Source organism: Serinus canaria, chromosome 3 (genome assembly GCF_022539315.1).
Source record: "Serinus canaria isolate serCan28SL12 chromosome 3, serCan2020, whole genome shotgun sequence".
Lineage (NCBI taxonomy): Eukaryota > Metazoa > Chordata > Aves > Passeriformes > Fringillidae > Serinus > Serinus canaria.
Window position 1 is genome coordinate 55,103,700 of NC_066316.1, and position 71,337 is coordinate 55,175,036.

The 71,337-nt window shown below is 39.1% G+C and overlaps 3 protein-coding genes across 7 annotated transcripts; all 3 read left to right on the top strand.

Moving 5' to 3' along the window:
- The first annotated feature begins 4,791 nt into the window (after positions 1 to 4,791).
- On the top strand, positions 4,792 to 31,410 carry RGS17 (regulator of G protein signaling 17). Of its 2 annotated transcripts, none has more exons than XM_018919948.3 (4): positions 4,792 to 4,925; positions 25,984 to 26,073; positions 27,918 to 28,152; positions 31,222 to 31,410. In XM_018919948.3, the coding sequence occupies exons 1-4, from the start codon at positions 4,807 to 4,809 to the stop codon at positions 31,408 to 31,410; spliced, it is 633 nt and encodes a 210-aa protein (XP_018775493.1). In that variant the 5' UTR covers positions 4,792 to 4,806. The 2 variants fall into 2 exon arrangements, with proteins under 2 accessions (XP_018775493.1, XP_018775494.1); XM_018919949.3 differs by having other exon boundaries at positions 4,807 to 4,925; positions 25,996 to 26,073.
- A 6,391-nt stretch (positions 31,411 to 37,801) lies between these two features.
- On the top strand, positions 37,802 to 49,363 carry MTRF1L (mitochondrial translation release factor 1 like). Of its 3 annotated transcripts, none has more exons than XM_009095328.4 (7): positions 37,802 to 38,231; positions 39,592 to 39,671; positions 40,848 to 41,031; positions 44,510 to 44,673; positions 45,608 to 45,725; positions 47,518 to 47,654; positions 48,251 to 49,363. In XM_009095328.4, exons 1-7 carry the CDS (start codon positions 37,949 to 37,951, stop codon positions 48,464 to 48,466), a joined length of 1,182 nt encoding a protein of 393 aa, XP_009093576.2. In that variant the 5' UTR covers positions 37,802 to 37,948; the 3' UTR covers positions 48,467 to 49,363. The 3 variants fall into 3 exon arrangements, with proteins under 3 accessions (XP_009093576.2, XP_018775491.1, XP_050828514.1); XM_018919946.3 differs by lacking the exon at positions 37,802 to 38,231 and adding an exon at positions 38,476 to 38,557; XM_050972557.1 differs by lacking the exon at positions 37,802 to 38,231 and having other exon boundaries at positions 39,622 to 39,671; positions 40,873 to 41,031.
- A 1,456-nt stretch (positions 49,364 to 50,819) lies between these two features.
- On the top strand, positions 50,820 to 57,014 carry FBXO5 (F-box protein 5). Of its 2 annotated transcripts, none has more exons than XM_030235447.2 (5): positions 50,820 to 50,893; positions 52,783 to 53,513; positions 53,817 to 53,907; positions 55,035 to 55,196; positions 56,260 to 57,014. In XM_030235447.2, exons 2-5 carry the CDS (start codon positions 52,798 to 52,800, stop codon positions 56,509 to 56,511), a joined length of 1,221 nt encoding a protein of 406 aa, XP_030091307.1. In that variant the 5' UTR covers positions 50,820 to 50,893; positions 52,783 to 52,797; the 3' UTR covers positions 56,512 to 57,014. The 2 variants fall into 2 exon arrangements, with proteins under 2 accessions (XP_030091307.1, XP_030091308.1); XM_030235448.2 differs by lacking the exon at positions 50,820 to 50,893 and adding an exon at positions 50,912 to 50,995.
- The last annotated feature ends 14,323 nt before the right edge of the window (positions 57,015 to 71,337 follow it).

The window sequence follows — 71,337 nt, forward strand, 5'->3', positions numbered from 1 at the left end:
TACTCCTGGGAACCCAGTGGAATAAGTGCTAATTACACTATCTAAACACAGAAATAGATCCTTGTGCCATTGGTTCCAGAACTAATAGGAAACCTTACTCCAAATTTCTAAGGGTTTTTCAATATTCATAATCTTCCAGCACTGCAAGATTGAAGGGTTCCACAGACTTCCTTACTCTGCAGCTTATAATAGCAGCTACCTGTCTCATAACTGGTATAATAAACAGTTGTTGTACCCTTGGGCTCCTTTCCTCAGCTACAGAGTAGGGCAAAATGTTATGCAGATGTTATGCAAAATGAAGTCCTCCATGATCATGGGATTGCTCAAAGGGCCATAATACCAACCCACCCCCAAGAGAATGAGTCAGTCCAGCCAGCTCAAATACGATTCCAATTTCCTATCCATACAAACAGATATCATAACACAGTTAGTAAACCATGCTACCAAATGGAGTGGTGGCCACCAGATGCAAAACCAGCAGAAGAAGTTGATAGCTGTGATAGTCTGAGAGATCATATGTAGTGTACCAAGCTTTTGCCAAGCTAGAGGGTATGAGGAAGAGGGTATGAGGGTATGAGGAAAATGGTGAAAAACTAAAAGGCAAACTGAGATCTTGGAGACAGTGTGTATTATTTGCACTATTATTCTAGAAGGTCTATTTAGAATCAGTTCACAACATTCTAGTCTTTCATAATTATGTACTAACTTTCACACTTCAGAAAAATTGTTCATTTCATCAGAGTGACTTGCTGAATCAAATTCTAAATTTTTTTTATGCCTTGGACCAAGGCATCAAAAATAAACACTCTGTCTGCTCAGTCTCTAAATATAGCAAAGAATTAAGATATTCCTGCTTCTGCATCCTAAATAATCTAATGGAATCAATTACTGTTTTGCGTAGATGACATCTGGTATTTGCAAATAAAACATGAAACATGAAATCCAACCAAAATAAGCATGAAACTAAATTTTCCAGCCCATCCAGCTACATCCTCAGTAAATGTAATAGTTTTGCTTCACAGGCTGGGTTTTTCATATTATAAATTTCAGCTTAAAGCTCTCTGAGAGTAAGCAACACAAACAGTAGAACAGGGCTGAAGGCTTTGACTTCAGCCACTGGTTGAGCCATTGAACACTTCAAGTATTCACTGAGAACACTGTCCCATTGCTTAGAGTTTCAGCCTCATGCTTTTATTGAGCAGAACACCAGTCATGCCAAGCAAAATCACTTTCTTTGTGCCATGAGACACAGCAAGGTTCAGAGTGAACACCAATGTCATCTGTGGAAAGGAGAGAGTCTGAAATGGATTAAATACAACTTTTCCCTGCTGTGGCAGTAAGATCTTTCCCCATTATATTTGGCAGCTAAGGATAGTCCCACTATATAATACCCATGTTTACAGCCCATTTCAAAATGTATCCCATGTAGCACTTCACTGGCATTGCAATTAATGCTTTGTTCTGCTAGAGCCAGAATCTCCTTGGATGTACATACAGGATTTGGGAGGTGTTGCTCACTTTTTCTTCCTTTCTTCCTTCCTTAGGAAAAGAATTCTTTACAATGAGAGCAGTGAGGCACTGGAAAAGGTTGCCAAGAGAAGTTGTGGGTGCCCCATCCACCCCTGGCTGTGTTCAAGGCCATGTTGGAGTAGGCATTGAGCAATCTGGCCTAGTGGAAGGTGTCCCTGCCCATGGCAGGGAGATTGGAACCAGATGATCTTTCAAGTCCCTTCCAAACCATTCTATGATTCTGACTCTAGGATTCTTTTCTTTCTTTCTTTTTTCTGTTTCTTTTTATTTTTCAAATACAGCTAGATAGGTAAATATAACTTTACCTGCAGCCAAGGACTGTCCTCTTCCTTCACCAAATAATGCATGGCCAGAAAGGGGATGGGTTATGTGCCTCCCCATACTCCAGAGCTGTTAGAACATAGCAAAGCAAGCAGTTCTGCTCTAAAGACTGGCTAGACTGGCTCTGAGCAACCTTGGAGGAAGTAATTTCTCCTGAAATGCTCTGTAATGGAGAGCCATATTTCCTCACAATTCTGTGTCCTACCAAACTTGCAAACCTCTGAAACAGTTGGCCATGGTAGTTCATACCAAAAGATGAATGCTGGAGACTTTTCAGTGGTTGAGGTTGCTGTCAGGATCAAAGGTGTGAACCATTCCTGTGAAACCCCACTTCTGACTGTCCCTCTCTGCCATATTCTGTGTGTTGGGAGCTGCAGTTGCAGGATTAACCTTTCTGCAGCTGCATAATTCCCACCCATTTCACCATCACTTGCTGACAGTGTGAGCAGGAATGGAAGAAAGTAGTCCCCACATTCTTTTTGCCTGCCTGACGTTCAGTTTTCTCCCCTGCTCTGTCCAAGTGCTCACATGTTCCTGAGGTCAATGAGAAAGTCACTTGAAGCAAGTTAAACCTATTTTTTTCTTTTCCCTCTAGATTAAATTTCAATCATGACTACTCTTTTATCAAATTCACCAGGTCCCTGTACAAATGCTGCTTCCAACACAGAGAAGGGGAGCAGCTCAGGTGAGGGAAGGAGTGACTGAGCTGTGCAGGAGAAAAGGGAGAGGGATATTTATTTTAGTGGCAGCAGCATCTTGTGGTGTGGCAAAGTTTTTGTGAAACTGCAGCAAAGTCACCAATGGTCATCATCATGTCTGAATGGATGACCTTCATCCTGTCCCCTTTATTTATAGTGCCACACATTCCAGCCATAGTACATTATATATATATAGCTAAAATGGTGAAAAAAATGCTTGACTTCAGGTACACAGGTGGAATGAATGGGATTACAGCCCAACAAATCCATAAATATGGGTAACTTACTGGTTTCTGAAACTAATAATTTTTTTGTTTGTTTGTTTCTTTGCTGTACAAATATTTCTAGAATCACTATCTTAGTTAAAAGTAACAAACATTCAATTTGAAAATATCTGTCTTTAATTCCTTTAATCACAGAAATTGCACTTGCTGAAAAAAATACCAATTCACAGCATGACACAGCTATCGATGAAATAATTTAAATGCATCATGCACAGTCAGCAGAAGTTCTGCATTGTAATTTGGAGAAAAATACTTCATACTGTCACTTACTCTCTGAGCTACATATTATGCTTCAACAATTTCCCTTCCTTCCCATCTATTGAAACAGTATGGGCAGTTATCCAGTTACACCAAAGCATCCCTTTCTAACCTCAGAGGTTTGCATTTGCCTTGAAAAAAAAAAAAAAGGTGTGTGTTTTGCATGTCATTTTAATTTTCAAAAGCAGCTATAAACCATAAGTCATATCAATGGCATAAGCAGGTGCAATTACCAGTGATAGTTAAATAGTTCTTCGTTGTTTGATTTGACCAAACACTACAGAAATTACTTGATTCTACTCAGTGACAGTAAACATGGAAAAGGTAGCTATGCAGGAAGCCAAAATAACCACCAGCCTTGAGTTTCTTGAGTTTTAGAACATGGGTTTGAGTTCTGAAGCTTAGTATCCTTGCTGTGTGTGGTTGTGTGTAAGCTGTCTAGAAGGACACTATTGCAGAATAAAAGCCTCGGGAGTTTTGGCCACCATGTAAATGATAACTCTCACAGCTGCTGTTTGAGTGCATGTGGAAGAAGTGGCATGTCTCTTATCTGTCTGTGCATGGTGTACCCAGGTGGCAAATCAATCAGATTTTGCCTTTCCCCAGCACTCCTGGTTGTAGCAGGATGCCCTGGGAGTGTGGAGCACAGTGCATGCGGCTCACACCAGGCCATCTCTACCCGTTTCTGTTTTAAACCAAGCTCCTCCCCACAGTAATCTGTTAGCACTTTTGCAAAGGCAAAAGTACCAAATTTACTCTAATTTATATGTTTGTACTAGCCATTACTCTGGGAAACTTAAAGTTGTTGTAGAAAGATGTGAGCCATTAGAAGGATCCTGACATCTAAACCTTCCTAGATAATGTCAGTAAATGTTTAACTTCTTTTGAAGACCAAATAACACATTGTATACTACTTCCTGCTGCATGTTTCAAGTCACTAGAAGTACAAAAATCTTGGCCTAATAAAATCTAGGAAAAACTAGAAATGAGCAAAAAAGATCTGTGACTTTGAGAAAAGATCTTTTGAGAAAAGACGATCTTTGAGAAAATAGTCTCAAAGGTGGAAAAGTATTTTATAAATACATATTTATTATTCATTTTATTTACCAATAATAACTCTTAAGTAGCAAGCCTCTCAGTTATGACATATAAAAATCTTGGCCCTTACCAGACAGCTGCCCTTGATATAATATCACTTTCATCAATTTCATTGGTCCAGCGTAGACCAAAGAACTGAAAAAGTAAAAAAAAAAAAATCAGTTTCCAACTGATGTTGAAGGTGAATAACCATCCTGCTGTATTTTTAGCTGTATATTCAGCACAATGGAAACAGCTGTGATAGTCCTATGGTAAGGAGCAAGGCAGTCTCTCCCAGTTGCTACAAAAGCTGTATGGCTTGCTGTTAAAAACACTGCTAATAAACAGCTCTTTGAGTCCAGCCAGTCCAGTCCAGTAAGGACAGGAGTGATTCAGCAGCCCAGGAACATAAGAGTGTCACTGTGATGTTTTCTTCTGGAAACTGCTTTCAACACAGTGGAGCTATTCCTTGGCTGGCTCAGGTGATGGTCCCATACTTTTGTTGCCATGTGCTGTGAGAAGCAGTTTCATCAGGCATTGCTGTAGAAATGTGAATGCGATTTATGACGGTCTGTAGTAATTCTGTACATCTCTTATGTCTGTGTTCTTATAGCCACTTGGGCACTGAAGTAGCTGAAATGAGAAAGAGGCAGCAGTCACAAAATGAAGGAACATCAGCTGTGTCTCAAGCACCTGGAAACCAAAGGCCCAACAACACATGTTGCTTTTGTTGGTGCTGTTGCTGCAGCTGTTCATGGTATGTCCTGTAGTATATTTGCTTCCATATCCACCACAGGTAAACAATGAGAATGGAAAACACTGGGAACATGTTAACTTCTGGGAGAGGAGACACAATTTAACTTTTCACTTAAAAATTGATTTAAATATGCCCTGATTTGGTTGGACATCTTGTGATGGGGAAGAGGAAAGAATAGTAAATTCAAGCTATATTTATCCTACTTAAGCCATAACTAAATGAGAAAATGCAGTTGTAAAATATGTATTTGTGAGTGAGAGACTCGATAATGAATATTTTATAGCTTGCATTCAAAATTTTTGTTTTCTGCTTGTACTTCTGATAGTGCAGTTCTCTGCATTCAGGAGAATAAAAGGGTCATAAATGTGAATATGTGGAGCCCTGTTATATTACTAATATAACAGGTAATATAAATAACAGTACAAATTCTGTAAATCTGAAAACATGAGCCATAAATTCCACTTTTGAATGGAGTGGCATAATTTGAGTGGCTGCTTGTCCCTTCCTCAACAAAGTGTTCACTTGTAAAGTCAAAGATTTAAAGTCAGTTCCAAAAATAGCTTTAAATTCTCAGCGTCTTGAGATGCATCAGATCTTTATTTCTTATTTTTATGAACACAGTATTGAAATATAAGGTAAATGACATGCAGTACTGTTCAGAGCCTGTGCATCATATTAACCAGACAGTGCAGTTTTTTTGGAGTCACCATTCCTCTGTGTATCTGTGTTATTTTCACTTCAATCACCCATCTGGCCCCAGTCTAAAACCTGAGGCTGTTTGCTTCAGTATATTTAAAAATACCAGTATATATGCACTAGGGATAGGTTTTTTTCCAAGATACTGCCATATCCTGGAGGCAGTGGCAGGGTGGACCTGCTTTTGCTGCTATTTCCAGTTACACCTGAAGGCACAGTGTGTTTGGAGCAAGGATGAGCCAGAGCTCATGTTTTACCAAGTAACTTTGCAATATGTTCAATCCATATTGAGAAATAGGTAGAAGTGTATTAAACAGGAAGAGAGGGTGTGTTGTCACTTTTCTTTCTGCTCTGGGACAAGGGCACAATATCAGCTATGCTGTTACAGTCCAGAGATTCATTTACTTCAGTATCCTGTTTCAGGAAGTGACCTTTATCAGATACCACAAGATAAGGATAAAACAAGCAGATATGCACCTCCTCAAATTACCCAAAGTAAAAGTACCTCACAACTACTTTCAATCTGCCATCTAGGGATTTCCTGGCCCGGAGTTCCTTTTTGTGTTGTTTATAGACCTTGGTTGAATTTTCTTTCCTTGATTTGGCAAGCCATTTTCTGAAGCGACTTCCTAGACTCATCTAAAATTTTGGCACCCAGGGTTTCCTCTAGCAATAAATTCTACAATGTGGCAGTGTACTCCCTTTTATTTGTGTTAACCTACTAGAAATTAATTTCATTTGATGGTTCCTTGTTCTTACATGAAGAACAGACTAATCATTCCCGGGATGGTCAAGATTTTGCAGAGCTCTCTCATATCTTCCTTCACCTGTTCTGTCTTCCACAGTGTTCTCTATTTTAATCTCTGTGACACAGAAACTGACCCAGACCATGATTTATCCTTATCTGTCCTATTTACACACCTACCTTGTGTCTCTCTATGGACCTTTCTTATTCTACTTTTTCCTGTCTGACATGTGTGACTAGATCTGTGTTGTTGAGACATGGGTGCACCATGTTTTGTGTTTCCTCTTGAGGTTTGTTACTAATTCCTAGCACTCTGCTTATTTTTTAACTGCCCCAGAGATAATGTTTTCATGGAATTATCCACCCTGAATACAACATCTTTTTTCTGAATGAAAATAAAGCCCATCATTGTGCATGTACAGCTAGGGTTGGCTTTTACCTTGCATGCTAGAATATCAATATATAATATCAATAGTATTCATATACAATCAATAGTATTCAATACAATATCCATCAAATTTCTAAAACTTAATGACAACTGATTTCACTTTTTAAGCAAGCTGCAACACAAGAAATCTTAAATTTGACAATGATACTCTAGTTTGAAGCTCTTGTGACCCTTGGAGTGCCTCCAGTCCTTAGAAGGCAATACCATTATATCTGTAAACAGCTTATGCACATTAAACTTAAATTAGAGTAATTATTGATTTAAAACATAGGATGTACCTTCAGCTGCTCTCTTAATTTTTTTACTGTCTTTCAGGGTTTTTCAGGGCTTGAGGTTGGGATTTTTCTTTGCAAAGTAGATTAGACAAAGCATGGAGAAATCCTGTTAGCTAGTTTTCAAGATTAAGTCAAATAAATCATCAAAGGAATAGTTACATCGCTCATGTTTGCTAAAATCAAAAAGACAGAAAAGGTGATGTAATAAGTATTTTCCAGCTTTAACTTCTAAGATTCTGTAGTAGAAATTCCATTAGAGGAAAGATGGGACAAAACTTTGAAAAATGCAGTATGAAATGTTTCAGAATCTCAGTTAAAATTAAGTAACTGATTGTGATGCCAAATTTAATAACTACTCTTAAAAAGTAACTAACTTTATTATTCTCTCATATATAGGGGATTCTAGCTAATTAATTCTCTAGGGTAGTTCTCTGTAATAGAAAAGCCTAATCAACAATTGTAACAGGTTCTCCGGACCTAATGTAATTACGTGCTTTCCCTAGTTCCACAGGTCTTTGTATTTGAGTTACATTAATTTCTCAAGAGATACCTGTCTGGAAATGTTTCTGGATTCATTAATGGGAAAGGCAGTGTTCTATCAAGATAAGAATTTTCTTTAGCTTTTTCCACCAGTGTGTGACTGATGATCGCTCTTACATTACTAACCACTTATTAACTCAACTTCTTCACCATTCACAGAAATGGGATGTGCAGATTTTATTAAAAAACATTCCCTTTTTACTATTCAAATAGTTGGTTTAGTAGCTACTCTATCCAAATAGATAATTAGAATTCTGAAAATATCTTTTGTGAATCATGTGGGGCTTGTTTTCTTCTGTTCTACCCCATGTTAAAATCAGAATAGGCATTAAGTCTTCTGTTTGCACAAAACATAGGCAAATATTCACACCTTTGTTTTGGGAAAAAGTATCTTGCCTAATAGACACTTGTCAAGAGCAAAAAATTAGAGAAATTATTTGGTACATCTTATTAAAACCCTTTAAAAAATTATTTTTATCTAATATTTCTTTCTTAAAGATAACAACTATTTGAAGGACTTCTTAATGCTATGGGATAATCCTTGTAGGTAGCTCAGCCCCAGGCAGATGCTTACTCACTCAGAAGCAGGATGGAGAAGAGAATCAGAAAAGTGAAAGTGACAAAACTCTTCCATTGAGATAAAGAGTTTAATTGTTAAAGCAAAGCTGTGTGCACAAGTAAAGCAAAACAAAAAATTCATTCACAGCTTCCCATCAGTTCAGCCATGCCCTGGAAAGCCATGGTTCATCACATCTTACGGTGACTTGAGGAAACAGATGTTACAAACTCAACCTCCTTCCTTCCTTTTTCTTCCACAGCTTTTATTGTTGATCCCAGTGTCATATGGTAGGGAATATCCCTTTGGTCAGTTGTGGTCAGCTGTCCCAGAAAACAGAGAAATCCTTGATGTTGTCCAGTGACTGCTCAGCAGCAGCAGCTATAACATTAATGTGTTATCAACATTGTTTTAGTCAAAAATCCAAAGCATAGCACCACAAGGATCCCTATGAAGAAAATTAACTCCATCCAGGCAGACTCAGTACATCTATTGGCACTGATAATCATCAGGACAGTAAATTGCTCAGTTTACAGGTGCAAAGCAAGACTTATCACCAAGGTTTGCTCAGATTGAAAAAGAGTGCAAATTAACAGGACTATTAAGATGGCTATTATATGTTAATAGGTATGCTCAAGATGTTGCCCAACTGGTTTAAGCTCTGACCTTGTTTCTGAGTGCAAGTAGTGAAGGGAACACTTGTCCTCCTCAGTGGAAAAAAATAAAGCACTTCTGAAGCTCTCAACAGGAAATGCTTGTCCCCTTACAGCAGAAGCATGAGATACATCCTTGTGAAGACCTTCCTCTCTTCACTGACCAGACTTAGATCTTAGGCACTCATTTCAGGAAGACTGCCTAATTAAAATAGCTATCAGACAATTACCAGTCATGTACCTATGGTCCTGGACTGAATCTCCCCATGTCTTAAGCTTCTGCAAAGCTCCATTTCAGTGGAGGACAGAAGAATGTGGTTCTTTATGAGGCATCATTTCAATGACTTGGGCAGCCTGAGACTTGAAAAATTTGCAGTAAGTCTTCTGACATGACATTCCATAATTTCCTCAATTATGCTTTCTCCAGAGAGCTGCCCATTTAGTACTTAGAGCTGTGACTTTATAATTTTGAGCTCAGTTTGACAAGGTTAGAGGAGTAAGCCTGCTATTTCACCTCCCCAACCTTATTTAGAAATCCATTACTCCAGCTTCCTGAGCAGACATGAAACTAGTTGTTTTCACACAAACACTTGTAAATTACATTCTTCAAAAAAGCTCTTCAGTCACTAGCCCAGGGAGGTTGGCTTTTCTGTCAGTTTTAGTTTGCTTTCTCCTTTGTCTCCCACCCAGAGCAGGAGTCATATCTTTTTATTCCCCCAAGGTGCTCACTGAATTCAAAAACTGTGGGACACTGATGCCCAATAATCTGTCTCCTTTTACTGTACACAGAAGTCTCAGAAGGGGTCTGACATCTGCCCTGCAAGAGACCTTAGCAGTATGGCAGTCTGGGGGACATGGAAAGGCTTCCAGGGTATAAGTGAAGATGATCACTTGGCTTCACCTGCAGCTCAGTTGAAGTGAATGAGCTGAAGGGCCTTTACCCAAAAATGTATCCATTAAAACTGCTGAAGACTTGTGGAAGAGATTTTTCCCACACACAAGAGATCCCAGGGAAGATAAGGTATTTGCCATCTTGGCAGTAAACAAGAGTTGGTCTTGGCAAGAAGCCTCTCTCCTCAGTTCTTATAACTTGTCTATGACTGCTTTGAGTTACTCTGAAATTTCTTCCTGATGATGTTGCTACACAAATATTTTTCTTTATTAAAGGGAACGTTTTCCTTGCAAGAGTTTCACAGTTTACTTGAGCCTACAGAAAATATTTCTGTCACTTGTGCAATGAATATGAAATGGGTATTAATGGGTATTTCTAAGAACAATTTTAAATTGCATTAATACCCATTCTCTATGGGGTTCAGTGTTATCCTCTTCATAAACAGTGTGCTCCAAATGCAATAAAAAAAACCTACTTTTTTTTTCTTCCTTTTTTATTTTTGCATTTCCCACCTCTCTAGTACTTTGAGAAGAATAACATTTTCCTGGCATATTTAATCTTAGTTTGCCATCAAAAAAATTGTGTCAAGGCTTTGCATGAGTCTATACAAGATTATTTCTGGGGGCTACAGTCATGGCCGCTTTATTTCATTTAACTGTGGTAGAAATTTTGAAGGACAGAGAAGAAAAGAAAGGATGGAAACAAAAAAAATATTAATGCAATACATTATAGCCACATGTTCATAAGTATGTGGAAAACAAAACCCATATCCTTTTTCCCAAGCCTCTCTCCAGCAGAACCTTTAGACTAGGAGCAGACAAGAGGTGGACTGGTACAAAAAAGTCACCCAGGCTCCAGGATTTTGTTAAAGCTTCTGGCAAGAAAAGAAAATCTGTACCTTTGAAACAAAAGCACTGATTTTGAAAAATGTATTTTGGCTTTTAATTTTGTTTTTAATTCTTTTTTTCCTCCCTGAACACATAGGACAACACATCTGAAACTCAGTTCTCTGTGTTTTACATTTTCAAAACATCACATCTGTAAAAAAGCAAATATGGAAAAGTGCATTTTTACTGTAGTGCAAGTTACTGTACTCTATTTTACTGAAATAGAAGGTGATATTTTTAAAAATATTTAATGGGAAAAGATGTTCCAATCTGAGCCTTTTTGTACTTTAAAATATCACAGAACACTGTTACATTTTTACCACTTGCTATTGCAGAGGTCAAAGATGAAAACATTCTATCTCTTTCCTGGAGAATAATTTATTCTGAGGGAGAGAAGGCTTAGGAACTTGTGCTTTGTGCAACTATGGGACAGTATCATCTGATTATCAGAGTGCAATGGGCATTACTGGTGCTTTCTTAGGAAAGTAGCACCAATTCTTTGATGGGTAGTATTTAAAGCTGAATAAAATCCATTATCTGTCTTGTCACAGAAGCTACTGAACATGATATTTATGAAAATCAGTCTTAAATCACCTTGTCTTTAAATCCACATATCCTCAGTGCCGAACCCATGAGAGAAAGCTGGCAGACTTTCCTGTTGTTGATGGAAGGCACCATGGGGTGAGTGTGGACTGAGGATTTAAATACCTAGTCCTCAGAAATAGGCCTCTCAAAGTTCCCTGAGGTACTTAAAATAAAAGAATTAAATTCTCAGCATTTGTAAAAATAATCAGAATACACACTGAAAATAAATAACTTGTCAAGCTGTTTTTTTTCATATTTCTGTAAATTAACAGTGCTTATTAAACACTGCCCAAGAAAAGCATTTCTTTTCCCTTTAAAGCAAAAGAAAAGGATGATCTCTAAACTGGAAAAAAAAAAATCAGAGCAGGGAAGCATGTCTTCCTAATAAGTATGAAATTTAATTAGCTTTTTTTCCTTTACAATTGAGACAGGGGAAGTGATTTTGCTGGAAATTTATGGAAGTTTAGGTCCTCAGGGCAGCCTGGAGACAGGTCGCTGTGTGCTTGCTTGCTCTCCTAGGGTAGCACAGCCTGGCTGGCCAACCTCTGGGCTTGCCCCCTTCTGTGACACTGGTCCAGATTGTCAGTGTTAGCCTAATAATTCCTGGAAGCCTGCTCTCTCCTTGAGCCAGACCACAAATTTACCTCGTATGGGATTCAATACACAGCTTATCTCAAAGCTCCAGAGCTGGCAGGTAAAGGCAAGTTTGACGACTTCTTGCACCTCCCTGTGAAGAAGATGTGAAATGCTGCCTTTTCTTTGCCACAGGGTGTAAAGATAGGTAGGATCACAGATATGCTAACTGCTCCTAACTAGTAGTCTATCATTTTTTCCTGCATCTGCTTCTAGAGAGTAAGATGTAAATACAGGAAAACGAGATGTTACTGACAAACCAAAAAGATTTTAGAAATAAGATTTACAGAAAACAAAAATTTAATGTAAAAACAACTAAAGGAAGCTTAAAGTTAACCTATTCAATGTCATGAGAACTTGCCTTGGTCACCATGGAGCCCTCTTCTGAATCAATCAAGTATATCTCACCTCCTCTCATAAAAAAGCAGCTGAGAAATCCCTTAAAACAAGCTAATGCACCACCTTTTGTCTTCTTCCTTTCTTCTTCTCAGCATCTTGCCACATACCTCCAAATTGCTGTTGGAGCACAAGCTCTTGCACAGCCTTTGAGTAGGGGCAAGGACAGTGAGCCACCAGCTTCCACAGCAGAAAGGCATTTCCACAGGAAACTTGCCAAGAAGTAGATTTGATGCAGGCCATTGCTTTCTGGGACATGTAAAGTAAATTAAAACCATGTCCTTCTCTGGGAGAAAGCTGTAAGCTACACACTGTATTTATTTTGGCAAGTGGTGCAAAGGGGTAATCACTAAGACTCTGCCAGTCTACCATGAAATCATGGTGGAAGCACAAAGATACACGAGACACTACACAGATGTTCAGCATATATAAATAATTCTGAATTAGTTTCCAACCAAGAACCCTAGTTTGGAAAAAAAAAAAATTAACACTGTAAACTAAGTCCATGCAAACTGATAAATGTTTCTATTTTCAAACTTGTTTCTCCCCATAATAAAATAATAAAAATAGAAGGCTAATGCGAAGAGTGGAGCAACAGCTTCTTCTGCTTCTGGCCTGTTAACTTTCATCACAAGCCAGTGGTAGAATCCTCATTAACATCAAAATCAGCCCTGGGCTTTCTGTGCCAAGCATTCCTAGTACCAGGATTTTAGTCTTAATAATTTAAACTTTGAAAGTTCATTTCATTTTGAGAAACAGATGGAGGCTCATGTGTTTACTGATATTTTTCCCCATCTGTGATAACACAAGCAGGTTAGAGAATGAGTAGACTGTAAACATAATAGACTAGCAAATTTTAAATAAATGTTTCTGAAGATTCACAAATAAAATGCATATTCCTTTGTGTGTAGTACTCCTAAGATACAAACTCCTGATCAGTCAAACTGCAGAAAATAGTCCTATTTCAAGCAAACATTTCTGTAAAGAAAATTACAGGGAAAAAAAATCAGAACTGCAGCTCTTCTAAATTGAATAATAAATACATGCTGAGAAGGGATTTGGGATTACACAAGGCTCATTCTAATTCAATGGTGCAAAAGATACCAACAGTAGCTTCTTAGAAGGAGAGAGCAGACTAAATCTAGTTAACTTTAGAACATGATCTTGATTCTGTCCTGGCACAGCACACAAGAGTGTATTCAGGGGCAACAGCTCTTGAGGAGACTGGAGGGAGGGAAAGCAGCAGCAGAATCACTTCCACTGCTGAAAACCAGCTTGATGCCTCCTCTGAGGCTGTTTAAGAGATGGATTGCTTCAGAGCATCAGTGTCTTGGCTCTCCTTCTCCCCTCATACCCATTTCCCACCTGCCTGTGCCAAAATGCTGTTCAGCTTGGTGTCTGTAGAACACTGGCTGGAGGAAGATTCATAATGTCATGACAGATTTTCTGTCACCAGAGCACAGCTTGACTGTTGCTGTGGAGAAAATAAAAAAAACATAAGGAGTGCTGAGAATGCCAGAGTCCAGCTTATGCTGTGAATTACAGATATGAGGAGTTTGGAGCTTTTGAAATCTCCCTGACAGGGTTTGGGCTGCTTTTGGTTTTCTTATGACAAATTTGCAATTAGATATTTACTCAAAGATGCATTAACTCAGAAGTCCATGGAAAACCACATAAACAGAGAAGTACATGAAAGGTCACAATGGGTATGAGATCAAAATACCACCTGAAGTAAGGCATGTTGATAGATGGTGACATTATAAAGGTGCCGAAGTCCCCTTGCACACCCTCTGAACTTTATTTATTGTAGAATAATAAAAAATTTAATATTCAATACGCAAAAACCATAACAAAACACCCTTATCCAAAATAAACACACTGACAGTGTCTATACCAGTAAGTAAACTAAGCAGGGCCAGGGTCTAATGGGCTACAGTCACCTCTACAGTAAATTATTAGCAAGTGTTAACTCCTTGACAGAGATTTGACCAGTGCCAAAGTGCGTTCCCAGCCATTGGCCTGTGGCAGAAACCCTGTTTTGGGCACGGGCTTTGGTGGACTGGGGCTATGTGGTGCCAGTCAACTTCAGGACTCTACCAGAACATTTTATCTGCAAGAATAAATGCAGCCTGAAGTTCCAAACCAAAAGAGGAAAAAAAAGGTTGCTAAAATCTGTCAGCAGCAGAATTTCTATTTTGCATACGTTTGGTTTTTAACTGTGCATAATTCTAAATCGGTTTAAAATGCCAGTTAAAACAGGAATAAATGTCTAGCACTTTAAAGAGAAAAAATGAGAATGTTTAATGGAAATTAGTCTGGACCTCTGTTAGGAAACCCTTATTAGATGGAGATCCTCTCAGTAGAAAAGTGGGTCAGACATTTATTATTTGAGTCAGAAAGGCAAAGGAGATCTTTGTCTAGTCACCCTTAATAGTTCCATAGCACATGTATTTGTCTAGATGGAAGCTCTGGTTCTTCTGAAATACCTGTTTGAAGGCCAGATACTGGCAGATGCTGAGCACCCATTATCAAGGAATGGGTAATTTTGGTTCTTGTTGACATCCATGCTGAAAGTGCTTCCCAGCTGAGGGCCTTGTCTTACAAAATTTGGAAACCAGCACCAACAAAACAGACGTCTGTAATGTACACAGACTGGCATGGAGGGTCTCAATCCTGCTTGTTATCTGGAAGAATGTAAAGTGAATCCCCCATCTTACTTGACTGTGATGTGGATAAGCATCAACTAGTTTAGTCCACGCTAATTTCACAAAGTACGGTGTTGCTCCAACTTTAACACCTGAAAACCAAGAATAACAAAGAAAAAGTCACTACAGAAACTGAGACTAGGCTCATTTATCAGAATTAGTTGAGACCATTAGGTATGCTTGCTAGTGATTTGGAAGGCTTTTATTCATCTAGCTACCCTTTGAAAGGATACAATTTCCATTTCTTTGAGCAGTACAGAACTGTCACTTTTAATTGTCTCAAATATATGAAGGAATAGCTTGCAAAATAGCTGTAGCCAGGAGTGAGGATGCTGCAGATTGTCTAGTAATTAAATGTATCCATCATACAAGATGGAATATGAATGGTAATATTATTCTGAAGGAAAGAGTTAAGACAGAATAGCAGTCTGTTGGGTGATCTGACAAGAGAAATACATCCTTGAGTTGAATATTACCTAAAGCAGAAACCATCTCAAAACTAATGGAAGAAAGCTAGAGTAACTCCACTAGAAATCATTAGTAAGAAAACTTCGGCAAGCCTTGGGTTTCCTACCTATACAAAAATTACATTCCACAGATGAGAATAAAAATCCCAAAAAAATATCCTAGAAAGGACTAGCAGTTTAACAAAAGTTGTAATTGCTTCTGTTGTGGCTATCATTACGTAAAAGTAATACAAGCTCTTTAAGGTAAAATCCAGCAGAAAGTATATTTTCTTACAGATTTTTGGAAGAACAAAACATTGTAAGTAAAAAAGAGTTTAGGGAAGTCAGATTGCCTTAAATCACTAGTCCTTCCCTCTCTTGCACAGTTATAAATTTTGCTCTGTGTTAGTCTAAGTTTGAGAGAGATATTGTCCTTTATTTCAGAAGTACAAGTTCAGTGCACATTGGTAGTTTCCATCTGCCTTTGAGCTCCTGCTGAGCTGCAATACCTGCAGGTAGGAATATTAAATAAGTCACACAAGAGCAGAGGCAGAAAACAACACATTCAGCGAGGCTGCCCATTAAAAGGGCCAGTCTTCTTTCATATAACATTTAACCTGCTTTGACATTGAGAACAGTTCTCTCCTTCACTCTGAAGTCACCCTGAAATGTAAATATAATTGCTTTTTTCTTACGTACCCCCCCAAGAATATTCCTCAATTGGAGTCTCTTTTAAAATATGTTGTTTATGGCACTACTGGCCATACCTAGAACACTGTATCCGGTTCTGGGCTCTTCCATGCAAGAGCCCTGGGTATACTGGAGATTCCAGCAAAGGGCCTCTAAAATGATTAAAGGACTGGAGTTCCTCTCCTGTGAGAAAAGGCTGAGAGACCTGACATGATTCCACCCAGAGAAGAGAGGGCTCAGAAGGCTCTTATCAATATGTATAAACACTTGGAGTGAACAAAGAAGATGGAGACAGGGTGTTTTCAGTGGTGCCCAGCGACAGGACACCAGAGGCAAGGAAAGATGTAACACAGGAGGTTCCCTCTCAACATCAGGAAACACTGAACTCAGTTTTAAGACTGAAAATCAGATCTTAAATTTTTGCAAAACATTTCTGAGGGTCTTTCTGAGTATTTTAGGAGAACGTCCCTTTTATCAAGGGTTTTCCAGCAGGTTACTTTTTCCATTGCCAATACATTTTGGAACACTTTCTAAAAGACAGAAGAATCAACATAAAAGTTACATCAAATATCACATTGCAAATATGAATCTATGATGGAAGAAGTATTGACATGTGGATTTTTAATTCTACAGGGCTTTTCTTTCAAATTTTTCATGGGTTCCAAAAAGAAAATGTAGTTTGGACAAGTTTGACAATTTGTCTGCCAAACATACACTAATTTCAACTTTGATGGAAAATATGGAAGGAAAATATAACTCGTGGCTTTATAAAGAGACTGTTAATCTGACTGCCCCTTAAGAGGAGAAAAGGTTACCAGATTTTATGTCTATTCCATTTAAAAATATTAAATATACAGGAAAGGCAAGAGAGTGAAACACTGGAGCTTTGCTAAAACCTTTTAAGTACTTGCTTTACAGAGCACATCCCTCTATGACTTACTTTACTTTAGCACTCATATTTCAGTAAGGATGATCTACCTTCACTGTGCCATGTGGGATGCAATTTAATAACCTTATATAACAATCTTACATAAACTCCATCCTGGCCAAGATTTCCCATTTACAAAGGGATGATTATACTCTTAAGCAGTAGATCATTTGGGTTCAATTCTGCTTCTACTCAAGCTGAGGAATAGCCCAACATACTATCAGGACAGAGCTAAATGTCTTAACTGACTAGACCTTAAGAGCCTGGGGTGTTCCAGACATCTTAAACTGTGATTTCCACCAATCTCCTCTTTTTTTTATGGTTTATGTTGAATCTATACTGACTTTTGACTAATTAGGCTGAATGCTGCACAGTATTAAGAAAGCACAGCAATTGAAAACTAGTAAGAAATCAAACCCACTTTCCCCCACATTCAAAGTATGGCAGAAAGACACAATCTCAAATGAACTGAGAAGTTTCTTATTTTTCATGGAAAAGAGCTCTCAACAAAGATGATCTGGCCTTATCATATACCTTTGAACAAAAGAACTCACAGAACTTAGTCCAGGTTTGTACAAGGAAGAAAGGTAGGACCCTATTCATCTAAAGTATTTTAAAGTGTATTTCCTTCTGAACTCTTCAATATCTCACAGGGCTAAAAGCTATTCCTTCACACAGAAAAGTTAAAATAGCCCTGCAATAGCAGCACTAAAGAACAAACACAGGAGAATGGGCAATGATTCTTTCAGTCCCCCTGGATTGCTGCTACAGCACTGGTGTCAGAAATAAGACAGTGAATGGGCCAAGATATCCCTCTGTAGGCACAAGGGGCTTTGACTACATCTCTATTCCTGTGTCCACACACTCCACAGCTATACTGTCAATGCCACTCTTCTAGAAATCTCAAGACTATTTTAGGGAAACAAGGATACCTCAAACACAAGAGACAAATGCATTTTTTTTGCTGTGCTTTGGGATTTTAATGCTGTAAGGCATTGTTCTTCACACTTCTCTCCATGGCTCTTGGTATAAACATGATTCTGAGTGAAAAATGGAGATGCTGTTTGCAGCACTCTGAGAGATGAGGCTTTAACAAACACTCCATGTATCATGAAGTTAAGCATTATAGCTGCTGGATTTCCTGATGAGCTGCTTTCTTAGTAGAAAATCACTTGTCTCATAATCAGAAAGCCTACTGGAAATGATGTGACAAATGTAACTTTTCTAAAGAGCTTCTTAAAGTTAACCACAATATTTCATTTAAATCTATTCTTTTACTACATTAACTAGAATTACTCACAAAGTAGTAGTAAGAATAATGCTAACTAACAATGAATAAAACCAAGACAACTGATTATTTCATTTTAAAATGTAATGATAATTATATCTAGAAATATCAAAAGCAGTTATGAAATGTCATTAAACTTTCCACAAACATTATTTTGTTAGAAACCCAATTCAGAAGTAAATTAATTTTAACTTTCAAATCTGTGCAAAACACAAACTCAGTTCCATTCAGCTGCATTCTCCATAAAACCTTGGTGGAAGGGCCTGTGAAACAGCTTCTGCATCCATCCTGGGTAGGAAAGATCAGACCAGAAAGTTTACACCTTGTGCTCCTGCTTGGCCCAAAGGATTTATAGTATGCAGAAATGTGTACATGAGAGCCAGAAGTCTGCCTGCATTAAATATTACTGGATCCTGAGCAGAGGATCCTAAGCTGTTTCATGCACATAGAAGTGCCCAGCCCTCTGTTATAGACTACTTCTCAGCTGTGTGCTCTTCAAACAGAGATGAAAAAAGAGGAAAAATATGAACTACAACAATACACACACTACATCATAACTGGAATCAAGGGGGAAAATACAGCAAAGAAAAATCGGAAAAGAAAAAATTTTAGGCTTTCTAGCCATTGGAAGAGACAAAGCATTGGAAGAGACAAACCACTTACTTCATTTTATCTTACTTTTTGTGACATATGAAAAAAAAACCCAGGCCAGTTATTACTGCACCCCTTGTAGTTAAAGGCTAAAACAATGAGATTGCACTGTAAGCTGAACAAAGAGCTGGGAGGTTTGTGACTCCACATTCCTCACCTGATGCTTTGAAATACTGGAGGCATTTGAGCTGTAATACAAAATCTCTAGGATGGTTACCTTGCAAATACTTGCATTATTAGAAAACAAAAAAATGTTTGGGGATTTAGTTACATGAGGTAAGACTCACAGAAGCAGATGTCCAGTTTATAAATTCAAGCTGGACTCTATGCTGGATTGCTTTTTTCTTTTAAAAACAATTTGGATCATACTTGCCTCTTGCACCATCTTATCACCTAAGGCAAATGTAATTCTGGCACTCAAAAGACTCAGCACCACAGGTACCTGGACTTTTTGAAAGGAGTTTATAGTTTTAGTGGACAATGCCAAGTGGGCTGATTATAGCCTTATGGTGATTGTTGGCTTTGCCCCAACAGACTGATTTCCTATGTCAGTCTGCTTAACACAATCTCATTATTTAGTTTTAAGCACAAGACAAGTTATTTTTTACTCAGAGTTCAATGCAGTTTTTTTCATTAAATTTCCAACCTGTTTTCAATATAAAATTTTACATCTTACATTTCTTTATTGAATTCTGTGAAGAGCTGTAAATCATTGTCTTGTTAAAGAACTGGGATTGACACTAATGACAAAAAAAAACTTCACTTTTTTTTTTATCGGTTTCTTATTTGTAAAAAAAATTATTATGTTCTGCTGAGTTAAGGCCATATTCAGATCAGTCTAAGCAAATGATTCCATAGGCTTTTGACCACCATTTCCCTTCAAAGTCTCTCACAGACTACCAAGGCAGACATATGGGAATAACAAATTTACTACACATCACTTATGTTTGCCTTGCCGACCTCCAGGCATCCATGTAAGCCTCCACTCTCGAATTCCTTTCTTGCCACAAATTTGGCTGACATTTTGAACATACTGGTGCTATTGGAAGAGTTGTAGAGCTTTAGTCTTTCTTGCTATTCTTAGAAGGACATAAACTCAAGGTCAGATAAGAGATTGGTCCCCTTTCTCTCTAATACAGCCAGGGACTTGAAGGATGTACTGCAAGTTTATCTGAGCCTATGAATGAAAATGTCTAGTACATGGCATTGCCTCTTCATAAAAATAATTATTCTAAGTCTATTTTTTCTCAGAATAATTATTCTGGATATTTTTCTCTTACTGTAACAAAAAAGTGAATTCTTTCCTTAACTTTATTTGAAACAAGTTTTTTACCCTTTACCTTAGCTTTAAAAAAAGAGCTATCATTGGATAATATTGTTCACATACCACTTCATTCTCATCCTATTTTTGTGACATTAAAAGGGAGATAGAAGGCAGTGATTTGAGATTAACATGGTATGAATGGGTCACAATAATATTGCAATTATTTTTCATTATTATTGCTTTTCAAAGTATAGCAAAATCATCATTCTCCTCTGTGCATAAACAAACACAGTCTTGACTAGTATTCAGGGACATCAAGCTTAAATACTCCAGGTGACAGAAAAAAATGACAAAGTGATTTTGAGTCATAAGTTAAATCAGGTTTCATAAAAGAAATTGAAGAATCCCAGTATAGTTGTCTTTTCCATTATCACACATCATATGGGATATTGGGACCACATCTATCTCTGACATATGACAGAGCATACCTCAGCATTTAGGAGTGAGCTTCTGAATACAATTGTGTGAACAATTGATTTTTCAGTGACTGACTCTTGAACCCCAGTATTGAAGATAGTCTGATCAGGTTGAACAGCAATCAAAAATTAAAAAGATACTAGCATGAAGATTTTTTCATCTGAAATAAAACAATATTTGTTCATATAGCATGTTTTAAGCTAAACACTTGTAATAAAATGAAAGGAATCAAGAGAGCAGGGAGATCAGCAGGAGCACACCCATTTTGAATTGAAGAGTGAAGGTATTTACTCAGCTGGCAAAAGACTGAGACAAAGATGGGCACCAACACTAAGAGTTTTCAAAACCACCCTCCCCTCATTTCAGGAAAATGCACTAAACATATGTTCTTGTTTTCATGTGCAGTAATTTGTTTGTTTAAAGGCTTTTCCTCTTTCAATTAGAAAAGAAATTTCCTATCTGAATTGATTTGGTAAATTTGGTAACTTGTGTTTTTCAAGACTTTTGGGGAATGGTCATTTTACATCATCTACCACTGTAATTTTAAAATCCTAATTAAATCTTGTTTTCTTCAGGTCTTTTGTGGGGAGAGAGCTGTTGGGGTTTTTTAGAAAGCTAAAAATATTATGTCTCTTCATCTGATGATAATAAAAAATTCTAAGAGTAGCATAGGGTGCAGTGCAGTGCCAGTGAAATAAATTCTTTCAAAGGGTCGATCAGTGAAGGAAACCTGTCAGCACATCTGTTATCCAGAGAATCTTATCTGAATATTGACTTTCATGTGAAAACAAAATTCTGCCTTCAGATTATGTATGGACAATTGACTTAACGTGACCTTTGGCCTAGAATAAGGAAGATTTCTCTGTTACATTTGTGGCTTGAGGGCTCATGGCCCTACAGCGTGACATAAGCACGTCCAGCCTAAAATGCAGTCACTGCCCAGCAGACTACAAATTTCAGCCAAAAAATAGAAACTGAGCACAGATCTCCTTAAACGGCCAACCCAACAGCCATTCACAGTCTCCTAGTTTGATTTCTACTCCTTATCTACATGGCAGTAAAAAAAAACCACCATTAAGGCAAGAGGTTTTAATAGTCATGTCATCTTCAGTGCCAGACATAATCAGAAAATACTGTGACGGTATATAAGGCACATAAGAGAAAATACCTGAATGAATAGTACCTGGTCAGCCATGCAGGGGCAGAACATTAATCTTGGCACCTCTCACAATGGCATGGTTTTCTTGCCATAATGAAACAGTATTTTCACTGATTTACTAGATTTAGGCTACTGGTACTTGAGAAAATGACTCTTGGGAACCAATTAAATGCCATTGATTTACTGGATATATAGAGAATGAAAGATCAGGCACAAACTCTAAATTACCTTCAGTTTCTTAAAGGCAGTAGAAGGTAAGTGCAGCAGTAGGGATGCAATTTACAAAAAGGCTAAAACCATCAGCTGGAGGAAGAGTCAGTGAGATATTTGCTCTTAAATTAGTTCAACTCTTGATGATTCTATGCAATTAACTTGGCCTTTTTATATTCTCATGCAATAGGGTGCTTCAATATTGATTTAGCTATGCAATTACTCAACAGAATAATTACTTAATTGCTTAACTTGAATATTACCAGTCAAATAATAGCAGCTAAATAAATAAATATCAGTTTTCTAAATCCCAGCAGTACCCCCAAAAACACATCAACTAGAAACCTGGACAGACTTACCCTTATTTTTGGTCATTTGTTCAATATGTATGCTTCTTCAAGCAGTCCCTGATCATTAACTTTTTTATTTATAAAGAATGTGAAGTTGCAAAATAGAAAAATCTTCACTCCAAGCAGAAATTACTCATAATAATACTGTTGCAGTAGTCCAAGAAACTTATTAGTTTTGTAGCAGTCAAGAACCCAAGATATATTTGAAAGGTGCATCAAGCTCAGGCCACTGAAGTATTTTTTACTGTACTCTCCAGAGCAATAAAATCAACATAGGAGAACAAACCTTCCATACAAAGAGAGAACAAACTCATACTAGTGCTTTCCATTTAGACTCTGCCTTTAGACATTCCAAACTCTCCCTTTTTAAGGCAATAGATATTTTGTTGTGCTTTTATCATGGGTAATTTGCATCTCTAAATTTTAAAGATATCTGATGGGTGTATTCCAATTAATAAACAATAACAAAGATGTTAATAACACCAAAGATGTTCATTTGCATCTGATGTCTCTCTAGTGCATCTCCCTTTCATTTAACTAAGGTGTATCAGCAATTTCCTTTTCTTAAATCCTTAACTAAGATAATTTTCTTAATGGAATAATGTATTAAGGACATCAGCTCAGGTATGCAGAACACCTTTGCTGCTGCAGACTGCTTGAATTCCATAGAGAAACGTGAAGAGATAGGGTGTTTCCAGCTGAATTTAGCAACAGAGGAAAGAGCAGTGCAGTGTTTTCATTTCAAGTTGAAAGGTAACAACCTGTTATTGAGATCAGTTACTTAAAGGCTGCTTGCAAGCTAGCTTTGCAGTCAAAAATGTTTAAATATTTAATCTTTTTCTAAGAGATCGTGAACCAGTTCTTTGAGTGAAAACGAACACACCTGAATTGAGTGCACTTGAGTATACAAATGATGGTTTCATTCACAGGAAAAACATTAAAAGTAACATATCTGATGGAACTCTAGCCTCAACAGATGTAGATAAATAAAAGTTGAAATTTAGTGCCAGTTCTGTCACAGGAAACATAATGCAGAATTTAGGCCATGATGCATTACAGAAGTATCACAGTTTTAAATGCAATACCCAAACAAGTTCCAAGTCAGTGAGGTTTCTGTCTTAGGAGTGTTCTCTGTTTTGCAGCCCTGACCAACTTCAGCCATTAAACTCCAGTTATGAATGGTGAGTTGAAGGAATCAGGGCCAAGTGTGTACCTTGCATTGTCACTATGGTATACATACCAAAACACTGCGTAGAGGCCCACAATCTGAACTTTTTATTGTTTGTTTGTTGTTTGGGGGGTTTTTAAAGAAAATAAAAGTGCATACTGTCTATTACTTATTCCTTTGATAAACAAACATTGCAATGAAGTCAACATGTCCTTCTTGCTCCTATTCCTATTTCTCTTTTTCAGCACTCACTACTTCACTATCATTGTTTCACCTTCATCAACCCATGATGGTTTTCCCAAGTCTAGCAGATTTTGCATGAGCAGAACAAACAGTATTTGATCCCAGACAAGAAATTAAATTAGTAGTGTATACTGACTGCTCTCAGATGAGTCACTTTCTACTTCCAGTAAGACTCTGCATCCAAACCTTAAATGTCTAGTGTCTGACAAGTAAATTATCTCAGCATAGCTTAGTTGCTGTTCATGTGATGGAGGAAGGAAAACAGGAATGAAGGCAGCTTCATTCTCTTTTAGGCAGACTCAAATGTACACCCTATTGCATTCACAACCTACACAAGCTGTTTCCTCCCTCCATGGTGTCATTCTTCCATGGAACCAAAGGACACTCCTTTCTGCACCCAGCAGAGAAGACAAATGCTGCTCTCCCTATGGGCTGTAAAGGATGGAAGGAGAGAGGGAGAGAGAGCTTTGTGCCTTCCCTGCTTCTCCCTCACTCCAACTTTGTGCTCTGGCCAGATGCAAGGTGATCTTAGCAGTTACATGTGTGGACTTAAAGATTACAAGACAGAAAGAAAGTGGATGGTCCCGTTTTTTTTCTCCTCCTGTATATGGAACTCCTTTCTGTCTTTCCTGGGTGCTCCCTCTATAGACTGATGAACAACAGGTCAGAGGAGACAGAAAGGCTTTTTACCTGCCAACCCCAGAGTTCAGGATGTGTTGTTTCTCCTGCAGCAGTTGATGACATCCTAACAACCTTAGCAGCACTGGAGCTGCATTCCTACGCTGTAACAGGGGAAGCAGGACCAAGGGCCTGAACTAAGGTCTTGGCAGGTAAGTGAAGGAGCAACCAGTATCAAAGAGCTTCGTCTGCAAGTGTACGTCTCTGTAATGTTTAAGTCTTAATATGTGCTCTGCTTTACCTGGAAGCTTAAACTTCCAGTTTTCAGAAGACTATTTGAGAATACCTATTAGCTCTGCCAAATGGTTGAAAAAAATGTTGAAGACACTCATAAATGCAGAGAACCTATACAGGAAGACTATTTGTGCTAAAGATGTCTCAGAGCTGAGACTTCTTCTTAGAGCTGAGCAGGAGTTATTTAGATTAGTGGGGGAGGGAGAAGCTTTATGCTACAAACATATTCTTGTAGCAACACTTAGAGTGACTGAGACCATCATTGTGTGATGAATACTTAATATTCAAAATATGAACTCTTGAGATTACAAGGGGGATTTTTTGCCTGGTTGCTTGTTTTCTCTCAACCGGACACATAGGGAACACCTGATAAAAGGAAATTTCCATCTCCTTACTATATTCCACTTCTTAAGCTTAATTATCAGAACCAGGTTTTCCACATGAATATCTATGTCGCTCAAAACATACTTTACTTCAGTAGTTATCAGGAATTGTGGGTTTGCTGGCAATACCATATTCCAGAAGATTCACAGAAAACAGAAAACACACACAGAGGAAGTCTTTACCACCATAGCAAATCTGATTAAAAAGATAATTGCAAAAAAAATAAGTGATTCTAGTTAGCGATTTTAAAAAGAAGCAAAAATCCATTAAAAACATCCTTGCATAAAGGAAGCCTTTCTTTTCCTTGCTTGTGGTAATATGAGGGTAATGGATGCCTTTCTGCTCAGAGGCCAGTATGTTTTACTTTTTGGAATGGAAAACAAATTTAGGTCAGAGGATGAAATCATAAGGAGCTGCCACATGCTAAGTTCTGTATCTGAGCCATCTACTGCCACTGTATCTTGGAGAGAGAAAAGGGAACATTCATATAGCCTAAAAAACTATCCAGAACTGGTGGGGCATCAAAGCCCCATCAACATCCAGTTCAGATATTCATATCCCCCCACTCATACTGTTGCTAGTATTCTCAGTTAACTAAGTGAAATCACTCCAAAAGTGATCTTTAAGTATTTGCTCATCTTTCAGTGGATAAACTGTGAGCTTCTAAAACACTGCATGTGCTAATAGCAACTGTAAATTAATATTCATTACAGTTCAGGGGAAAAGTCATTATAAAAACTTTTCTCCAAAATTTTAGACACAAGAGTTAAAAATTATACCCTATATAGGTCTATATCTTTTAAAAGTTTGCATTACTATAGTCATTGTTTTAAATTGACTTTCTCTAGACAAAATAAAGTGTTGTACTACATTGCAGCCTCACTGTTAGGAATGAAGATAGAGGAGACAATGCAGGAAGGCCAACACATACAACCAAATTGGAGAGTATCCAGGTCATAGAAGAATGGTAAGTTGGTCAAACTGTTATCTAATAAGTGTTGTCCTTAACTAATATCGAGAATTGTCTTGGGTTTAATTCTTTGGGAATGTCCTTTTCGCTGCTTTTCCTCCAAAAAATTCTATACAAAAGGAAGCAAAATATGTACTGAGAATGAAATGACAGCAGAGACATTCACAAGTCAGGCTTATTTACAGCTTATTTATTTGTGAGGAAGAACCACGGGAAGAAATAGCAGGTGCATAGATGGTTCCATATGTGGGTCTCTATAAGAAGACTCTGCTGCCTGTGAGAGCACTTTTTCCTGTCTCTCCAGACAAGAAGAAAAAAAATAGTCACAAGTGTACTTCATGACCAGATTTTTACTGTGGCTACCTTTCATAAAGCATCTTGAACTATGGTTTCACTGGAATTAGGAAAAAAAACACATATGTTGCAAACTAGGTTAAACACACAAAGTCTGAGCTTCTACTTCTGTCTAAAGCTTGGGCCCATGTTTATTGTGTGGGGAAAAATGGTAACCTGTCAAGGGTCCTGAGTTCTCTAATCCCATAAAAAGGAAATTCAAATTTTAGAGGACATATATGATGACAAAACCAATCCAAACTCATTGCCTTTATTGCTAATCATAGTCTTTTATGAGAAGACAATATCATAAATTTCTAAAAAATATGATAGTGAAGAGCTTCCCAACAGACAATAAGGGAGCCCAGGTTGTTTTTCAGCCCCACTCAGCTCAGCAGGTTCTTTGCATTCTCCTCTGGGGAGAGTGCAAAGTCCTGAGAGGACTGTTCACTTTAAATCTGTTTTTAAACTTTTTCATTCAGTTTACAATTACTTTACAGTTAAACAATTTGTGATTTATCACAAATAGCTTCCCATCATCCAGTCTGTCTTGCATATAGAATAGGAGTTGATAAATTGACTTGAACAGAAATTATATAGACAAATGTCACTTATTGTGCATCATGATAACACAGACAGTAATGACATCAGCTAGTAAAGCTCTTGTGTTAGATCAGGAAGGAGAGGGCGAGTGCTCAAAATTAAGTTTGAAATGATATTAAATTGTTGCTAAATAATCTGGAGAATTACTTTCTTAAGCTGTTCATTGGTACATTAATGGATTAGTGATGCCAGTAAGTCTTCTGATCACTTACCCAGTGCATCCGCTGGTAAAAGCCAGGAAATAGTTTCCTTCAGGAAATGGAAATAAGGACTTTTCCCCATTTCTTCTCTTTCCTGTTTTGCCAGCAAAATCCATCACATCTCATGCCAAAAGATCATCATTCAGGTCAATGGCATGAAACAGAGGGAAGCTTAGAAACCCTTACGTACAAGCACAGAGAAATATGCTAATTTAAAATCTCTCTGAATTAGTGCTTTGTTTGGCCTCATTAGTATGCTTTTGGCTGCCAAGACCTTTTTGTTTTTCTTGTTCCTCCTAAACCAAATTGTGTACAGTCACCATCAGAGGCAGGCAGGGACATCAGGTGTCATCTAAACTCTTCACGAAAGAGAGTCTGTTTCCAGCTTCCTGGAATCTCCTTTAACTGCAGAGGCAGGAATTCAGTGCTGTTGCAGGATTTTGTCTTTGAGCCACATGGCTAAGAACACCAGCAGAAAACTCATAAAAAGTTAAGTGCATTTCTTTTAACATTAAACACATTTAGTGGGCTATTGGGATAATGAATGCACAAGTGAAGAGCAAACAGAATTCCCCTCTTATTGCTGAAATTTCTTTGCGTCCAGTTTTCACCTAAAGTACAGTCGAAAGGAGAAATTTTGGATGAATATATGAAAACACTGCTACAAAAAAATAAGCATATTTGTAATGATATTTTCTTTTGCAGCCAAAACCCTACTGCAGATGAAATTTTGTCATGGGCTCAGAATTTTGACAAGATGATGAAAACACCAGCTGGGAGGAACCTTTTCAGAGAGTTTCTTAGAACGGAGTACAGTGAGGAGAACCTGCTTTTCTGGCTTGCATGTGAAGATCTAAAGAAGGAACAGAACAAGAAAGTTATTGAAGAAAAAGCAAGACTTATATATGAAGATTACATTTCTATACTATCACCAAAAGAGGTAAAGCTGTAAATGTTACATTTGCATTTTCTGTTATCCCAGAGCAGAAATATTATACACTGGACTGCCTGGTGAGGGTCTGAAAGTCAGTCAGATGAAAGTCTTAGTATAAACATTAAATCAGGAAAGGAAGGGACAGAAACAGTAGAGATGCAGGTACTGGCCCATTCAGCATTACCAGCCACAACACATCCAAGTTCTCTATAAGGCTCAAGAAACTCCAGTAAGAGAAAGCTGAGGAATAGGTTTGCCTCTTTAGTAATGCTACATGTCTGACAGAGAGAGGAAATAAGTAATGCAAAAGGATTTCTGGAGAAAAAGCACCAAACTTAAGGAATTTAAATCAGAATCTTTATGCATTTATCTGCTGCTACAATTGTCTGGGAGAAAACCTGAATTTCTGCTGGTTATTCCTGTATGAGAGTCCAAGAGTCAAGCTGACATATTTTATCTAATGAAATGTATAATATCCAGGGAATTTTATAAGACTTTATTCAACCCTTTAACTGAAATAGACAAATTTTGAAATTATCTTCACCTGTAGTAAAGAAAAAGCATCCCTATCAAACCATGTTTTGTAATACAAAGAGATACATAAATATATAAGCACTATAGAGTTTTTCTCAGGCCACATCATCTACTTTTCTTTGCCTTGTCTTTGTGCATTGCATTTGAATTTCTACTCAATGGCATTATGCTAATTTATGCTCACTGTGGAACTTCCTTCCTACATTTTACTTTTTCACTACATTCAGTAATAATTTGCAACTTCATTAATATAAATGAAGCCAAAAGTGAATTATAGCTCCATCATCTTCTCTTGTGCCATAGTATCTACTTTTGCTTTAGAGTGAAATTGCCAATACAGCAAGCTAATAATAAGTTTTTATTCTAATATTCTTTTTTATTTTTACCAGATAGGTATGTGATGAATGCTCAATTGTCTTTTTAAGCTAATACCAATCAGGATTTAAAATTCAAACACTAACCAAGCATTATTTGACTTAGAGTTTAACAAAGGAACTCACAAACTTGGTGCACTGGACGCATACAAATCTCATCAATCCAGTTGCTCCTGCCCATACTGAAAATCTTAGGAGGCAAAAATGAACTGTTTTCAATGCATTAGAACACCATGGGAACTGAAAATTTTTGTTCATCCAGGCATCCCTTTCCAGATGTTACCTTTTGGCATAAGAGCTGATATATTTAGCATGACTGGTACAGTAAAGAAGTTATTGAGGCAGAAGGTCTTAGTGTTCTAAACAGATTCATCTGTTTAGCAAGAAAATACAAAACTAGTTGTAATTACTAGTTTTGCCATCTGGCTTTAGTGAGTCACTGAAAAAATACAATGCAAATTAACAGTTCCATAATTAATTTTGGTTTTTGCATTTTCTGAGTGCAATTAACTTTTATTATGCTCAGTGGCTCAAAACCCAGCTATCCTGCCAAATTTGAGGGGTTTTTTTATCCCAGCTATTATATTTGATATTGAAGAACCAATTAGCTGCACAACTAAACTGTTTTTGTTGATATAACTGTGTGCGCCTGGGTGTCAGGGGGAGAATTGCTTAAATCTTCGTGTCCTTTCTGTGTCTAGAAATGCAATGGTCTGGGCTTGAAATCTATTCAAGCACATTCTGAAGACACATGCTGCTCAAAACTACCATAGTACTGTACTCCTGCCCACACTCACTGGCTGAGCAGCACCACTGGTCTCTCATAGTTGTGCCTTGTGACTGACAACCAAGTGAGAGCAAATATTAGGGGAGAAAGCTTGTCTGCTCTGTCAGTAGTGTACTCCAGTACGCCAATAAACCAACAATGCCAGATGCTACAGCTGGTACTGAAGACAGAATGAAAATGAAAATGAATATTTACTTCTCGGTGCTCTACCACACTATACCATACCACACCAGCATTTTTCAAAGACTTTGCTTCACCATGTATGAAAGCATAGGCTCGCACATCCAAACATATTCTGAGTTTTCATCTTGGTTACCATCCTTCATGTATCAAGGTATCTTAATACATGGAGATTTCCAGGATTGAAGTCAATCCTTCAGACAGTATGAATTTCTTTGTACAGTTGCAGAGCAGTATGGTCAGATTGCAACTGTAAATCAAAGTATCTTAACTGATCTCTTCTTGGCATTTATCTCCTCAGGATTTCAGGATTTTAGCCCTTTTCTTCTTAGCTGAGGAAACCCTTGTTGGTCCCAGTGGACCTTGCTGCTGCTGCCATTTCATTTATTCCAGAACATATTAATATATTAGGTTTTATGGCATTTTGTGGATAAACTGTACATTCACTTAAATTTCTAAAGGATATTCTAAAATCATCTGGGCATTCATCCCAAGCATAATATGTCCTTTTCTATCTGCCTAGGCACAGGAGTTCATCACAAATGGTAAGTAAATGAGACGCTAAAACTGAAACTGGCTAACAACTTCAGTATGGATATATGATCTCCTGAAAGTATGAATTACCAGATGTTAAAGAGTTCTGACAAGAAAAAAAAAAATCTGAAATAGTTAATAATAATGGGGATCTTAACACAATAAAAATTATAAAAATCCCTGGGTAATTTCTAAGGAACAAATGTAGTGCCTGAAAAAGAAACAGAAAATAATCTCTAGGGCAGCCAGATAAGAATGATGAATAGAAATCTTCAAAAAGTTTAACCGCAAATGCTCAGAAAAAACCCTGATGCTCTCTGAATGAGGGTAATTCAACATTCATTTCAGAGAAACCTTTCAAAATGTATTTTTTAAAGTAAAACAATATATTTTGGAAAACTGCAGTTGCACTGTATTTAATCTGCTATACAGCTGCATTTCACTGTACAAATCTTAAGATGGATGCAAAGACCAAGTCAAAACTGAAACAGAGTTGATGGTCTCAGTGCATTACCCAGTAATTGTACGATGGTTCTGAAAGAAGCACAGAGCATTACTTGAGTAACTGATAAACTCAGCATGTTCAATGGAACCCTGAGAAATAAAGAGACATATTACAGCTTTTCCAATGTTATTGTTTCCTTATTCTGTGCTCATCTTCTTCAGGTTAGTCTTGATTCCCGGGTGAGAGAAGTGATCAACAGAAACTTGTTGGATCCCAGCCCCCACATGTATGAAGATGCTCAGCTCCAGATATACACCTTGATGCACAGAGACTCTTTTCCAAGGTTTTTGAACTCTCAGATTTATAAGTCTCTTGTTGAAAGTATTACAGGCTCTACTTCTGAAACTTAGTTTCAATTTTCAAACAAATAACTTGATTTTTTGGTTTTTTTGGGTGGGTGGGATGGAAGAAAATTAGTTTAATAACATCTGGAGCTGGGTTCCTGGAGAACTGCAGTTTAGCACTACTCAGGCTACTGTGAAGAAAAAAAATACATATTATGGTCTCTGTCTACATTTTTACCAAGGTCCTCCTTGCTCAAGATGGCGTGGGAGGGGATCAATGGATTTGCCAAAATACATTTGTTTCACACTCCTTTCACCCTACTGCAGTCAAGATTGCAATGATGTATTTGTAGTTTTATGAACAGTCTCCTTGTGTATCCTCACACTGCATGTGCAAGGTAAAACTGCTTCACTTACCACTTAGTTGTTGCAATATTTAATCAAATAACATAAATTATAGCTGTATTTAAAAACTTTTTTTTGTGCAATACAGTCCTATGGTACATAGAAACAATTACAGCAAACCAGAAAGAGGCTTGCATTTTTTAACATCACTAACTAAAAAGCCAATTTTTAAGGTGTAGCATTACTCTACATGCTCTACTGAGTACAATACACTGACTTTTTGAAGCCAATATTTCTGTACAGAGAAAAAGAGCTATTTATCACTGTTTATTTAAAATAAATCAAGCGGAGGATTTCTCTGGTTGTTCACTGCCAAAACTGTGGCATTTTCATTACAGAGTTTGCAATGTCAAAGAAAAAGAAAAATAAAAGGAGAAAAAAAAAAGCACAAATCACTTAAAGGGATCCATTTCTGGGGGACACAATCTATGCGCTGATATTGTTTAATTGTTAAAAGAACAAAGATTTTCAATGTACATTTCAGATGTCAGATACTGTAATTGATTTATTAAAGACTGGCTATCCAGTTCTAACACTGTTGTATAATGTTATGTACTTCAGAAAAAAAAAAAAAAAAGAAACAAGAAACAACACAAAAAGCTTGATAATTTAGTTTTTTGAATAAAGAAATTTAATAAAAGATTGCCTACATGTAGCATTTTAGAGCATTTTAGAACATTTTGATGAACTGCATCTGTTCTGTAAGATATTTTTTTTTGAAAGCTAAATCCGGTAAAAAATGTTTTTAAATGAAGTAACGTTTTACGAGGTGAAGGGTTAAAGAAGACTTATCCTAGCTTCTAGCCTCATTGATTTTGAACAACTCCTTGAAAACAAGGGGTTTGGAGTGTAATATAAACCAAACTTCAAGGGCTTCTAAACCCACAGATCTTACCCAAGCAAAATGCCTAGAGAAACACAATGGGTATCTTTCCTGGGTAAAGATTCCTGTACTGAGCCCTTACTCATAGCTAAGGCAGCACAGTACTCCCATCACTAGGCTGCCATGGTGTTTTTAATAGGTGTCTGCTTGGCCTTTTTATCAAAGAATGTCCAGTTTCAGGACACATTTTGATGTTTAAAGAGACAGTGACTTGGAACTTAAAAAAACCCCATCTTCATACCTACCCTACACAAGCAAAATGAGTGTTAGCATCCCTCATAAACTGCTAAAGATACACCAAGAAATTGCTCTGAATACTTGTTAAATATATATATATATATATATATATATATATATATATATATATATATAATATATATATGTTCATGTGTATATATATATATTTAATACTGAAAACCATACTAAGACTTCAGAGGCAAGGTTCTTCTCACTTACGTAGGACAAAATATGGCACAAGCCCATCGCTTTCGATTGGCCTGGAAGGTCTGGCAGTTGTGTCCTCGAGTGGAATCTGGCCTGAACACAGTTGGCTCCAACCCCTCAGTTACTCCCTGCGGGCAGCCTCCGGTGCCAGCTTTGGTGGGAGCTGCTGCTGCCAAGGCAGGTCTGCTGTGGCACTGTAACTGGGAGGATGCAGGTCTGAGTTTATCTTCTGGGGCTTCTTTTTTTTCCCTTTGTTTTACTACCTCTCATTTTCTTAATTTATTGAACATGCTTCAGATAGCAGGTTTGGGGAATTTTTTAGTCATTCTTTTTACTTGAAACCTGTGTGCTTTTTTGGGATATATATATGAACAATTTAACAAACTGTTTCTTAAACTGATTTGGTTTTGTAATTTATATAGAATTCAGGAGATGATTAAAAGGGCTATTCTCTATTCCCTATGCAAATATTTTAACTGTTGTAGTGTTTGACAAAATGGGATCTAAAACAAAAATCTGCAAAGTGGAAAAACAAATCTGTTTACAGTGGCATTGCTGACTATCCTACCATATTCAGCACTTTTAAATATTGTTATTTATGAAAATGTAGTTTAAAATGCAAGACAAAATATTTATAAATGTTTCTTTTAATAAATACCTGTTTTGTCTGAAAGTGCTACCGTGTTATGACAACTTTATTCATGTTGGTTAGCTACTTACCATTATGAATAAAATATTCAATTATTACACTGATAGAATATGAGCTATGATGTTTACAAATCCTGAGGGGGGGAAATTCAGTGAGAAAGGACTGCCTCCTTCTACTGTGAAATGCTGTTAGGAAAAAAATAATTTTTCTTGCTTTTTTCTTAATTGGAATTTAACTATGGTCCTACATATGTCTAGTATCATTTGACTAGTTATATTTACTTGGTACTAAACATATACAGCATCATATATGTATATATTTACATAGTGTAATTTCAAGTTGTTGGTGTTTGAGGCACAACACATTTAGTTCACACATCTAAGCAATGTGTAAGAGACAAAACTGCATGCAGAAGTCTTGACAAATGTAGACTTGAATACTTAATGTTACTATTTGATGGTGACCTGCTAGTCATAAGCTATCTTTATAAGATATTTCATACAGGTAGAACTTCTTGTCAACACAGACAAGTCATCCTTTCAAGACAGGTTTAAAGCTAGATATGCAGGCCCTAAAATATTACCTTGATTTCTAGCATAAGGTTCCAAAATCTGTATTTGGAAACTGTGACATAATTTTGAAAAATATTACACCAATCTTCAGTGTAATACTGCAATGAAATCACGTTCAAAAGTTTATTGTCTAAAATCCTCTGTTGGGAAGGATTTAAAAATTGAACATAGCATGTAAAGTTTCTTTCTTGGAGCAAATGCTCATATTAAAACATCTAATATACATTTCATTTATCAGTTCGGGTTTCCCAAATTTTTTTATGACAAAAATGGATGTGGTCCAAATGGACAATAAGTAACATGATCTCATTGCCTATCATACAGTTCTTTGAACACAAACTGTAAAAACGTCAAGCTATTAAACTGATTTATTGTGCATGCAGTGTACAAAACACTTTGAAAAACTGCCTAAATACACTTATTCTATAGCTTGGAATAAAATAAGTATGTATTTAACTTGTATTTCAGTTTTTCATGAGAATGTATACAGCAAGTGTACTACAGAAAGTGAACCATGTTTTTTGTCACTTTTGCCCGGTGTTTTAAATTCCTGTCAGATAGAACCTAATGCCAAAGAACCAAAAATAAGCAAATACTTCTGTACCCTCCTGTCCTTTAGGCTGAAAAGAAAGTCAATCCATACTGCGTTACACACGTGTTCAACTTAGCTGTTTACAGCCAGCTTTCACATAACTGAGCTTAAAATAGTTTGGGATATCCAGAATGAAGCAAAACTCACAGACAGTATCATTAGCATTCAGATTAGCCTGAAGGCACATGTGGTGGAAGGAGACTCAAGGTTTGATGGAGAAAAGACAGGTTGAAGACACAGGTGGCTGGGCTGCAGGTTAAACAGCTATGGCGCGGTACTATGGGAATGTGGTCATTGCACATCCAGGTCCACAGGCAGTCCATAACGCTCTTGAGTACCCGTGGAGTCCACATAGTTCATTTGCAGGACAACAGAAAGTGGACATGAACCACACTTCAGCTAGCAATTGTTACTTTTTAAATTAAAAACATGCTGAAGTGCTGCTAGGCTGTGGTCTAAACCAAGCAAATAAAGGAGACCTACAGTCTAGCTTCAACAGCCAGAGTTTAACATGTCATCTCATGCCAGCCTTGGTTCCCTAGGCAGCAAACTCAATTACAAGGAGCCAATATCTAAAATCAGGCGGGGGGCTTTTTCAGTAAGAGCAGCTTGCTGGACTGACCATGCTGTGAGCCCTTAGGAACCCACAACTTCCATACGCAGGAAGTGATTGCAGAAGCCATTTAAGAAGCATTCCACAACACCAATTCAAAAGCAATCAAAGCTGATAGAAGAAAGTCTGTAACTTCAGCAACTCTCTACACCACAAAGAGTAAAGTCTGTATTTCCACAATATCTGTGAGCCTGCTCCTGGCATTGTTGACCCAGTCAACAGAGCCTGAGTCCTTATTAAATCCAACAAATAAAATATTAAGGTTACACATAGGCAGAGAGCTGCAATGTCTCCTCCAAGTTGATCTGAATTATGTCTAACTGCCAACTTCCAAATACAGTTTTTTCTCAGCCTATAATGCTGTTATTTTTTAAAAGACCCAAGAGTAGCACTGTAGCACATTATGGGACTCAGACACAGCGACAAAAGTCCCATCCTGTTTACCACTATGCTGAGTACATTTGCAGTGACAAAGCATCAGCCCTGTTTGAACACTTCTGCCAGTAGTACAAGTGATGTTGGTGAGATGAAAGAACAAAGCAATAACAGTGCCAAAATCAGTTGGGCAAAGACTTGACAGAAACAGTGGCTGCATATTATTTTAACTTTATACCAAAAGCCTGATTTTGCCTCTTCCTTTATGCAAAAACTAACCCTGTGGAAATCCACCCTTCTCATTTAAAACAGGGATATGATTCATGTGATTCAAAGGCTGACCATCAGACATTGACTCAGATTATTATTTCTTTTTTTTCTCAAAAGTTTTATCTTAAATTACCTCTTACTCTAAGTTTCCTGAGTTTTCCATAGGTCTCTTCACAAGCTGGGCTCACACTGCAGACAGACACTTATTCATTGTTACAGAACATCAAAATATTTTCTCTGTTAAAGCATGAATTGGATCACTTTTCCTTTATGCTTCTGGAAGAAGACTTCAAGGCACTTAATGGAAAGGCAGTGGCGGGTGCAAAGGAAGCTTTTAGTGGTTGAGATTTCATGAATGATGGCCTGGGGTTTTTAACAGTGCCAGACAACTCTCACAGACTGTACATTCTCCACAAAGATCTTCCAGTGTGACTTTTACTTATAAATTATTGTTACACTGTATTTTGCCAATACACCTTATCCAAAGTTGGCACTTAAAATCATAGGAAAACATTTTTATCTAACCATTCATTTTAACGTCTAATATTCTGAATAGCAAACTCACACACTGGCCTTCAGATTTCTATCATAGAACAAAAACTTCCATGTTTTCTTTTCTGACTACCAGAACTACTTAAGTTTTCAAGAATTACTCTTGCTTTTGATATTACACTCGTGAAAATAACAATTTACTAAGTGTTACTCCAACACTGTAAGATGGTTGTAAGATATGATTGCCTGGTTCTGGTGAGACATGAACAAGAACAGAGGGAAGGCAAGGACACAACTCTGACTCCTCCAACGATTGTAATACAAAATACTGCCTAATGAAATTTTATGGATAGTTGCACATTTTTATCATAAAACATCGTCTTGAAACTGTTTTGAGTTTAGCCAAGAATCTCACTAACGATGTTATCTAAAACAAGGTAATACGCACTCGGTCTGCATTTCAGGAGGGATTTGCCCAGATCATCCCACAACACGCAGTTCCTAAATGGCTGCATCCTCACTGCTTTCCCGCTTGAAATTCACATGTAAAACGCTGTACTCAGATCTGAATTATGTAAATGGTTGTCTTTTAGTATCACCGCTAATTTCTGATGTGAAGGCACTTTGAATTGCCCTTTTTGGTTCCTCTGACAATTCATTTCTTTTCCCTTTCAATACTTAATTTTGCGCCTGCTTTCAGTACGGGGACATCCTTCCACAATTTTGGCACGGTCCTCCCCAGCGTACTTTAATTCTGAAGATTTCTTCTGGAAGGAGACGGTCCGTGAGAGTAACCCGGGTATCCAAAGCCCCAGCTCACACTCCCCACCAACCTCACTTCTACCGATGCAGACTTTAAACGGCCCCGGTAGAAACCTCAGTACCCCCGACGCTCTTGCTCAGAAGTCTGGCTATAAGCCGGCGTACGGTGGATTTGATAGGGTTTCAAATTTTTTGGGTTTTGGGGTTTTTTTAGTTCACAATGACTAACACGCCCCTCCGCGGCCTACAGAGGGCGCTCGGGGCGCCAGGCCGGGCCATGAGGGAGAGCGCCGGCCCGTCAGCTCTGGCCAATCATAACCCGTCCGCCCCACCGTGGTACAGCGCGAGACGAGGGAAGCCGAATCCCTTCGGCCATTTCCGCCACCGGAGACCCGATGATTTCCGACTGCGCCCAAAGCCAGCGCCGACTCTCCTCGGCAACTTCCGGAAACCCGAAAGGGAGGCTGCCAAGCGCGTTCGAGCGTCTCCGGAACGGCAGTGACGCCCGGGCGACAGGAGGGCGGCCGCGCTCCGGCCCCAGCCAGACATGCGGCTGCTCTCGCGGGCTCTCCGCGCGGCGCAAGGCTACCGAGCCGCGGCGCTGCCCCCTCGGAGCCTCCGGGCAGCGCCGGAGGGATGGCCGCTGCCGGCGCGGCGCGGGCTGAGCGCGCGGCCCGGCCTGGAGGAGCTGTTCGCCGCGCCCTCCCTGCGCCGCCTGCTGGAGGCCCGCGCGCGGGGCGAGGGCGGGGCGGCGCCGCAGTTGGCGGCGCGCGTGCGGCGGCTGCGCGACAAGGAGCGGGAGCTGCGCGACACGCGGGAGTTGGCGCAAGGTGCGGGACGGGGCACGCGGAGGGCTTATTCTGCCTGCCTGACGTCACCGGAGCGGCCCCGGGGGGGCGGGCGCAGGGCGGAGGCTCATTTGCATGCGCTGGCGCCATTGGGCGAGCGGGCCCTGGGTGGGGCAGGGAGCGGAGTCCCGCGCGTGGCGCCGCGCACCTGCCCGGAGGGATGGCGGGAGCGCGCGCAGGGGGCGCGCGTGTCCCCGGGCAGGGGCGGGGCGGGGCGGTGACACACGTGTCACCCCCGGGAGCCCGGGGCACCCCCGCGGGCCTTCCGCAGGCAAAGGAAACAGCCCGAGCAGAGTCCGCGAGTACGAGTGAGTGGGGGAAGTGCTTCCGCCGGCGTGGGAAGTGCTGATGCTGGAGCCTATTTCATATAAAACAAAAAGAACTAATCGGGGATAGAAAACTTCTAAAGTTTTGGTGCAGAATTTTTTTTTTTATCCATCATTCCCTTTCTGCCAAGATAGCCCAGTCCGCCTGCCTGTTTGGCAGTCGTAGAAGTCAGCACCTGAATCTGCCGTCTCCACACTGCGATTTGACTTTGTTGTGTGTCAGAAGCTGCACGCGTTTAGTTCTGCCAAATAATGGGCTGCTTTTTTACCGAAAATCAAACTTCGTTTTGATAGCAGTTAGAAAACTAAAATGTAGAAATGGACTACTTTAGCATCAATAAACGTTCATTAGATGATGAAGTATTCCCTAGAACTGTAATATTCAGATTTTTGCATACAGTGATAGGGGTATTAGTCTTTTTAACAAGGAGTGCTAATTTTGGAGCCGCTGTGCTCTTTAAATCCTTTATGTTCTTGCCACACTGAAATACAGAAAACAGTTTTTTAGAGCTACAGAATAGCTGGTGTGGAAAGGACCTTTGGATGTCACCCAGTCCACCCTCCTTCTCAAGCTAGGTCACCCACAAGTTGCTCAGGATTTGACCCGATTAGGTTTTGAGTATCTCCAAAGATGGAAATTCACAACCAATCTGTGCAACCTGTGCTATTGATTGACCACTGGCACAGTAATTGTTTTTTATGGTTGGCTTGGATTTTAGTTTTGGATGTTTTAGTGGAAATTCTTTTATTTCAGATTTTTCTCATGTCTTATACCTGCACAGGATTAGAAAACGCTTAATATGTACTTAGAATCTTCTTTACAGACCATATTAGTAATTTGATTTTCTAACAGGTTTAGTGTTTTGGGGGAGGGAGGGGTTGTGGGGTAATATGGTTTTGGTTTTGGTTTTTTTTTTTTGGTAAAGTAAGTTCTTCATGTGGTTATTTTTTTTAAAAGGTTTTCTTAGAATGGCACTGATATATGTCTGAGGATTAACCATACTCAAATATTTCAGATGAGAATGAAGATTTCCGGAAGCTTGCAGAAACAGAAATTGCTTCCTGTGAAGAAGAGATAGCTGAACTGAAACAACAGGTTAGATCCCCTTATAAAGCCCCTGTTTCCTTGCCATTCTTAACATAACAAAGCCAAATTGTCTTCTTGGGGCTGTTCAATCCCTTCCAACCCAAACTATTCTATAATTCTCATTAGGATGTATGCGATAAATTCTTCTTCCTCCCCACTGTGTAGTTATAGTCCCCAAATAGTGTCTGTTAGCCAAGGAAAATGAAAAAAACAGGTGCTTTAAAGACATCCTGTAAGCGAGTGCCTGTTTGTACCTGGAAATGTTTCAATCAAAGTATCTTTTTAAATAGATGCTATAGTTTGTCTTGTCTGGGTGTATCTTTATGGATGTTCAACACCTAAGCCCTTGGAAACGTTAAACTTACATAGTGTCACTCACCGGTGGGTTTGAAAAAAATGTAATACTATGTAACTACTCTGGGCTGCTACTTTGTATGAATTTAACAGAGTAGCTCTGTTATTTAACAAAAAAAAAATCCTTAGGTAAACAGACTGTTTCAACTTTATATTACTGTAGAAGCTGCTATGGTTGTATTCTTTATTCCTCCAGCAACAATACAACAGTCACTTCATAAATATCTTCTGTAAATATTTATGAATCTGTGAAAAGAAGTCATCATATGTGGAAAGAAACATCACCCAATCCTAGTAAAGGATGAGGATTTAAAAGCATTTGCAAATCATCCAGAATTTTGATTCAGCATGCAAAATTTTTATCATTTTTTAGTTTTGGTATATCTTTCTTCTGCAAATGAGGCTCTTTTTTAAAAAAAATAAATAAACAAATAATACATTTGTGTTGTTGTTGAAGGACTGTGCTCCTAAACATCCTTCTTAGCTCTGCAGCTGAGATAGAATTAAAGGGGACTCTGATTCAGTTGTGTTGCAAGAACAGGCATGTATCCTGTGGTTTACCCTCAGAATGCTCCTGATGGATTGAAAACATCTGTGAAGCTTTGTGGCTCTCAAGAGAGGCCTGTGTAGCTCCTGTGACCCTGAACAGACACAGGGAGCCTTCCTGCAATGCAGCATCACCCTTGCACACCTTTGCCTGGCTGAAGCCTGTCCTCAGGGCATGAGAACACAGCCTGGATCAGTTACAGAGGGATCTGGCATTTTACACTCTCTCAGGTGTGGACAGCAGTGTCAGAGAGGAGACTTAGCTGGGTGCTTTTGTATTCACAGATAGTGTTGCTTTTGATTCCTTCAGAAGAAACAGATGAGAGTGATCTTGTCATGGAAGTAACTGCTGGAGTTGGAGGGCAGGAAGCCATGCTGTTCACCTCGGAGATATTTGATATGTATCAACGATATGCTGCTTATAAAAAGTGGAAATTTGAAGTTTTAGAATACTTTCCCAGTGAACTAGGTCAGTAATGAAAAAACTGTAACTTCCTAATTCAAGTTGAAACACTCGTTCATATGATATTTTAATTTCCAAAGTAAAGGAAACTAATTTGCACTATCTTCATTTTAGAAGTGGAATATTGTTTGAATGTCTGAGTACAGTTCTCTTCAGCTTCTATATTTGGGCATGAAATTCCATTTCAGAAAAACTATTAAAATTCTAAAGTGCTACAAAGAAAATTTGTCTTTTAGTAATTTCATTTCTACATTTTAAAATTATCAAAAGACAAGTGCTTGGCAGAAGGAAATTTAGAAAATTATACAGATATGCTGGTTTAGCTTCTTTTTTAATAAAGATTATGTAAACTTTATTTCGCTGCAGTGTTCTATTTAGTTATCTAATGTTTCATTGTTTATAGATTAGGTTGGTGGAAGATTGAAAAATCTGGTATTTGTTATGCATCTATTGGCTTAGAGGAATCAGTTTTATTTAAAAAAATCTTGAAGTTTAATCTAAAACATTTTAAATTTATTTGTAATATCTTATCTAGAATATAAGAGAATGGGATATTTGGATATAACTCATCTGTAACAGCTGTTAAAATCTTTATTAGAATTTGATTTTCAATAGTGTTATATTTGTAAACTGTTTTAATATCTTTCTTTAGACTTCTTAGCAAGTATCTTATTTCATGTTCAGAAACATGAACTCAGGCTCCTTCTAGAGTGGTTCGCTCCTCTCTAGAGTGACTGCTAATAGTTCAATTTTAATATCCTTTAAAAAAAATTATGATACTTGAATTCCTTATTTTCTACTATCTAGACTTGTTAATATTAATAAACTTCTTGTATTGTTAAGAGCTCATGTGCCAAGTAAACTTATACAGTTTACTTGGTGACAGGGATGAGAATCTTCATTTTAGAGTGCATCTTGTTGCTGAAGGAACAAAGTCATGTTCAAGCCAACTGAACTCTGTTTATTTCTTTTTTAAAAAGTAAATTGAATAAACATTGTACACATTAGATGGGTGTAAACAGAAAAGAGGAAGGGTCTGGGTCTTTTTTTTTCACATTCTAGGGGGAGAGGAGAGTTGGGTTTCCATTGAGGCAAGACTTGGATTGGGTAAACCCCAGCAGTCTCACACACTTCACCTTCAGAGCACAGTTTCAGTCAGCTTAAGCAAAGCCTGTCTCATCTTCCAGCCAGCTGTATGTTTCTTCTTTCTCAGCTCTTGCAGTTTTGAGGCCACTGTGCTAATTGGATCAGTCCGCTGATTTGGCTGAAAATTGCCTGTTATGGAACAGTTGTAGGACAGGTCTGACTTAGATTATAGTCCTAGGATTGGAAGAAAAAGTGAGTTGGGCTTGGCTTCCCTTTTGGTGAAAGCTCAGTCCTTGGACAAGGAGCCCACACTCTCAGAGATGTTCTCATTAGTGCCTTAAATGGGAAATTGAACTAATATGTTAACCTAGTTTAAATCTATCCATATTTTCTCTTTGAAAGGGCTAGGTTTTTTAAATGCTTATATGTTTATTTTAAAATCTGTTTTGCTAAGGGTTTGTTTATGCAACTTAATTAACATTTAGGATGTAAATCTTAGGAAAAATCAAGGCAGTGCTAGCTTTTGTCAGCCTCTTGCAGGTTAATTTTTGATTTTGTGTAACCACATATTATCAAAACAGATGCTGGAGATAAATTGGGAGGTAGGGGCACTATACATGACATGGCCAATGAAACGGATATTTGAACCCTCAGGTTCAAAGTGTCTGTGCTGTGCTGAGTAAGAGTGGGGCTAAGGATGCTGGTGACATCCCACCCGCATTCCATTTTTATTGATCACATGAGCAAAAGGGAGGTCCTGCGTCAATCTCCCTTAATTCAGAGAACTCCTAAATTTGAAATCTGAAGGTGAGCATGTATGAACAGGTGCATGTTAAATAAAGCTGCAATAAAATACAGGTTACAGTCCACTCTTAAATGACTATTGACCTACCCCATGGGATGCCACTATGCAAAAATAGCATATTGAAGATTCAGCACACATGTTGAAGCACAAACTCACATGTCATTATTTATCCACTGCTTCTCACCCTGTAGTAGCCAGCAGGGACACAGATGTGGGACTTTTCCCTCATCTAAGATGCCACATAAAATTGAGCTCAAATGCATACCCTTGTTCTGAGTAAATCAGATATGAGGATAGATTGGGACATTTTGTTTGAAAGGGGCAAACACATAGTTATCAAGAGATAACTACATTTAACAAGCCTACAACTTTTCTGCCAGCATAAAAGGTCTGTCAAAATTTCATTAGATTTCACTGCAGTTCTTAATAAACCTGTGTTGGAAGTAGTCAGTTTGAAGCAATATGACCTAAATATCTGTCATGTGAACCAGTTTCTTGGTCATCTTATTCTGAGCACTGTAGGCACACATGCCACTACAAATTTTAAAAGCAGAAGGATAAAAATTATGTGAAATTGAAAGCCAAACTGCCTCTTCCTATCTTTCACCAATATGACTGTAAAACAATATCTATTTTAATAAAGTTATGAGTGACTGAACACATCCATGGAGGTGAACAATCGGGACTGTGACTGGCAGGTGACTTTTTCTTGCTCCACAGGGCAATTTTAGATTCCATGTTGTCTTCATTCTACTTTTTTAAAAAGCTGTTGTGTCATTCCTATGGTTGAGTTCCTTAGTCTGAGAAATAGCTTAAACCAGCATTTCTGAGAAGTGTGTGCCTCTTCTTTTCCTCAGCTGTGGTTTCATTTTGCAAGGCTTGAAGAGCAATACTCTTTCAAGGCCACCTGTGTCTTCTTCAGTTATTCCATTGGCACACCATCCACTGTGATGAGAATGGGATTTGGGAATTGAGCTGCATTAAAAACAAAAATGAGTGAAATATATTCATTTATAATATATACAGTGGCATATATTAATTCATTATATATAAATGATACATTTGTTTATAGTGCCATCACTTCTTTGATCATCACTTCACTTATACTGCACACCAGCAAACAAGGAAGATCAAGAATATCATAAAGTAGTAGAGCAACAAACTCTGTCCCAAAGCCATGATTGCTATGGGCTTGACTTCCAAGTTCCAAGCTGTTCAATGCTGGTAGGATGTTGCTGTCAAGTGTTTGCCAGAAGGCATTGGTAAGAGGTGCAAGAACCTGTGTTCTGTATGCTCGAGAAAAAAATTTATATAAATGTATATAAAATGTATAAAAATGTATATAAAAAATTAAATTGCACTCTACAAAAGAGAATTTGACAGTCCTTTACTTTTTGAGGTAGTGTGTGAGTAAATATGTAGGGCTCTAAAGTTATTCTTGCATTTTTGGCGTCATTTTGCCCAAGTATTTAAATGGTAAAATCATCATTTAAGAAAGCAATGCCAGTGGTGTGTAAATACACTGTTTGAGGTATAACAGCATAGTACCAGCAGTTCTTAAAGATTTACAAGTGGTTTTCTTCTCTGTTTAAGGTGGCCTAAGACATGCAGTAGCCAGTATTGCTGGTGTTGAGGCTTACAAATACATGAAGTTCGAAGGAGGAGTGCATCGTGTTCAACGGGTACCAAAGACAGAAAAACAAGGTCGCATTCACACCAGCACAATGACTGTTGCAATATTACCCCAACCCACTGAGGTAATATTTATCTTTCAGTATTACAGAACTTACCAGGAGCAATGTTTGATACCAAGTGTTTTCTGCCTCTCTTGATATTCTCACATAATGACTTTTTTAATCTTAATTTTAAATTAGATCATATCTGTTATTTTATTTTTATCACAGGGATGGAATAAAGAATTTCTGTCTTTTCTCATAATCCTAATTTCAGTAAAGTCACGGAACTATGTCACTTTAATTAATTCTTGAAAATTCACTGTGATGGTCTCACATGTTTTGTGGAAAACTACATTTTCTGCAAAGTAACAAAAGACTGAATCATTTACCAGGCTCATAGATTACTTCTTTTTGCACTTCCTCTTTCCCATTTTTGTAGGGTCCTCACTTGCCTGTTCTAAAATGTATGATAATTCAGTTTTGCTATATTTGCTTGCTTAAAAGCAGTGGGCTAAGAAAGCTTTGTTTTGGCTAAGAAAGCCTTGTTTTGGTCTTAGTTTCATGTTGATGTAGCAGATTGACAAAGATGTTACTCCTTCCTGAACTTCCTTGAAAATGTATTGCTCTTTCCTCACAGAGACTCCACCCCAAACCCAAAAAAGGGAATGTCTTCCATTTCATTTAAAAAGCATCTAATCAAGCTCAAATATTGGTTAACTCTGCCAGAAGAGAATGCAGAGCTCTCAGAAGAGAGGAAAATTAGTGCTAAGCAATGGTTATGCATTAAGTTACTCTTTGACTGATTTCTGGGGTTCCATCGTGATGCATTCCAGTCTGACTACCAAGATTTCTTAATATGTTTATAAGAGGATTTGAATTAGTACCCATAAGCATTCAGAAGTTTGATCTTGCATGAATGTGCCTTCTAAAATAAACTGACTGTGCATATTTGATATCTGTCTAGAAAGAAACAACATAAAATACCTTTTTTCTCTTCTTCTGTCTCCCATGACAGATGAGGCTGCAAATTAGTCCAAAAGATCTACGGATAGAAACAAAACGAGCCAGTGGAGCTGGAGGCCAGCATGTCAATACCACAGATAGTGCTGTGCGGATAGTTCACATTCCAACAGGTGCTGCTTCATCCTTTCCTTAGTACAAGATCTACATTCCAAAACTGCTGTCAGAATTTCTTTTGAAACAATGGTTTTATTTTTGAACCTGTGCAACAGTAGGGAAGCGGTTTAACGTAGTTTTCATGTCTATTCGTACTACTCTAAATGCATCATCTTATGCCCACTCCAGTTTTTAACAGTGAAGAATACTGGCTTTATTAGGTAAGCTCTAATTTTGCTATTAAGCATGACACTCTAAAAGCAGTCAGATCAGTTTCTATCAAAAAATTATATTTAAGCTTTCAGATAATGAAAATCACACCGAAAAATGGAGTAGGTTGAAATCTAATGATCTGAATTTTCTTGACTAGTCTCCAAAACAGAGATTGTGCTATTTTCATATTAAAACATTACTTCTAATTGCAGAGTCTACTCAGAATGCCAGCTCCCATTCGTCTGCTGGCTCCTTTCCCGTAGATGACACACATAATTAAGAGGCCCATCCCTCTGGCTCAGGTTAGGAAACATAGCAGGGATAAGATACACCCTCAAACACTACCTGATTTTAGCTGTTGTATGGGGGCTTTTTATTGCCATTCCTAAGCTTTTTACTTCCCTTTGAGCAATTCACAACAGGCTTCTTGACTTTCATTGCATTTTAACTTTTCTCTACCACAAACATTCATCAGGCTTTACACAGTTTCAGGGTAATCCCAAGCCCTCTTTATCTTCATGTATCCGGATTTTTGCCACCCATTTTGTTGTATCTGTTCAAAACACTGATCCATTCTGCACTTATTGTATCACTTTAGTAAAGCAGAAGGCAAGCAGTGGAGAGGTTAAAATTCTGTTAACTATATGGTGACAAAAACATTGCCCAGATTAAAAGTGTTTTGCATTGCCTATATGTTTGGATAAAAACACAGCAAACTAAAAACAGATTTTCATTTTTGCTGATGGCAGTAATTAGGGTGTGTTATAGAAATCTTAAAGTGTATTGCAATTTTTTTGCACTTATACACAGTTAATGGAGAGGGGGTTTATGCCTCACATTAGCTCCAGACTTTTTCCTCTTCCACTTTTCCCTTTTTCATTTCTCTGATCTCTCTTCCCTTAAAATTGTCCTGTTGCTTCTTCTATTTCTCTCATCCTAAATCTTTTTATAAACCTTCACTGTGATCCAAAATGCTGTTTATAAATAAGTCTTTCAGAAAGTAATACTATGTAATCCTATAAAATCATCCTCTAATATTACCAGAGCTACTTAATAAGTCCAGATAACAACTTGGCTCATACTATATTTCTTCTTCCTGCTCCTTTTTTGGGCCTTTCATTTCTTACCTTTAATTGTGTGTTTTGGGATGAGAAAGCACACCTTTCTATTTTTTTAAATAAAATAGTGCTCACTTTTTCATATTCTGATCATATGCTAAGCAGTCACTATCTTATGTATTTTACTGTTCCTTAAATTCTACATTTCCTGGAACTGTGGCCAAAATTTATGAGTAATGAAGGTGTCTTTTATAAGTCAGATCACATCACATATCTTTTATTTCATTATCCATCTGTTGTTCAGGTGAAATAAATTTCCACTGAATTAAATTTCTTGTCTTATGGCTTAAAGCACCTGTATAACTGAGCCTACACGTCTCTCCCAAAATGTTTCATTACTCATTAATAAACCTGGACTTCTACATTCCCAGTCCAAATGTAACAGCCTAATATAACATATAAAAAATCTTCCAGAAATTGCAGAGCTCTTTTAGTATGTGTTAATCTTAAATGCTAAATGTCACGATATTTTTGACAGGGATTGTGGCTGAATGTCAGCAAGAAAGATCCCAAATTAGAAACAAAGAGAAGGCTATGCAAATGCTATGTGCTAAACTATACAACGCCAAACTAGAAGAAGAAACCAAAAAGAGAAACTATGCTCGAAAGATTCAAGTAAGTTTCATTTAGTTGTGATCTAATTCTGTATAAGCATATGTCTTTAGGGTAACACCTTTGTTGAACACCAAGTAGTAAATAGAAATACAGAGCAGCAGGAGCCCAGGAAGGACTTAAATGAGGCAAAAAAAAGTCAAAGAATCACAGAATGGTTTGGATTGGCAGGGACCCTAAAAACAATCTAGCTCCAACCCTCCTACCATGGGAAGGGATGCCTTCCACTAGGCCACTCTGGAGAACAAAATTTGTGGAGTCCCCAAGCTCTCTGAACAACAGCTTTGCATTTTGCTGCAGTAGTAAAGGCTAAATATTAGCCAGCCTTAAAATTTCAGAAGTAGATAAATCCTAGAGATCCAGTGAAACAAACTGGATTGCAGCATGAAGAACCAGAATAGGATTAGAAAAGATGCAGTAAAATTGGTTTTTCACATGTTTGAGAACAATTACTGCAGCTGTAGAAGTGATCTGAGTGCTATGTAGCTAACAAATTTTGTATAGTCATGTGAGGAAGAGAAACCTTTTGCTTTATATGCCTAATCACTATTTCACCATTTTTAAAAGATGATGGTAAACTGATTCTTCTTGATCAACAGATTGGGACTAAAGGAAGATCAGAGAAGATCAGAACATACAATTTTCCACAGGACCGGATTACAGACCACAGAATAAGCAGATCAGTGCATCACGTTGAGTCTTTCATGCTAGGGGAAGAAATGCTAGATGAAATGATACAAACTCTGAGAGAATATGCTGATTATGAATCTCTAATGGAAATTATTTCAGAAAATGAAAAAAATAATTCCTCCTGAACATTATTCTTTCTCAGGCCATTACAACAGATGTAGACCTTGGTCGTCTAAGAAGCTTCTCAGAGCACTACCCAGAAAATGGAACTTCTTTTCAGATCTTGAAAAGCATCACGACTTGTTTCCTCATGAATATTAAACAGTTTTCTTACTTGCTGAGTAAAAGACTTTATTATCTTCATATAAGACATTATTGCTGCAGTAGTACTTTTGAAAAGTTTATTTGACTGCACCAAAAGTAACAGCAGTTTTTAACTTCTACTGAGAACTGATACACCACTCTCAAAAGGTATGCATGTGTTAAAAAAGGAGTTATTTCTAGTTCCCATTTTCATTTAAACTATGGCTTAACCATCACACAACAGTGTGAAATGGCTTACTTGGGAGAGCAAAAAAAATCCTATTTTGTTTAAGTGATTGGAAAAAAGTGATAAATTAATGACCCCACTCTATCTATCCACATATTTATTAATCACTTACATGTGTCATGGGAAAGGGAGTCAAAGAGTATCTCTGTCATGTTTTCAAGGCCTTCAGGCCCTTATTTATAAATACAAAAGAAGTTTAGGAATATCCCTTGTCTGAGGAAAAAAAGCCATGGAAGCAAAGTGACAAATCATATGAATAGGTTTTGGAACAAATGTTTCTGTTCTTGAGTCAAAAATAAAAGTAATTGTTACAATACTGTTCATCTGATATTTTAGTATCAAGCTGACTTCAGTTCAGAGTCTCCTTTACGGTTTTAATGGAATGTCCAAGTTACTGATTTTTCTAAAAGTTATGCGCTATGACTGGCACTTACTGGTTCTGTCTGTTCATTTAACAGCATTTTACAACATCTGATACATTTGGTTTGATTATCATTATTTTTTTCTAGTAAACACTGCATTGTAACTATGATTAAGTTCCAAGTCTTTTCATTTAAGATGCATTCATTAACTTCAGATGAAGGAATGTCTGTGTGCATAAGATGGGGCATACGTATTTCCTTTTGATAAGCTTGAGTCCTAGGTCTGTATTTATTAGCAGCTTTATAACTCCAAACTGGCATATAAAAAAGTAAAAAGAAACATTGACTCAATGTTTGTGTAAAATAATTAGATACCTATTGGAGCAGAAACTAGGACTGGAGTCTTCATTCTAACCAGATCAGTATTGTAAATGGAGCACTGGAGAGTATTTGTGGCAGTCCTATGGATGTGACTTAAAGCCAGGCCTTATTATGCCAAGTGATGTATTGAGTTTGCTGTTCAATTTCATATTCTTCCAAACAAATAAGGACCATTGACCAGGTCGGTACACTGGACTTCTGCATGAAACTTAGATAATTGTTTAGGTCTTTGTCACCTTAGACCCTCCCCGATCTTCCAGCTTGTAGCCTGTCTGGCCAGATCCTGCCTCCCTATTCTCTGGCTCTTGGACAAACACTAAATGTGTTGTTGCCAGGCTCTGATCAGTGTGAGAAAAAACAGACATCATGCAGCTCTGGCAGGAGGCTGACAGAGGTATTCCAAGCCTGGTGTACATAGTGCTGTATGTAGGGGGATTTCACTGTCCTTGGCCTATCGTGTCAAGACTTGAAGTCCCCCACTTACTCTGTATTAATTTTCATGCAGGGGATGTTGTATCTGCAAATGCAACCTCCTTGAGCTGTGAGCAGATTGCCTTTCCAGCAGTGGTGGGGATCGCTGCACTGGTGTCCAGTCAGCCTAGCTCCCAGTAGTGCTCCTGCTCACTCTGCCACCACTGGTAGCATTGGTCACATAAAACAAACACAATTCTTTTATGGGGAGCAGCCCAGATCCTCTGCCAGACTTTAATCACAGAATGGGTCACGTTAGAGGGGACCACAGTGGTTCATGCAGTCCAACATCCCTCCTTAAGCCTGGTCATCCTAGAGCACATGGCACAGGATTGCGTCCGGGCAGTTCTTGAATATTTCCAGTGTGGGAGAGAATCCTTTCCCGGTAAAGGAGCTTTGCACGTTCGGAGCGTGACGGGGCGATGGGCAGATCCCTGGCGCGTCCATTTAAACAAGCAGACGCAGATGTAGCTGGGCGCCAGGCTGCACTCAGGCGCGGATCAATGCCACAACGCGGCATCCTCGGGTTCCTTCGGGAGCGGGAGCGGTGCGGGGCCGAGGGCGGGAGGAAGGGGCGGGCGGGAGCGGCCAGCGCGGGAGTCGCGGCCGCGCCACTCGCGTCCCTCCCAGGCGGCCGAGGAGGGAAAGCGAGGGGCGGGTCCGGCCCCGCCCACCGCGCCGTCCATTGGCCCCCGCCGCCTGCCAGCCGCCCATTGGCCGCGTCCGGCGCTCGGGCGCCTCGCCATTGGCTGCCGCGGTTTTGGACACCAAATTTAAAGTTTTTAAAAAGCGCCCGGCGCGAGCGGGACTTACTCTCTGCCCGCGGCGGCGCCGGCGCAGCCCTGCAGGTGAGCGCGGGGCGGGCGGCGAGCTCCGCAGGGAGCCGCTGCGGGACTCCACGGCCGGGGCGCCGCTCTCGGGGGCCGGCTGGGGGGCAGCGGGGCTCCGCGGTAAGGGCTCTTCGGCTGGGGTGGCGGGAGATGCCGGTGTACGTGGCGGCGGGACCGTGCGGATGCTAGCGGCGCTGCGGCGGGGCCAGACGGACTGGGGAGGGGATTTGGCGGCCGCCCGGTCTCACTGCTCTCCTAGCCTAGCCCCGCACTAGCCCCGCAGCTATCCCGCCGGAGGGACTGGATGGGACGGGACGGTGGCGCGTTGGCGGCCAGGGAGCGCCCTGATCCCGCCAAGGAGCCGCGTGTGGGGTGGTCCCGGCGGCTCGCCGCACTGACGGGGCCGGGGCCGGCGGGGATGCGGATCGCAGCCCGGCTCCCGCCGGCGGGCAGCTGCGGGCGGGGAGGCGCCGCGCCGCGCTGTCTCCCGCTCGCCGGCCACGCCGTCGAAAGAGCATCCCCCCGGCGCGCTCCTGCCCTCCCCGCAACCGCCGTTTTAGGGGGGATTCTCTATTGCCGGGAAAATCCTTCATTTTCGAGGAAGCCTTCATTTTCGAGGGCAGGATGCCCTCGAGAGGGCAGGGTTTAGTTCCCGGGGCCGTGGGGCACGGCGGAGCCGGGACCCGGGCTACCTGCACCCACCCGGCCGGGCCATCTTGAGCGCTGGGCGGGAGAAGCCTGACAGTGCCGCGGGGCCCCGCGGCTGAGCCCGCTCCTCTGGGGGTCGGGGCAGGCCCTTGTGCACCGAAATGTGATTTGGGAACATTTTCCAAATCATCAGGATTTCAGCCCCAAAGCCTCTCTGGCCGTTCGCATGGACTGGGGGAATGGGAGGACGAGGCTTAGGAAGGACTTGCATTTCTTCCCCCAAATCGCACGATACAAAGCCATAAGCCTATTTGCTCCTTTCTCCCACCAAACGTAGGTACAAAGAGAGAACTTTTTCTCTAAGTCGTTCATGAAACACATTTTTCTCGTTCTTCTTTACAAAATTGCTGGAAGTGCTTAAAAACTTTAAAATGCTTACTTAAATCGGGATCTTCTATTTCCTATGGATTGCAAAGCATGTTGAAACTTATTTTCCCTTTTAAGTTTAACTGGGAAGAGATGACCTCCTTCTCCCCTTCAGCTCTCGCCCATCCCCCCGCAATTGTTAATATAGATAGCACCACATTTCGCGGGGGAGGGGAATGGAGTAGGGCAAGAAAAGGACCTATCAATTCTCCTATGATATCTATCGACCTCCCATCCTCTTTAAATCATGCTTAAAGGTTTATTTCTCTGACCATTGTTTAAGTATGGCTGCTTTCCTTTGTATTTTACTCACACATGTGAGCACTCAAGCCTTTCCTGTGCCCCCCAGCCTCCTCCCTTCTCAAAAATGCCAGATATCTGGCTGCAGCAGCAGCATTGCTTCTGGTCTTGGATGCAAACTTCAGGCTTCTCTGGCCTGCACAGGCCTGCAGTCACTCGTGGACCCTCTGCCACTGGTGTCCCTTGCAGGGACCTCAAGTGTCTTGACTGTGTTGCCACCTTTATGGCAGGAAGTGGAAGCACTGGTGTTTTTTCGTTTAGCTGGTGAAATGGTGACCAAGTAAAACACTCAGTCGGTTTTTTTTTCCCTAGTTATATGCAACATAAAACTAGTTTTTGGGAAACTAGATCTTACATAGGTATAATCAGTGTCTGTTCAAATCCTTAGTTCCATTAGTTGTATTTTAGTTACCAAAGAGTGAGTCAGATAAAAAGGGTGAGTCAGGAGGGAACCATGGTAGGGTCTTTGTAAGAGAAAGAATTTGTGATTAGTTTATGCTGTGTTTTCATTCTGCCCTTGTTGTTTCTTGCAGAATACAAGCAACAAAATGAAATCGAACCTTAACCGCTCTTGCAAAATGAAACGTGATTTTGATTCTCTTCGTGCTGGGTTTGCACCACTGAAGTGTGCTGGGGAGAAAACAAGACTGGAAAAATCCTGCCCCTTGAATTATGAGGAAGGCTTTTGTAAAAGCCATGCAGAAGAACATCAGAAAATACTCCTTAGTGACTCATACCATGCAGCCACCAGAAATATAGATCTTGAAGATGGAGAGAGACCCATACATAACAAAGAAAACAACCAAGGAACCCAGAGACTTGATGAAGGTATCTGTGAAATGGAGGCAATGGAAAGCAGTAAGCTTAATGAGGACAGTGGTTATTCCTCTATGTTAAGTACTCACTATGCTGATGCAATAGAACATGAGGATAGTTTACCTTTGGCTGGGAATCTCTGTGGTACACCAAAGCATTGTCTCATGAAGAACCAAAAACCAGAACAGTTTTCAAAGAAGACACTGTTGCCAGTAATTCATTATGAAGAAGTGGTTTGCTCAACTTTGAAAAAAAGCGGTAAAAGAAATCTCAAGTCTTGGGCTGCTGTAGATAGAATTGTTTCTAGGGGAAAATTTGAACTTTGTAACTTAATTGGAAAGAAAATGGGGCTGGATAGAATAGACATTCTTGCTGAACTCTTCCAAAAGAACCTGAAGCATATATTAGCAAACATTTTAAGGCATCTCAGCGAGATGGATTTAGTAAAGTAAGTATGTTCATGTAATTGTATTTCACTAGAAAGGAAAAAACCTAATCACATGCCTTGATGTGTTAGATATGGGGATTATGACATTTACTCAATGTTTAGTGTTATGTGTTAATATATTAAAATATGAACTGGCAATGTAAGCCGAGATACATATGGAGGATGTGTCTTTTCCCCAAAAATCAAATTAAAGACTACAACTGTGAACATATTCTATGTTTATGTAAAAGATAAAGGTTATGCTTGCTATTTAATAAATCCCTTTCCTAGGAGGCAACTGATGTGTTTGTATTGTTGTTGCAGTTTTGCCAAAGTCAGCACAACATGGCAGAAGATTCTACAAGAAGATAAAAGGATTTTCCAAATGTATAGCAGAGCTGTGAAAAACCTTTCTGTAAGTTTCTGCACTGAACCATCAGTGTTTTTCTGCTATTTCGGGTCTCCTAAGCTTAAGAGATCACAGATACGTTTCTTAGATTGAAAACTGTCACTGGAGTGTATAAGTTTCTCCTGTTTGGATGCCTTGTCTCAAGCATTGCTAGTTACCTCAGGGACATTGGGGACCCCAAGGAAGGTTGACTGAGAAGGTGACCCAAGGAGAGATGTAGATGTTTTTAAGAGTTTCCACAAATCCTGTGTTACAGAGAAAGGCAGGAAGTAGAGAGTCATTGCCAGCAGAGCCCACTGGGCAAGCCCTAGAGTCTCCCAGCAGGGACTTGCTTGTTTCAGTATCCCCACTGATCCAAAAGGGAGGAAGACTGAGATAAAACACTCAATTGGCTCTGTGAATCAGGGTCTCTGTTTATAGCAGGAGTCTCTGAAGCTCACCATGCCTGCTACGGAAAATTGAAAAGCTTTTTGCACTATGAGCTATTCCTATTGCCTCTGTCCTGTGAACTAAAAATACTTGATCCATCCACACTCGACTAGTGTTTTATCGAGTCAGGATTCTTAAAACTAACAGGTTTTTTTCCTTCTTGAGAATTGGAGAGAAAGAACAAACAAAGGCTTAGGATCTGCCACAGGATAGGGTTGTTAACCAGTATAAATTTTATGTAGTATTTTACAGTGCTGTCGGGGTGAAACATTTGTACTGAATATTCATCCCATAAAGTTTGATTTCTTCCATGATATTGTATGCTTTCTTGCTTAACTTGAACTGGAAACTCACAAAATTTGTGGGTGGAGGTTTTTTTTTCACAAAGAAAGCCTAAAGAATTCCTGTTCACCATAAAGAATTGGAAGTACTGATTTTTGCTTAAAAAGATTATGATGAATAGGTTACATGCTTGAGAAGATGGCTGGGTTTTGACCAGGAACTAGGGAGCTGTTCCATGCATTTGTAACAGAAGTGACTGTGAAAATAATGGTAAAGTCAGTAGCACTCCTTGGTGTGATGCTTTAGTATTGGAAACCAGGAGGAAGAATCTAAAGTTACTTAATTACTTCTGTTAAACACAAAACTCTGTATCAAGTAAGTTCTCTTCCTGAATTTAAGTCTTTTGTTTTTCTTTTCATTAGAATGTCACTAAGGCACCAGAGCATGGTGCTACAAGAGAGTACGTTCTCTACAGAGTGTCCTTAGCTTCCATTCAGAAAGCAACCCCACCAAAACACTTGAACAAAAAAACCACCAGATCCAAAGCATCTAGGAATCACAGCAGGCTCACAGAGTTTTCTGAGGTAAGTGGTTGTCTGGCAAACAATCACCTTGTAAAGCATATTTCTGATAGTAGTATCTCCAGGTTCAAGTGTTCGTAATTCTTATTAATATGGCTGCCAGCTTTTGCTTAGTGTTCCTATTTTAATAGGCAACTGTCAGAATCTACTGGAGAGAATATTGACATACTGGGATGTCCTACATCCTTTTTTTCCTCCTTAAGAATTCTACTTAGTGAATTTTTTTTTCTCCTTAAATTTTGTCTTCTCAGATCTGAAGAAATTTAAGTCATTTTGTGTTATTTACCATGGGTTTATAATGAATCACATATTTTCCAGATAAGCAATATCACAAAAACTGTCAACTTTGCTTTAAAACTGATGGACAAAATTGCTTTAACTACTTATTAATAGTGTGTCACAGATTTGTCAGTAACTGCCAACAGCTTGTTTCCTCTTCACCTTTTTTGAAGCTAGTTTTTTTTTCCCCACATACTTGCAAAGTAGACCTACACCTGTATCTTATAAGACTTTTAAAAATGCTTATTGAAAGTTATTGCTTATTAGTAAGCAAATTATTTTCCTAACTAGAAAAAAGGTTTTATGCTCAAGTCTTATTCTGCAAACTGATGCAATAATACAAGAAGATAAAAGGTCACAGGAAAGTATAATCAAAATGCTGTAATACTACTATACAGGATTTTGTAGCATTAGGAGTGTAAAAGTACAGCTGTTCAGGAGCAGTCTTAAAATTCACTTCCTGATATGTGCATCTTTACACAACTACATCACCATCCTTGAATGAGGTTTGGAAGATTCAGGAAGGCCATTATCCTTACTGCTCTCAATTTAGCCTGTCCTTTAACTTTTAAATTTCAAGAATTTTAAATTTGCTGCCTCTATTCCAGTTCAAAATACCTGCAATTATATCCTGGTTATTCCTGTTCAGAGCTCCATCAGAATTTGATGCAACAAGAAATAGGCTAAGTTTTTAGTTTGTCTCCTTATGTTAGGAGAAGTTGCTATATGTTTTGTGGAGTGTGTTTACCCTCTACTCATGGCTTCCTGTGTGTGCTTTTTCCAACAGGCTGCCAGGAACTTGAAGAACACTGAAAGCCTTAAAGCCTGCTATCGCTGTGGCTCACCTGCCAAGTATGACTCCTACCTCCAAAGAGCAACGTGCAATCGTGAGAGTTGTGGCTTTGACTTTTGCACCAAGTGCATGTGCAGCTACCACAGCTCCAGTGACTGTGTGAGCAGCAAACCAGTGAAACACAGCTCCACACCGGGGCCGCTTCCTGGGACTAAGAAAAGCAAACAGAATCTAAAGAGATTGTGACCCATCCCCCCAGTACAAATTGGCAAATGTCCCATAAAAGTCTTTCAGTCATCCGCAAAGAGGATGCTTTCTGCTATTCCATCTTCATAAAATGGTTCATTCTGTTATTCCTCTGTACTATTTAAAACATCCTGCTCAGAAAGGTTTTAAAAGCATTTCTAGTGCTGTTGAGTGAGGTGAGTGCAGCCCCTTTTAATGTGAAAATATGAGGGAGATTAGATTTTATGGTTTTTCAAAGCTCTGCCTTTGATTTTTAAACGTGGACATTCATAATACTATTTTCTCTGATGGCTTCTCTTATGTGTATCTGAACTAGCTCTTCATGTCTTCTTTCATTTCTTGAACCTTTTCTAAGTTCAAAAAAAAAGTACTGTATGTTGGCTATACTGCTAAAAAATACTTTGACTTTTTTTTGAATTCACAAGCTAATTTTAATATTTGTATATATTTGTAAATATTATTCATATTTGTCTTGTAAATGTGAAAATAAATGATTATTCTCAGCAACCTGGTTGGTAAATCTGACCTTCCTATTTATCATCCTAAGTGTTTCTCATGCTCTTTTTGCAGGTATTCTAGTATGTGCTTCTTTAAATTGTTGATTCAACAAGGGGCAAGTCCTCCTGGATTTCTCTAAAGCAATGTACTGAATCCATTGTCATGCTGTATTCCTGCATCTTCCCTAAAGGCTCTTATCAGCAATTGTTTATAGTGTCAATAGTGCCAGCACTTCCTTTTCATTTCAATGGAAATTTTTCTTTTGGCTGGATTTATGCTGCTGTTGCCAAACTAGCTCACTGTCAGCAAAGTATTCCTGATCCCACAGTAAAGAAAGGCAAGGTTTCAAGAAATAGACTAATTTTGTGGAATTATCTGGGGTGGTTTTTTAAATGACAGACTGGGAGCACTGCACTGTAGTCCTGCTTCTTGAATTATACGTGTGGTGACAGGAGAAGTGGGAATGGCCTCAAAGTTAGGAAAAAGCAGGTTTAGATTAGATATTAGGGAAAAATTCTTTACTGTGAGGATGGGGAGACACTGAAACAGGTTTCCTAGAGAAACTGGTTGTCCCATTTTGGAAATGTTTATGGAGCTCTGAACCATCTGGTCTAAAGAAAGGTGTCCCTGTCTGCAGCAGGGGAGTTGAAAGTAGATGATCTTTAAGGTCCCTTTCAACCCACACCATTCTATGAATCTAATCCTTTATTCTGGTATTTAGACATCTTGATACATACATATGATACCATCTTGATACTACAACGAGTCTTAGGCTGAGCACATAGAGATAAGAAATCTTACAAGGAAAATTTGTTAAAATTTTCATCTGTGTCCACTGAAATTCCTGTGTCCTGCAGAGTGCAGATAATGTGATCTGAACAAAAATGTTTTTCCTACAGTAGTTTCAAGAAATATGGCACAGGCATTCACTCTTAGGCAGGTGTTGCACTGTAGGATACATCTTGAGTTAAAATTGTGTTTTCAAACTGAATGTGGTAAATCAAGTTTACCTTCTCATATTTTTGTGCTAACTAAAGGGTCAATGCACTTTTTAGTAGGCCTATCAATTTTTGTACACTGAGTAAAGAACAGCTGCTCTTTTTCTTCCTTTTTTTTTTTTTCCAATTTTAGCTGTAGAAATTTAGCTGTTCATGAACAATTTTGAGAAAAATTCCTTGTTACCTCCAGATAAGAGAGAAAAAATTGACATTTTTCACTAACTTCTGAGTGGTAAGGAGCAACAACCTTATACCTGAAATCTTGTCGGAAAGATCAAATTATTTGACTTAATGAAGCTTTGGCCAAGTTGTAATGGATCTGCTGCAAACCATTGTGGCTGTTTTCACTTGCCCAACCATTTTTGATTTATATGATCCTCAGATCCTTGCCTATGAGCTTTAGTTCTAATCAGAATAGGCATTCAAGATTGCAGTCTTCAACAGGTGAGTGACATCTGATTAAGGACCTTGATCTGTTTTCAAGGCAATTTTCTAATAGGATCTGTTAGGGTGGCACAGCTATTTCCTTATCATAATCCTGCCCAGCATTTCAAACCTTACCCAATAACACATGAATAAAACCATGCATCTTACTGGAAGTCGCAGGATGTTTGGTCTCCTCGTAAATAGTTTCAGTGAATGGTCAGCTGCAGAAAAAGAAGATGGACAATCAGTCCCCACCCAGGCGTGCTAGCATCTACTGTAGAGGCAGAAAGCAGGTCCTCAGAGAGTAAGGAAGAGTAAGGGCGTTACCAGTAGTAGGTGCCCCCAGGAGCACTGAGGAGAGTGATTTGTGTGCCGAAGGTGTGAAAGTCGTAGATGCAGATGGTTGTGGATGTCTCTGCTGAGCTATCTCGGACCTGCCTTTGAAATGCAATCCGAGTGAGTCATGGCAGGGCAGGAGAGCTGCAATTGCCATATGGAGATCAGCGCTCCTCAGGTACTGCAGCTGTTGGCAAAAAGCGCTTTCAAACTCAGCAGTTGGCAGCCCCAGTGACTTTGCAGGAATGTGATAAGCTGCTTACCCACACTGCATACGCCTTTCAGATCTACAGAGGGTGATAAATACCTGCAGGCTGCCAGAGTCTCCTGGTGCAAGTACAGATTTCTTCCAGTGACTCACTTATCTCTAGCCATGGCTCTGCATGGTGAGGAAGGGTGGGACGTTCCTCTGCTGTGTAAATTGCTGTGTCTAGCAGCTGTTTCCCCCAGCTTGAACAGCTGTGAAGACAGATTATTCCTTCATACTCATGCTAGCTGGGTAGGCATTTAGGACTTTCTGAAATCAGTATTTAATATCTGCATTTTTAAGCTCTTCCTTCTTGCACTTATGATGCTGTCCTGAAAAACCCAAGTTGCTGCTTGTCATTAAAGGCAATTTCAGCTCCCACCACACCAAGGAGAGAAGCTGAAGAGAAGTGCCTGATAGTGATGATAGTCACTTAGATAAACAGGGACAAGTTTGGATGCAATTATCAGTTTATTGCATTCTCCAGCAGAAGTCTTTGTGCTTCTGCTGGAGGATACTTTGAGAACTGTGGGAGATGTAATAATAGAAACAAGAGAGAAAACAACCCTCAACTCTGCAACTATTGGCACCTTAGCCCAGCTGGCCACCTCGGAGCCTGATTTCTAATGTGTGGCAAAACTGCAACATGAGCCAGATATGTTCTCCCTAGCTAAAGCTTTCACTACAAGTAAGCAAAATTTTAGAATGTTGTATGGCGGCTTTTTTTTGTTTTTTGGGGGTTTTTTTTGATTCTTTTTTTTTTAAGTGTATAAGTCATAGCTGTGTCAGTGATCACTCTCAAAAAAATTCTGTATATTATGCCTAAAATATAAAGTCTGCCCTGACTTAGAGACTTTAAAAAGAAGGAATCTAGATTAAGATTCTAAATAAGAATTCTTTTCCCACCTCTCTAAGCCAAGGACTTTCCTTTTGAGGAAATTATGCTGTAGTATAGAGATTTTTTAAAATGAAATCTGTTCTGGAAAGGGAAAACCACGAGATGGTGCTCTTGACTCACTCACTGCGTGAAGCTGGATTCATTGAGTTCCTTTTGCTAGGTTCACAGAGAGTGAATTCCTTCTCCTCTAATAACTGTAGCTGTAGATCTTACTACTACAGTCATGGGGAATCAAATTAAATCTACAATCAGAAGAACAAAACCCAAACTTTGAATTCCATTACTGATTCCAAGATCTGTTTCAAACATATTTGTGTAGGACACGAATACATTTGCTAAACTTAAAAATACACAGGAGTCTTTCATAAAAGCTTTGTTGAGCTGCAAAATGCAGATGCCTTCTTCAAGGAGTGATTGACTGCCCTAAACATGACGTTCCTTTTGCCCACCTTGTGCCCTCATGGTGACAACTGGAGAGCAAAGTCACCACTCCCAAGCAGTGGGTGCAAGCTTCCTATCAAGCCATCTCTGTAGGTCTGGAGGAAGCAGCAATCAGAGCTTTGCCTGGGATTGGATGTAGTGTCCTGACTGGTGGAGGTTTGGTGAACACCTCAACAGCCCAACAGCTGTGCTGCCACCTTAATGTGCCTTCTGCCAGGAGTTAATGGTGCCGACTTACAAAATATCTGACAGTCACAGCATGTGTAGGTCACTTCTTGTAGGGTGCCACCAGGGTGCTTAGGAGGGGCTGGCATCTGGAGCTGACATGCCATTACCTGAATGCAAGGATGGACCAGGCCATTACTGTGATAGATGCTTGGTTTTTGAAGACACTTGCCATGATGAAAAGATCCCCATTCCAATATATTTGAAATATGGAGTAGAAGATGAGGAGTTACAGAGACGGACAACTCCTGGATTTTGAGTCTTTACCTAAGGATGTACAAATTGTCAGGGGCCACTCACTTTCAGTATAACCTTGTCAGAATGGTTTCTCCTCTGAGGTAGTCCATGGGAGCTTAAGGATAAAGGTCAAAATATAATGCTGATGTTCCCAACACAAAACAAAAGCAGCTAGACTCTGTGAGCCTGCTGGCACAGGCAGAAACAGTTGCAGGACTTAAAAGATGGAACAGACATTGTTGTAGTGGCCACCGAGATGGTTCAGCAGCAGCTGAGGTTTTATATTGTTCTGCTTTTTGCATTCAGAGCTGCCCTCACAGTGCCTCAGTCCAGCATTCAAACCAGCCCGCAGCCAGCTGCAGTGTCAGGGCCATGGCCTGAAGAACAGCCCCGAGGATGCCACAGGCCATGCAAGCACATGTCTGGGAAGAGGGAGGGCACCCTGCCCTCCACTGCCCTATTTCCCACTCATAAGTGCTGGGCTAGCTTTTGGGATGTGCCAATAGTGCTGTTGCCCTTGGCTGGTGTAAATGTGCCAGGCCAGGGCTGGAAAACCAAGGCTTTTGGGCATTTGATGTTTCCTTGCAGCCAGACCAAGGCAGTAATGGTTCATGCTGGTTTGGGGTTAAAAAGCCTCTCTGGCTCCATCAGAGAAAGGGTCGGGGGTGTCTCTAAGCCAAAGCACTTGCTGGGGGCATGTAAAGGTCTGGCAGCCCCGGCTGCTGTGCAGAGGGACTGGGCTCAGGGGGCACTGCTGCATGTTTCAGCAGGAGCTCTTCCAGGGCTAATGCGTGGCAGCTACAGCTTCACACGAGGGACTTGCGATGGGCACGGCTGCGGTGGCCACCAGCTCCCCAAACTCCCCTCTGCTTTCTGCCCGTGTCTGCTCGGTGCCCAGCAGAGAGCGCAGTGCCCCTGCTCAGCAGGGATGGAAGCTGCTTCCAGAGGCTCCACTGGAGCCGGCTGAAGCATGAATCATAATGCAAACATGATGACACAAGAGCTCTGAGACTTACCTCTTGTGTTTAGTGTCATTTTCTGAGGGTCTACCTTGGCTCAGTTAATTACATTGTACAACAGATTTTTGTTAGTCATATGTAGATCTAATTTTCAAGATTGTCCCTCGGTACCAAATTAGCAGAGAAAACATCAACTGCAATTTGCTTACAAACATACTTTAAACACCAGCTGCTTGTAAAAATGCATAAGATGTTTTTAAATTAAAAAGCTCTGTGTTGCCTTAAAAATTCTTGCAACAGGGAGCATAACATTTACTCTCTGCAACATGTTTACTTATGTACTCAACAATAAGAAATCTTTGTGCCAGTAGGAAATCCAGAAAGTTTGAATTGTTTCATGTCCCTTTCTTTCTTTGTGGCACATCATGGTTGTATAAAAAAATTGTGATACTAGACTGTAATAGTAAGAGCCCTCTGAAGCAAGGTAAAAATCATGTAAGCTGTCATATGTTTAAGTAAATCAGTAGGAACACCACAGGACTTCCAATCTCACTGTATACAATTTAGCAATGGTTTTTGGCAAAATAAGCAGGTCACATTTCTTCTGACCTCCTCACCTCTGTTAAATAGCAGTTATATTCACAGTATTTGTACCTGATATACAAATGGAAAATATATAAGAGGTCCCAATGCCTTACACCACTACCACAGCCCCACCACTCTGCCATGAATTAACAATGTAGCAGATAACAAGTACACATTTTAGTATTTCTATTTATACTCTCAGCGTGCTAATACTCATAGAGTTATTCTCTTGTCAGTACTGATACTCTTCACTCTTCTCAACACTCTCCTAAATAGCTTATATCCTGAAGGCTGACTTTCTTAAATAGATTAAGACGACTTTTACTGCTTAACATATCAGAAGACATATTCTTTCCTTGTAGTTACAATCAAGAACAAGATTTTCACTGTTCATACAGAACCCTTTAGCCTCACTATACCAATGTTTTCACAAAGTTTCTCATGTAGATGGTAATTCAATATATTGCATTATGTTTACATGCCAGTCTCAAATATGATTAAAATTCTTTCAGATTTCCCATCCATACACATTGACACTGAAACCAATGAAATGCCTTTTTTTTACTTTACTGCATATCAATTTCTTAAATTCTGGTGACCAAAATCAAAGGTACTAGTTGTGCATGTCTTAGTAAGATTTATGGTTTGTATTATGTGGTGCTCAAACAAGCAATGAAACTTCTGGGAATGTGAGGGGTTGTCTACAAAAAAAAGATTACTTGTTTAATCCATTAATGTTTTGAATTCAGTTAATCTATTGATGAAATAATATATGTATAGATACAGCTATAGATTTACAAAAGAAATTGTATGAAATTATAAAAAAACAGGCTCAGCTCATTTAAGGCCAAGTGAAGATCAGAGGTAGCATATTCTTTCTCATATGAAATCCAACTTTTGTAGCAACTTCTTAGTGCAGATAATTGATGTCCACCTGCACAGCCCTCCTAAGTCTACATCACATAAGTCTACTGCTTATGCAGCTGATAAAACAAGAAATTTATTCTTCTGTGCAGAACCAGGATAAATATTTATTGCTGCTGAAATCGTTGTCACTCCAAGTGAATCCACTTGACCAGTGGATTAGGCTTCCAAAGTTTAACAGATGTTAATTATTGAGAGGATGATAGAGGGTAAATATTGCTTTTCCTTTACTATTTTTCCTGAATAAATTATGATTTAATATGGGCTTACAAGGACTATAAGCTAAAAAAGAAAAGCCATGAGCTAAATTACTATTTATTTCTGTTCCTTTGATCTTAAATTAGTAGGTTCTCTTTCAGAGAAATCATTAACTGTAATTGTAAAGTTCAAAAATATTTCTGAATGTTTTTATTGCCATATGAATAGAAATTCTTTCTTATGAACAACTCAATTTTTTATTCAGGGAATAAGGTTCTCCTATTCCAGAGTTATCTGTATATTTAATTCCAATTCACAGAAAATTTATTCTATTTCAAAACAAAATACATTACACATAGAAATTAGAAAGTCTATGTAAACTATTGTGTTAGGACTTAGTTGCAAATAGGGACATTATACAATATATTTTTTTAAATACTGAGTTTAGTTTTAAACTTATATTTTGGCCCATTTTCAAGACGTAAATTGTGTTTTATTAAAGCTTTTTTTAAATTGATAAACCTATTAAAAGATAAAAAGAACATTAATATACCTGCAGGTATATATTTTTATCTGCTAAGTTTCATTTTTGAATGGGGTTTAGCCTCTTTTTTGTGCTTCTTCATTCCTCAGATCCTTTCAGAGAAAGGGAAAGAGAAACATTATACCAGCTCTTTGTTCAATCTGTCTTTCTCTTTTATTAGTATTTAGCAGAAATTTCTGTGATAACTGTGCTGAAAAGATATCAGTTGTATAAACTTGTGAACAGCAAATCATGAAAGTATGAAAAATAAAATTTGTATGCCGTGTCTTAGTTTCTACTGCATAACAAACTAGAAATAATGTGATTCAGCTTTCAGTTTGTAATCCAGCTTCCTAGCATTACAGGGAAATACATGGTTATTATTTATTACACAGCTTAGACTAGTTGGGGAAATATTTAATTCAGTACAATAAGAAGTATTTGCTTTAAGAAATCAGATTTTAAACTGGTGTGTAGGTGAGAATGTTCCCTTTCAGGCCACCACAAGTATCACAGTTTGCTGGTAGTAAGCCATACACCTGGTAGAAAAAGCTTGAAGGATTAGAAATTAAAAGCAAATATTTTGGCTGCCATCTCCAAGGCCTGTTCAAAGCCAGGAAGAAAGCACATCATTTTAAAAGTTAACATGGAGGGAAACGTGATCCAAAAGATTTCTCCTTAAGCTTGCCCTTAAGGGCATGAGAGGAGCTCAATACAGGATTGTGATACACAGCCTACAGGCAAGAAATTGATCCATAAATCTTTGTAAATTAAACCAGTATTTGTGTTACTGAAAAATGGATTTCATCTGCTGGTGAACTCAGAACAGTCATAGGCACGATATATCCTCTGTAGGAGCTCAGTTTAGAGATGCTGCTATATTGTATTAGAAGCTGCTACAAAATTGCCACAAAACCCCTACTGTATGTATTTTCAATGTCATTCTAGTCTTGGTGGGTTTTGTAGGTAATAAATGTTAACTCTGAGGAGGATGAAAAAGCATCATGATAATTTTTGTATAAAACCTCAGTTAGCATGATTTAAATTCAGAGTAATTAGCAGCATCTTCTTTATTTATGCTAAAATTTAAACACCATGAAAAGCATCAAGAATATACAATTAAGGAGATCTGAGAGATCATAGAATTTAGTCCAGAGAGTACAGGACATCTCTATAACAAAACTTTATTATCTTCTTTATATGTGCTATGTAATTTCAAATTTGTTGATTTAAAAGGTTGTGCAATTTTTAAATAGTTGTCTGATTAATATTTCTTGATTTTCATCACCTTATTCTTGCAATGCTGATGACAAATTTCAATACTTTTCAGAATATTTTTCTATCTTTCAAGCTAAGACTTTCTGAGTCAGCAGACTCGAACTTTCACAAGGTCATCTTACACAATAACCCCTGGGGAAAAACTCCTAAAGCAAAACACTTATTTCTAATAGCAGAAAAAAAATAATAAAACTTCCTGAATCCCAGAGAATTCAGAAATGGAGCAAAAGTTGCCATCTTGAAGTTTGCTATTTGTTACTTGGAGTCCACCAGTGTAGTGTCCACATTGTGAACATTGAACAGGGTATGACTTGAAGGGAGAATGAGTTGAAGCCGGGTCTCTCCTTAATTATTAGGTTCTTGTCCAAGAGATTCTTTCTGCATTTAAAACTAGCCCTCAGATATCTGTTTTGCCTTCATGTGAGTATGTAATGAGGATGTGCCTGCAGAGCCTTTCTCTTTTAATTTTTCCAGACTTGTGAATTCTCTGCCTATGCTCTTAACAAGCAGGTAGAATGACAGGTTCTGTTCAAAACCAGTCATGCAACTGAGCTAGCACCATCCTGAATGCAGGCTGGGGAGTCCAAGATTGCCCCTCAGCTTTGCTCTTTACCCTGGTTTGACATGGACATGGGTATCACGTGCACTCCATTTCTGTCATGTCTTATCATTCACACGTGCAGGTACTGCATACACAACTCCCCTGCTCTCAGCTTACAGCACTCTACCATCCAAAGCTCACAGCAGGGACACTGAAAATCATTTACTGTTATTTTAACCAAATGCAGGGTTGTAGAAGGCTTGGTTCTTCTCTTGGACAGAATCATGTTCTGAGCAAACAAAGGCTGAGTTTTTAAAGAAAAATTTAAGTACTTTTGTACTCCCCCATTTCTGGTCAGCCAGAGGCAGGTGGGAACTGGCTGGCAGGGAGTGGTGCTGCTTTTCAGCACTGTATAAACATTCCCAGGGCAGTGCTTCACTGCTTGGGCCACTTCTTCCCTAGCAGCATAGGAAGTGCAACCACCCACCTTCACACCATTGAAATCATGGTGTCAACTCCATCTCCTGAAGCAGCTGGAGACTACACTTTTTAACTTAAAAATACCTGGTATGGATAACATCTTAAAAAAAAAAAAAAACAAAACAAAAATCCAAAACAGTCAGTGCTTTAACATCAGAATAGAGAAGACAGAACCATCTTCTTACCTGCTGAGTGGATGTAAAACAAGCAGGTGAAAGCACATGCAAAGACACAAACTTACAGAAATCATTACACTACTGCAGTGATACTTTTCCTTCCTGCTGAAAGGTTGGCTATAACAAGTGTAGGAGCTCATGCCATCAGCGCCACTCTACATCCTTGGGTACTAAACTTGGCCATGATTTCAAGCTTGCTATCATGTTAATCTTTCTGTGATGCCAACAACCATACCAGTACCCACACATTCCTCCAAGGTATGAGCCCTCTACAAAAAAGGAGGAAGGCAAAGAAAAGTGCAAAAGGCAAAATAAAGTATGTACCAAAGATTTTTTTCTTTCATTAGATATTTGTCATGCATAATATTTTTGAGTCCTATTTTGCCGTCAGCAAAAGCACAGCATTCCTACATTGCTGATTATCAATAATTTCCAAAAGTAATGTCAGAAAAATATCAGAGTTCAACATAATATAATTGAATTTATCTGTTTATTGATGCATTTATGAGTGTTGTTTAGAACACACATATTTCTTGAATTACTACCTTGTTTTATAGTCAATGCTGTTTGGTTTTAAATTCTACTTCGCTGAAGTTATTTCTAATTCTTTCAGCTCCTAGTGCTTCCTATCTTATTAAGAATGTAAAGCCATCTCTCTGCATACAGACTTGCAGGCATGATGAGGTGGATTCAAAGTTAATGAAGCTTCCTCTTAATTTTAACCCCTGAATACGGCCATGACCTTCTCGTCCTACATTGTTGAATTATAATGAGGTTGGGGGTGGTTTAATCTATTGATCCTGTTGTCCATGACAGCACTGCTATATTATTAATTGCAGACACAGACTACATGTGCATACTTATCCCTTACTTCAAGAAGAGATACTTTGCAATCTTTATGTAATAGAGCCATGCTCGGCATCTAATTATCCCAGCTCAGGCTTCCTAACTAGAGTATGTTCTTAATTTGCTGTGGAATGCTAGTCACCATAAGAGCAATATATATTGCACTACAAGGCATTCATAACATAGCTGAATTTTAGGCATCAAATGTATGAGGAGTATGTTACAGAAGTTTAAGAACCAGTGCTGAGTGTAATAATAGTTCCAGGACTCAGTCCTGGTTTTCAAGATGCACTTTAGTTCAAAGGCTATCCAGTGGTGTTCAGGATAATTTTTTCTGCATTGCAATATGAATGAGTTTAGAGCATACCCACAGCTACAAGCTGGTAAAATAAGAGTGTTCAGAAATGTTTACAGTAACTGAGGCTAACTAGTACAGAACAGCCTGTGCCTCAGCCAGTGAATCCCCAGTGCCTCCAAAAGAGGTTGACTATGTGCTTGAGACCTCTTTGTGGCAATGTCCATTCAGTGTTAACTTTTGAACAGTACCCAGGAATCATTTGGGAAAAAGTTGGTTAGTACATGCTACTAACACGGTTCTAGCACTAGAAGACAGTATTCCTATGCCCAGGGAGCTCCTCAGGTAACTTATAATTAGCTGGCATCAAGACAGCCACAGTGGACCAGCTAAGCTGCTGTAACATAATAGGGTGAGCTTTTAGAATACAGAATGATCTTTGCTGAAACTGTATCATTTGAAAAGTGATTGGAATTTGCCCCACAATCCTAATTATATTTACAGCAGTGAGATAATTTGTTGGGTAGCAATCAGTTCACATTCAGATTTCAAACCAAAGGGGTAAAATTTAGGGAAATCTCTGGAACCTAAGCAGGTCAATGGAGAAAATACCAGGTTGGACTGTTAAGACATCTCCTGGCAGTCTGTGTCACACTGCCTCATTTTATTCCTGTTTCCAGTGACTGAATCCTGTTTAAGAGAGAAGTAACAATGCACTGATGTTGTAAGAAATGTGTGCAGTGGCTGTTGTTTCCCAAATGATAGTACTCCAGACAGACAGATAGATATAGATGGACCGCAGGAACTTGAAAGCCAGTTTTTGTGAATAAATTACCATGCATGTATAGATCTGATCCCCTCTTAGAAAAGATGCAGATCTCTAACAGTGCCATGGAAGAAAAGTGCAAGAATGATCCACATCCTCAGATAACTGAGCTGAATTAAAGGGATTCTGTTCTGTTTCATCCTGGGCACATAGAAAGGATGTGTTTTGTCCTGTCCTGGAAGGAGTAAACAGAGAGATAAAGAGGGTTGTGTATGATGATAGAAAGGCAGGGAAAAAAGACTTCTAATGCTGAGCAATGTCAAGGAAATGGAAAGAAAGTGGTTTTTTTTCTGAAATTCCTGCTGCAAGTTAGGAAGAAGAGGTGGCTAAGAGCTGAAAGTATGACTTAACTCCCTGACCTTCTTGCCCTAGCTATGCCTGAGTATAACCTGCAGTATTTAGCAAGTTAAGATTTTGGCTGGTAATACCCAGAGTCTGCATGTGAAAACAGCACATAGATTACATGTCAGCCATAGATTCCCAGGGATTTACCTCTCAGATGAAGCCTGTAATTTATGTTTGGTAAGACAGATCTTTCTGCCGTTCTAAATCAAAATACCTACATGATTCACAGCATGAGACTCTAGTCCAAATCGTGTATAGATAATTTCTATTATACTGAAAGGATTATGGTGCCGGTTTTTCTTGCAAATTCCAGGAGCAAAATTTTGGAATAACTGCAGTGAATGTAAAAGTTTTTCTTCATTAAATGAGAAGTGAATTAGCTCCAAAATGTGTGTTGCAAATATATAAATGACAGATCATGTTGCATTGTCATTGTCAAGTTTAAACCCCAGCAGGCATATATTTACCTCCCTTGATAAATGTGTTAAATCGAGCACATCATCAAGTTAAATACACTATAAATTTGTGGCTAAATCACAATAAATTTAGTAAATTCTTTCTTTTTAGTGCTCTTCCTGAGAAAAAGACACTGATTACTCAATTCAATTATGATGCTAAAAAACAGAGAATTTTGAGACAAACAAGCTTTTTCCAAGCAGAAAAGCAAAGCAAGAAAACTATGTAATATTCTTGAAAATGTGCTGAGATGTTGTAGTTTTGAACAATTCAGCAAGGAGTTGTCAGATCTGTGACAGATTTTTATGAGATGTTTCCTTGATAACGATGTTAAGAACTGGTTCCCCTGTGGAGTATCTTTTGCAGCCATTGTACTGCTAACAGCTACTGCTTCTCTCTGTACAAGGAGAAAAAATTTCTAGAGTGGCACAGTCCAGCTGAATATTTACAGCTAAATTCATCTAAAATTGATTTAGACTCCAGGATTCTTCTGCCTGGCTCTTCAACCTCTCCTCAAAGGGATGGTAATTCAAGTAATGCAGGTAGTCCTAGAGACACATCCAAAAATCTCCCAGCACAGCAAGGCAAGAGGGCAAGTCTCTGTCACTGTGGGAGAGCAGGTGGAAAGGGGAGCAGGTATTGTCCTGCACCTCCAAGTGCCCTACATTTAGATTTGCTTCTGGAGCAAGCTGGTCCAAGAGACACATCCCTCATCTGGAATACAGCCCCAGTGCTGACAGATTCCAGGCTACTGCCTGAAATGTGATTATCTCTGATATGTATAACTGAAAGTCTGGAAGAAGACACTTTGAATGCTGCTTTCCAAGATGCTTGTGAAGTGCTGGCATGAGAAATTGGACCCAATAAAATAAGAGGGGAAGGCAAAAATAGAAGTGATAGACATTTATTAGCCATTTGTGGAAAGTGTTGGTCATCATGCATGCTAAGTGGTGATAATGATGCGCTGTGATTGTGTGGTGACTCAGAGCTGACTCCAGAAGGCTGCAGCAGCTGCTGTGCTTCCAGCCATCCTCTTCCCCACTGCTATGGGGAACTGGGAGTGCTGGTGGAGAAACAGTGGCTTTGCCCATTCTGCCCAAGATAGGAGCCTGGAGAGGAAAAGCTGGCAGGTTGTCACGACTGCCTTCTTTTTGTATTCCCCTTTTGCTCTCACATCAGTAACTCCCTCCAGTGACTGGAGGAACAAAGGGAGCTGAGACATTTCTACAGGAGGTCAGCACTGGCAAATGGGTCTCACCTGGTGCACGTGCAAGAAGTGGCTACCCTTCCTTTACTTGTGACTCAGCAGCTGGTGATTTGGCTGGGTCACTCACCCTTCTACCACAGGCAAGCTGAGGAGCTCTAAGTAGCCTCAGGGGTTCAGTGAAAGCAGAAAGATTTGGTGCCCCAGAATTTTATTAGCTGCTGTTATTCACTGTAAGGTGAGGTCTGCTTAAATATGACAGGCAGCTCTTTCAAAACACCTGGAGGTGGAGAGGAAGGTGGAGGAGTACAGGATGAGTTTCTTTCTTCAACTAGAGAGAGGGAGTGGGGAGGTGCATGACACTGAATCATATCTACACTCTTTTGTATTGAAAAATAGACTGGGGAGATGTTCTGCTACTGACACAGGCCTTCAGCCAGCAGGTGCATGGATGTTCAGAGCCCATGAAACTTTTTTGGGTGACTTACTGCCATTAGGAGCCTCTCATGAAGAACTTCTTGCTAGGTATGTCTGTCTTATGAGTTTTTTGCTTATTTCAGGTTTAGAAATTGAGGCCAGAGAAGAGAAGTTGCACTTTAATAGGCCTGAGGTGTGCAGGGCTGTTTCACAGCTTTGGCACGTGGCACCTCAGTATTGCAGAGTCTCTAGAGGAGAGCTTTCTCCCACTCTTCTCCTCAAACTTTTTTGATTTGGTCATTTCATTTGGAAATTTTCTATCCTTCATATTTAATTTTTATAGAAATAATTACAAACCAACACAACATTATACCTAACTTTGCTAAGTGGCTGTTGGAGTTGCCTACCAGCTCATTTCTGTCTTCATCATCCCACCCCAACGTGATCCCACGCTTTGCTGCAGTTGC

What these genes read in the sequence shown, in the direction of transcription:
- RGS17 (XM_018919948.3), top strand. Translation starts at nt 4,807, where the DNA reads ATGAGAAAGAGGCAGCAGTCACAAAATGAAGGAACATCAGCTGTGTCT. An exon ending in TGTTGCTGCAGCTGTTCATG is followed by an intron (nt 4,926 to 25,983) that starts GTATGTCCTGTA and finishes ACTACATTGCAG; the next exon opens with CCTCACTGTTAGGAATGAAG. An exon ending in ATCCAGGTCATAGAAGAATG is followed by an intron (nt 26,074 to 27,917) that starts GTAAGTTGGTCA and finishes TTTCTTTTGCAG; the next exon opens with CCAAAACCCTACTGCAGATG.
- MTRF1L (XM_009095328.4), top strand. Translation starts at nt 37,949, where the DNA reads ATGCGGCTGCTCTCGCGGGCTCTCCGCGCGGCGCAAGGCTACCGAGCC. An exon ending in CACGCGGGAGTTGGCGCAAG is followed by an intron (nt 38,232 to 39,591) that starts GTGCGGGACGGG and finishes CAAATATTTCAG; the next exon opens with ATGAGAATGAAGATTTCCGG. An exon ending in TAGCTGAACTGAAACAACAG is followed by an intron (nt 39,672 to 40,847) that starts GTTAGATCCCCT and finishes TTGTATTCACAG; the next exon opens with ATAGTGTTGCTTTTGATTCC.
- FBXO5 (XM_030235447.2), top strand. Translation starts at nt 52,798, where the DNA reads ATGAAATCGAACCTTAACCGCTCTTGCAAAATGAAACGTGATTTTGAT. An exon ending in AGCGAGATGGATTTAGTAAA is followed by an intron (nt 53,514 to 53,816) that starts GTAAGTATGTTC and finishes TTGTTGTTGCAG; the next exon opens with TTTTGCCAAAGTCAGCACAA. An exon ending in GGCTCACAGAGTTTTCTGAG is followed by an intron (nt 55,197 to 56,259) that starts GTAAGTGGTTGT and finishes TTTTTCCAACAG; the next exon opens with GCTGCCAGGAACTTGAAGAA.